We start from the raw sequence: 72,089 nt of genomic DNA, 5'->3' as shown, positions 1-72,089 counted from the left end.
AGCTTTTTAGGACCCTGGTAAGTTAAAACTCTTCCAAAAATAGTGGTCTCTGGATAAACTAAAGTACTTAGGAGCCTTTTGCCGTAGCGAACGTTTAAAATACTCACCATTGACATACTTGTAAACATGTTAAATTATAAATGGTATTAATAACTACATTTTTTAGATCAAGATTTGGCACCAAAAGTAGAAAGATGTAATGAATATAAAATTAAAGTCAAAGGATAAAAACCAGATGTTAAAATAGACAATAACAAATAGTTGCATTTTTCAACTATTTCACCTATAGGAATTGTCTTAGGTTTCAGATGGCTACTAAGAATGAACAGAAAACCCTAGAGAATTCCTGTTTTGATATCGGATACATAGCAATAGGAACAAGTTTAAAGAAATTATAAATACTTTTAAAAAAAAAACTTCATAAAAGGAACTAGTAGTTTTAACATCAGTGCACGCTGATGGTGGGACGAACGAAAAACATCCCCTGAGATAGTATTGATCAGTAAAATATAAAGATTTAAAATGAGTCATCATGAATACAGGAGAGCTAAAAATATTACAAACTCATTTAGCAATATTACTTACGTTCCAAGAGGACAATGGACGTCACACTTAAAGTTTATAAGTCTACATACAGAGAGTAAATTCAGCTGGTTCTTCAATTTCTATAATCAAGTGTGATATATAGAATGTTAACTAACGTTTTTGATAAAATTAAAGAAAAATATTTAAAACATTCAGTAACCTAGTAATGACATTCACGCAGTCAAAGTTTGTAGCTTTTGTGACCTAAGCTTGTCACAGTGCCACTATGCCCAGCTTCTGCGTGATGAGATATTGTCTTCTTCAGTGATCCACAATGAGTTAAAGAGCACTCATGAGTCCGATACACACAAAACTTGTATATTGAATATAGGCAGAAAAAACTCACTAGTACCACAAAATGAAATCAATCTGAAAATGCAAAAAATAAATTAACACTGTGATGCCCAAAGTTGTGCAATGGCAAAGACTGAAGTAACAGAGAAAAACTTTGAATAACCTTCATCATAGAGTTAGAGACTGGTTTTGCCAAAATTATGAAAACCAGATGAGAGTAACGAAAACTCAAATAATAAAATTAACCCCAAATACAGTTAGTAGTAGACCTATTCTTTCCGCTCAAATGTTCTGCCTTTTTATCATGTAAATGTTGATAAAACCTGTTATATCTATCCCTCCTTAGTTTGTTATTGCCCCACTCTGAAAACTCCATTCCCTGCATTGATAAACTAATTGAGATATAATTAATATAATATAAGCTAATTGGTAACAGTGCTTTTTAGATTATTTTATAACGTGGTTAAGTAAATATTATCCAATTATTTCAGTGGAATCAATATTTTATTTGGTTGTTTTAGTAGCCAAAATAGGCTATAGAACTGTAATTCCCAGTTTTACTGACGACATTGATGGGTACACTGGTGATGTTTAACAACCGGAGTTGCCAATCAAAATTTTGATGTTATTAATGTATTCTGCTCGTCCTGGATACAAAATATATGGTTTTAGGAGGTTCAAATCACAAATTTGTTATTGTTTTGTTATTGAAAATGGCTGATAGGTAGGGTCAATCCATTTCAAATCACCCAGGTCATGTTGCTCAACATTTTTAATTTGCCTAATTTTTTTATTATGAGTTCCCTATGGGTAGACAATCACAAAACACTATTTGAAAAAATTTTACAAGCCGTAGTTCTTTCCTACCGGCCATTTTTTAAAATGGCGGTTTTTGCAGATTTTAGTAAAATCGCGGTTCGCGAAAAGTTTAATTGCCCAAGCTATTTTTAAAGATAATCAGAATAATCCAAAAACCAGTGTGTTCAGCCATAAAAATGAACTTCAATTTGACATTATAATAATGTTTCTTCTTGTGCAAGAAAGTCACTCAAACTTTGTTCTGCAAAATCTCGGAAGAAAAATCATCAATTGTTACTTTTTAAAGACCATAAAAGTTTAAGAAGGAAAAGAGACTCACTATTAATATTTTATTTTCTTTGTTGAAAACTAATATAACTAACTACTGGAAAAGTTTTAGCCCTAAGAATGCTCTCCTTTTTTTTCTAGAGCTTTTCAAAAATGGCCGAAAGCCTAATAATGTCAATTTTCTAGGGTTAATAACTAAAAAGGGACTGAATGAAAATAAATGGAAAATTTTACAGAATGTTCTTTATACAAATAGGAATATCTCATAAAAAAAATTATAACTGAGACTTAACTACATTTAGAGATATACAGCATCGAATTTCAGTTAAAAGCGCTACCCTTTTTCTAGCTTGTGCGGTACCAAGTTAGCAAACAAGGGCTTGTTTAAATCATTATGTTAACAATAAACTTATATTTAATGCTCAAAACATTATATTCCTTATTTAAACCTACTTAGGATTTACAATAAAAATTATTTAAAACCAGAAAAATTAGTGACCATCTTGATCACAATACCACAACTGTACATATTTCAACATCACCTAATTAGTGAAATAAAAGAAGATAAACCCTAATTTTGAAATGGTAATTTACTTTAGCGATGGAGCAAGCAGCCAGTACAAAAATAAGAAAAACTTCATTAATGTCTGCCTACACAAAAATGATTTCGGTTTAAAAGCAGTTTTCTTCTGCCTCATCACACGGGAAGAATTCTTGCGATGGTAATTGGGGGAACCACGAAACGAGAAGTTTACATGAGCTTCACTTTAAAAGACCTTTACACTGAAACATATCCTGACTCCACAAGATATGTTCAAATGTTGTTGAAAAAATATTACTGGAGTTCAGTACATTTTTGTTCCTTCAGCCGAAATCAAGCAAATGGAAAGAAAAACTTACCAAGAGATTTGAATGCTGTTTTACCAGTGAAAGGAACAAGAAGCTATCACAGATACATCCCCATAAGTGGCAACCAAATAAGATGTTTTGTTACTTCTACAGGCTCAAAACTTTGATGATCATCAAACATCGATACTTTTCACAAATGTATCATCTTTTACGAGTAATGACTATGTTTGCTTGTATCTATGATGACAAGTGGTGGCTTGGTAAAATCGAAGACAAAAAATGAAGTCAACAATGAATGTATTGGTGCATTTCTTTCACCCTTCTGGACCAAAAAACTGCCTTCCAGCTTTCCAAAAATGACACTGCCTGGGTGCCTGCTAAGAAAATAGTGCGAAAGGTGACTCCACTGGAACTAACAACCGTGTCTGGTAGGACACATAACATAAATGAGAAACTATGTAATGAAATATCATCTTTATTTAATTCACTGATGAAAATTGCAGCCAACAAGTAATTGAAACCAATGTTTTAAATCTAAATGCACAGAAGAACAACATTATGTGGATACTGTATGCAAGTGTAGTACAAAATTGTATCAGTAAGTTAAGTTGAAGAATTATGATTCTTACCTATGTAAGATTATGAGTTACTATTTTAAAATATTCCTCAGGTACTAACACATATTTTTACATCATGTATTTTATAAAATGTATTTGAAAATATTATATTTTAGAACATAAATTATAATGCATATACATTTTGACAGTATAATAGATCTAAGCAAATTATTTTTCCTAAAGTGCTATTTTGTGGTTATGAGTATTTTTATTATTTATACCATTATTTTTCCAGGTTTTAAATAATTTTTATTGTAAATCCTAAGTAGGTTTAAATAAGGAATATAATGTTTTGAGCATTAAATATAAGTTTATTGTTAACATAATGATTTAAACAAAGCCCTTGTTTGCTAACTTGGTAACCCGCACAAGCCAGAAAAAAAGGGTAGCGCTTTTAATTGAAATTCGATGCTGTATATCTCCTAAATGTAGTTAAGTCTCAGTCATAATTTTTTTATGAGATATTCCTATTTGTATAAAAGAACATTCTGTAAAATTTTCATTTATTTTCATTCAGTCCCTTTTTAGTTATTAACCCTAGACAAATTGACATTGTTAGGCTTTCGGCCATTTTTGAAAAGCTCTAGAAAAAAAAGGAGAGCATTCTCAGAGCTAAAACTTTTTCAGTAGGTAGTTATATTAGTTTTCAACAAAGAAATAAAATATTAGTAGTGAGTCTCTTTTCCTTCTTAAACTTTTATGGTCTTAAAAAGTAACAATTGATGATTTTCTTCAGAGATTTTGCAGAACAAGTTTGACTGACTTTCTTGCACAAAAGAAACATTATTATAATGTCCAAATTGAAGTTCATTTTATGCTGAACACACTGGTTTTTGGATTATTCTGATATCTTTAAAAATAGCTTGGCAATTAAACTTTTCGCAAACCGCGTATTTTACTAAAATCTGCAAAACCGCCATTTTAAAAATGGCCCGCCAGGAAAAAACTATGGCTTGTAAAATTTTTTCAAATAGTGTTTTTGTGATTGTCTACCCATAGGGAACTCATAATAAAAAAAATTAGGCAAATTAAAAATGTTGAGCAACAAATTTTATTTTTATTGGGTGATTTGAAATGGACTGACCCGGTACTATCTCGAGGAATTTTTTTTCTTTCGTTGACATCAGTGCGGGGCAGCACCGAGTGGTGCCACAGCCCGCGCTGATGGCTGGAGGCACTTGTCTCAACCCAATAACAACTAATAATTTTTTGTAGTTCGAAATTAAGAAAAACATTGTTCATTTGGGTCAGATTCTGCTCATTTAAATATTATTTTTCAATATGTTTCCAAAGTTGGCGCCGCATCTAATGACATGAATCACGAGGGTAATTCACGGTCACAAAAGGTCACGTGACACCCAATGCAGATGTACAACATAGAAAATATTGCTCTGCGCGTGAACAATTGTTCTATTTTTTTATGTTCTACAAATTCAATATTTCTCATTTCCACCCTATCAAACCTTTATATTTCTTTGTTCTGTAGGACGGTTCCAATAAGTTCATAACGCAAAACTTGTATTTGGCCGCTCCGGCTGTTACTTTCACAATTACCAAAGCATACATGTGTTGACGAGAAATTATGATTATTGGTGGTGATCGATTCAATCATTTTTTAAATGCTATCAAACATGTCTACCCTGTGAAGTAATAGTTAGTAGGCCTAGTACTCTACATTTCAAGAGTACTTTAAATACAATTTGAAAAACTAATTCATTTCTTTTACATATAAAAATATAGCTTCTCTATATTAACATTTTTTAAAGCCTAAAACTTCAATTCAATTTGAAAAACGTATTCAAAGTAAAAACGTCTAATAAATTCAAAATTAAATCATGTGTTTTGTTATTGACTAATGGCGGCAATAACAGTGACTTACGTGTCTCTTTGATTCACAAGCAGTCACGTTTATTCTTGAAAATAAATAGGGTAAGTAAATGTTATTGTTTTGTTGTAATTATATATTAATTTTTAAACTATATTCATGGGCCTATTCATACATAAATTTCTAAGATTGAAAACTAGTCAAACGATATTGTTCTTTGAAATATCTATTGTTATTTAGTCTGATTTTTTGCTTTGTCCATCCAGTCTTGAATACCGATGTTCCATATCATTCAATAATCATCATCCAATTGTGTTGGTGGCCGCTTATTATACTGCAGCTGTAATTCATATTTTTGTAAGAGCTGATTTGAATAATATGGACAAACTGAATATAGCCTATCCCAACTTACCCATTCCAACATTTTTAATACAGTTTCTCGAAGTTAAAATAAGTAAACAGATTTTAATAGAACATTAAGCTATTTATCTTAGTATCTTAGCTTAGAGTAGTACCTACCATTTCTAATATTTTCGTCTTTGAGAACGTCATGGGCATCATAATCCACAGCATGCATTCTGAGTATTTGTACTACAGCATTACTGAATCCACACCTTGGTTCACTTGGCACTCCTTTCATAAACACTACAATTTTAGTTTTCTTAACCATTTTATCAATATCATCTTGTACATTTTTAGCAGCGTCAGTTGAATACCTTAAAAACGGCGACCCAAATTTGTTGAAACTTACATAACCTCGCCGAAGAACATTCATGCTGGTGATTTAAAAACCAACATAAAATACTTAACCTCACTAAATTAAGTTGTGATGTTTAACTGCTAAGGTTTTACTGATTATAATTTTAATAACTCAACTCAGTTTTAGAACTAAAGTTATCACTTCGAGTGTCTTCTGCACTGCACTGCAATGCAGCTGCCTTTATCTTGCCGCTCCGTCGAGACCTTGTGCATTCTGTTCTGTTGTGTTTGTTTTGATTTTGATGGGTTTGTCTGAGCAGGAGAACGCTTTTCACTCAACGGCATTACTATCGATAAATGTTTTGTACTCAAGAGTTTATTTATTTCACTACTGGATAGTTTGTCACAAAGAGTAAACCTATTTCAATAAAATTAATAAATTCAATGTTATAATAAAATTTATCAAATCTTTCTTCGCGAGAGGGGATTATCAGGGTTATCCATAGGATCTTCTCTATCGGATCTAACAAATTAACTTTCAAACTCGGGTATGTCTTGACCATTGACTGGTGATGAAATAAAAAATGACAAGGTAAGTTACTATGCATTTGAAGTACGGCTTTATTTGATTGTTTCGATCAGATCTAAAAAGATTTCTCAATAGTTGTTTTATTAGAGCTATTGTCTAAAAGAGGCAGTTATCTTTACGTTGTTGATGTGCTCTTTGAAAAGTCCTCGTATGACTGCCCTCCTCTTAATTTAATACGCCCTTACCTTAGTGAAGCAAATGTGTTTAAAAATGCAACACCACTGTAATGTCCATTATTATTAGGTACTCTTAAATATAGAGGCAGGGTAATGAACATCAGCTTCAACAACTACGATATTATGAGCTGGAGGTTCATTACTAATGCCTTGGCTTTGTGCTGTTAGCAATTTGTAACCTCTGTAGTTTGGTTTTGTAAGATGTTTTTAATGATTTGGCTTGCAGGGTTTCAGTTTTTCTGGTATGATCGGTCATCTCTGTGATTATCGGTGGAGTCTATATTAAATAAGCCCGAGTTGTACTTATGGGGGATTTTAAGAAAGCTTTAGTTTTGTTTTGTTGTTCAATTAGCTTTTTCAGCCCTGACTTCAGAGCCAACTTTCAACTGAGATATTGCTTCCTCTCTTTCTTCCAATGTTATTCTTAGCTCTTCAACATCACTCATCAACCTAGTGTGTTCATTTGTGAGCGAGTCAACATTAATATACTTGTCACATAAGCAGACTCCAAATGAGCAATTTGGCTTCAGAGACTGTAGTTTTGAATTTTAGCTATCAGTTCTTTCATTGCCAGTCTGAGAGATTAACTTATTATTGAACTTCCCCTGCTCCTTGCGGTTTTTGTTCAAGCATAACAGTATCTTTTTGAGGCAATTATTTTTCATTTAAAATTTGTTGTTTATTTTCTTTTGATGTTATTAGTTCATCTTCCAGCTCTAAAAGCTGTCTGGAATTTGCTAGTTTAATGGCATACAATTCTTCCCTTAGAGCTTCGTTCTTAGTGGAAACTTTATTTACCTCTAGTTTTAACTCATTATTCTCAGTTGCTAATACACCACCAGCTACAATTTTTTTTTTTTTTTTTCCTTTGGGATATTGGGGTGGATTCCTAGATCCTCACACGTCAACCTGAGCTTATTGTGTGCCCCTTTGATGTTAGAGGGGTAAGCCTATCTTCGTGCCCTTAATTAGGCTAAGAAGCTTTTCCCCGATACTAGCATCTGGTTCGTCGCCTGGTTGTTTATCACCGAAAAGAGCCCTTCTCCTTGCTCCCAGTCTCTCACAGTCCAGTATTATGTGTTTTGCAGTCTCTTCAGACTTATTGCAGAGTCTACACTCCGAGTCCTCATTTCGTAAACCTAGAGTGTTTAGGTGTTTCCTGAAGTGGCCGTGTCCAGTGATCAAGGCAATCACTTGCTTAACCCGATCCCTTCCCAGCCCCATCAGCCATCTGGTGAATCCGGAGCTAGAATCGGCAAGCAGTCTTTTGCCGAGTGCTTGTCCTTGGTGACTCTGCCACCGCAAGCGGTGTGTCTTCCTGGACCATTTGTTTATACTTTGATAAGCGGCTGACTTGCTTATACCACAACTCGGTTCTGGACCGGTGTATGGCATGCTTGCTCCGCTTTTGGCAAGCCTGTCGGCGCATTCGTTGCCACCTATGCCTGTGTGGCCCGGTACCCAACCAAGACGCACACAGTTGCGTGATCCAAGCTTGCAGAGAGTGTTAAAGCACTCCCACACAAGCTTGGATGAAATGCTGTTGGAGTCAAGAGCTTTAAGAGCTGCCTGACTGTCTGACATTATACAGATGTTCATTTCCTGGTACCTTCTGGTGAGGCCTAGGTTGGCACAGGCTAGGATACCATAGATTTCGGCTTGAAATATGGAGCAGTTTCCGACCCAAACTGCCGCTAAGGGCAGTTCTAGGGGATTGACTAAACACTCCATATCCAGTTCTACCCTTGATAAGCGAGCCATCCGTGTACCAGACAAAGCTCTTTCTTATTGTTGGGATGTTATCTTGCGATTTCCACTCATCTCTGGAGTAGAAGTCAACAGAGAATGGCTTATTGAATACGAACTTCCGTTCTCATTGTGTCGGAGACCATTTCGAGAATAGCGCTTGGGTTTACAGCTTCAGTGATGGCGCCATGGCTCGCGTTAGACGCGCCATTCCTCCACAAGCCAGCAACCATCAGCCGATAAGCTGACTTACGCGCTTCAGCTTTTATATGAACATCAAGAGGTAGAAGTCCTAAAGCCACCTCGAGGGTCGCTGAGGGACTGCTCCTGAATGCTCCGGTTACAAACATTGTGCCAAGCCTTTGTAAAGCTTTCAAGCTTGGCTTTGGCAGTTACCTGATTCACCTTTGTCCACCAGACTAATGAACCATAAGTGATTTGAGGCCTTACAACTGCTTTGTAAAGCCATAGTGCTATATGGGGTTTTACGCCCCATGAGATTCCTGCAAGTCTCCTGGACGTCATGAGCGCCCACTTTTCTTTGTGCAGGATATTATTAAGATGATCATTCCACGTAAGCTTATGGTCTAGAGTCAGTCCTAAATATTTGACTGTCTTTGACCACTCCAGCTGAGTGGATGCGAGTTTCAGCCTAGAAAGAGACTCTAGGTTCTTTTTTCTAGTGAATGGTACAACTACTGTCTTAGAGGGATTTACTTTCAGTCCCTCTCCCTGACACCAGTTGTGTACATGTTGAAGGTTGGTATTCATGATATCAACAACAACATTTGTGTATTTTCCCTGTACCATAAGGACTATGTCGTCTGCATATCCTTGGACATAGATTCCGTTGTTAGTAAGGTCCTCAAGTAGACCATCTACTACTAGGTTCCACAGTAGAGGTGACAGGATGCCTCCTTGAGGACATCCCCTTGTGGGTGCGATCACAAGCGATACTTCATTGAGATCGGCCCTGATCCGTCTGGAGCACAGCATGGCCCTAAGCCACCGGCACAGAGCTGGCTCGAGGCCACGTCGCTGTGCTCCACTTACCATTGCAGTGAATTTGGCATTGTCGAAAGCTCCTTCAATGTCTATGAAGGTGCACAATGCCAATTCCTTGGCGGACAGGCTATCCTCAATCCTACTGACTAATTGGTGCAGTGCTGATTCACAGGATTTGCCTTGCTGGTATGCATGTTGGTTGCGATGAAGGGGAGTGTCTGAGAGAACTCCCTTTCTCAGGTGCCTCTCCACCAGTCTTTCTAATGTTTTCAGTAGAAACGAAGATAAAACTGATGGGACGAAAAGATTTAGGGACAGAGTAGTCCGCTCTCTCCACCCTTTTTTAGGGATGAAGACCACCCTGTTGAGACGCCAGACTTGTGGTATGTACCCATAGGCTAGGCTCGCCCTGAATAGTTCACATAGAAGGGTAAGGAGATTCTCCGTCTATGTGAACAGCTCTAAAAGCTGTCTGGAATTTGCTAGTTTAATGGCATACAATTCTTCCCTTAGAGCTTCGTTCTTAGTGGAAACTTTATTTACCTCTAGTTTTAACTCATTATTCTCAGTTGCTAATACACCACCAGCTACAATAGTCAGGTTAAAGGATGTTTCCAGATCGGCTTCTGTGTTTTCAAAATTTAGAAATTTTTCTGGAATAGTTTCCTTTTTTATTTTAGAATATCTGGTGTGAGTAGGTATAGGGTTATTAAATTTACAAACAGTCAAGTTTCTATTTATATTTTACTTAGCTTTTTGATTTTGCTATCTGGTCAGTTCAAACATTTAGAGTGGAACCAACTTTTACAATTGCCTGTACACAATATACCTTTATATTTAACTCCGATAGAGCTGAATCTACAAGGAAAAATATGACATTATGCCTTCACTCTTATGGGACACGCCTGTAATACACTAATGCTCCACAGTTCAGAAAGCAAAATGTTGGGGTAATGGGTCTGGTCTGTCTTAATATATTTGTTAAGTTTTGACAGGCTGCATAGGTCGATTTTTTAAAAGTTAAACGAGTTTTTACGCGAACTTTGGCTGAAAAACAGATTCAGTTTTTTGTGTGTTGGTTTGACTCGGTCCAGTGGTAACGTGAAATAAACTCAGGATAATACGAATAATGTAATACTGCACTAGTCTTGTTTGGAAAATAAGTTGTGGGCAGTTTTTTTAATGGTTGTTTGCCTGATTCCTTTGGTCAAAATTTGTCTGATATATAATAATGTACTTTTCAGTTTATATGACATTCACATCTTCCTCAATTAAAAATTATAATGCGAAAGAGTTTGAGGTTTAACATTCTTCTTAAAGGCTGAAACTGAAAGTGATTTTACTGCAGAATACTTTTAAGATTTTTTAATATCTGAATAAGAGGATAGATTCTGGCCCTCGAACGATGGAAAATGTCCGAAACCCTCCCATAAGGGAATAGTATGATGAAATTATCATACTATTCCCTTATTATTAATGAATTACTTTCCAATAAACTAATGATTGATCAGTACCCAGCAGGGATTACTTCTGGCTGGTTTATACCTTCCAGTTAAATCTACCACTGGGCACAGCAAAAACCAATGTGTCACTTAAATCTGGGCAACCTTATAGATGTTCAGGAGCAGCACATCACTAACAGCAAATGTTGAGATTCTGGAGTGCTAAGGCAATTCGATAGGTCTAGTCAACTACGGGAGATGACTGTTAGAGTTGGTCGGTTCGTCCCTTAACCTCAGAGGTTTTTGCTAGCCTCAACATTAGGGTGTGCCATCCCCTGCCTGTTTTGGCTGGTTAAGAGCTGGCATCTCCTTTTGAGGAGACATAACTAGAGATTAGTGCCCTAAATTCTTCCTCATGGATCTCGATAGGAGCCGGCCCCTACCCCCAACCTTACCCATCCAGAATATCCTGTCATTCCGGAAGTAGCGTAAAGGTTCTTATAGGACTGGGTGCAGTTTATAAGATTCTTATCCTAAGAGAAAAAAAGATTGTTCAGAGATGGATATTATTTCAATTGATGACATTTTTTAACAATAACAAAAAGTTTTATTGTTACAAATATAAATTTGACATACGTGATAAATAATATAGTTAGACTTATAAAATGCAATTCATAAAATACCTCAACCTTTTATAGAAGATATACTGTGTGAAATATATATTACTCTCGTTATTAAATTATACAAATATATATATAAAATATATTTTATATGTCTTTTATTTATTTTAAAACCAACTTTATCATACACCTTGTACAAAATAAAAATGTAAAACTAACAAAATAACATCAGATAACAATGAGATACACTTGAGTATTATTACAAGTTTAAACCTCTATGCCAGTTAATAAATGAATAAAACATTTTAAAATAAGTACCAATAATATATTTATAATTAGTAGAGATTACTATTCATCATGGTGAAACTTAATAATAGCTCAATGCTGATAAAATAGCAATATTATAGCTACCAATGCTCTTTGAAGGAACAGATACTTACTACTATACTTTAGTAAATCACAGAGAGCTTATAATCTTTCACGTTACAACTTTTCCTGTCATGGATTAGTATACAGGGTGTATCTGAACCATGTGACAAAGTTCTGTTATACTATAGAAATCAATAAACACTTTATGTGCTATACAATTTGTTATTTAGAACAAATTCAAAAGAAATAGCTGTCCTCGTATAGTTACATGGAACTAAAATTGGTGTTCTCACTTTTTGAGTGCTGAATATATTATTTTTTATTATAGATATACAATCTACTTAAGTTTCAAAGGAGGATGGGATTCTGAATAAAAATGAAAAAATCCCATTATCTCTGTTTCATGTTGCTAATGTAAACTTGGAATATTGACTGACTGGATGTTCTGGCTATATTGTAAAGCTTTCCTTGTATAACTGGTTGGGTCGACAGAAAGGTTAATTTACATTTTTTTAATAATAATTGTAATAAAGCATTTGTATTATATTAAAATATACACAGGATTATTGATAATGAAATTTAGTTTTTTAATCTTTAATCTGATTCAAAACTTAAAAAATGTATTTCCTATTCTCAAGTTCCATATCACAAAAACTTTTTTTTAGTTTAAGTATAATTTAAATAAAACCATTACTTAACCAATTTTTGCCATTCTTAAACCTTTGGAGGCCTTCCAACAGAAAAAGTAAGCCAAGAATACAAAGCAATTTTAATAAATTTGCAGAGGTTCTAGGAAATGGTAGTATCTTAAGAACTAATAGTCTTATCATCTACCTCCCACTTTCATGTTTTAGATTATTTATAAAATGCAGTTTTACAATAGATATGTTTAACTTAAAAAATATATAGGCTGAAATTTGTATTGCTTATAATATGTATTCTAAATTTGAAATTTTTGACGAATATTCTCCTCTCATACTCGTGATAAAAAATATTAAATATAGACCTACATATATTCTTACAGACCACATCTTTATACACAACTACTCATATAGCATTGTAAGCAATGGTGTTTAGAAATTAAATAGAAGAGAGGACTTTTAAGTTCTAACTCGCCTCTATATTATAGACATATTAAATGAAAAGAGAACAAGGTTGGTTCATGATATCTGTTAAAAGCAAGACAAATTCCATCAAGGACGATTCTAGCTCCAAAGGGAATAACTATTATCCTAGAAGTGTGTCACAGTGATTCAGACACAACCTGAATTGGTTATGCCCCTAGTTTACAAATTTTACAAAGATGCTGGCTGGCAAGATCGTGGTTTCCTAACATTGGTCACAGTTTCTGTTGCAGTACAGAGTGAGGACGCATCGCCCGCTCCCAGAACACCATCCTCTGCTGCAGGAGCCTGCAGTGTCTCATGGTCGGCTCCTTGCCAAGCTCCAGGTAGTTTTTCCAGCCAGACTGGTCCTTCACAACTGGCTCCCAGACAACTGTCTGTGCTTCGCCTCCGTTTGGGTTCCTTCAAACACACGGCTACTTGTTATTCCTTCATTCTACACATCTAGCTGTACTTGAGTTTGCTGTACTTGACTCTTAAAAGTTGTTTTAAAGTTTTGCAAACATTTCAATTAAAAAAGGATTTATCAGCCAACTCATTTAAAATTTGTTTAATGTGAACAATATTTTGTCAGTTTTTTTCAAAACCGTATTAAAAGAAAACAATGATGTAATCAGTGAAATAGTTTGATGAGTTTAACTAAAGGTATACAGGTTCCTTTAGAAGTTTTTAGTGGTGTAGTATCTAGAAATCTGAGACATTTAGTGCAGTGTTACAGCACAACTATGCTATATGAAAAAAGAAGTCAAAAGAATCTAAAAAAAAGCAAATCACTGGAAACAGTAGAAATTACATAGAATTATTTAGGAGAGTGGATGCTTCATCACGGAAATATCTGCTTCACCAAAGTCATATTGACAATCTAGTACAGCTCTCAACACTGTCTTGAAGAAGAATCCATGAATTTTTTTCAATTCTCGTAATTTATTTTTACTCAGTTACAGTGAACGTTAGTACCAGTACCTCTAAATAATATCGGTTGACATTTTTTCCATGGGTTTTTTTCAAAGGTTTAAAAACCTCAGTTGTTGATAGCTGACTCTGCAGCAGGAAAGGAGGGAGAGGATGTCACCCGATTCAGCTGTGTGCTTTTTACAGAATACAGAATACAGAATACAGAAAGCTTTATTCGTAAACGTCAAGTTTAGAACAGGTGTCAAATACAAAATAATATAAAATGAAAATCAATACAATGTAATGGAAATCAATTGCCTTTAGTTCCTTGTAAGTTTTTAACAGTTGTTGCGACAATTTGCATGTTCAAGGAATTCACTGATTGTGTAAATTGATTTCTTCACAAGCCAGGAATACAGTCCTTTTTTTAGATTTTTTTTTTCAATTGTCTTGAGCTCGATAGGTAGAGCATTATATAGTCTAGCTCCAGCATATGAGGGTTTCTTTGCGAACAGAGCGGTCCTGTGAGCAGGTAAGTTGTAGTCAAGTCCATGTCTTGTGGTTCGACCATGACGATTGTTTTTTGGCAAGTTTAACTTAGCAGCAAGCATGATGACTTCAAGTATGTAAAGAGATGTGATGGTCAGTAAATCTAGGTATTTGTATGCATCTCTGCAGCTGTCCCGTGGTGCAATGTCAGCCATTATTCTTACTGCCCGTTTCTGAAGAACCATGACTCGTTGAAGGTTGTTGTTTGAGGATGCTCCCCATAGTACAATTCCATATCGGGCCCTGCTCTCAAATATTGCATGATAAGCTGTTCGGGTGGCTTCAGGGGTACTTACAGATTTTATTCTTCTTAGGGCAAACACTGTTGTGCTCAGCTGATGACACAAAGAATCAATATGAAAGCTCCAGGAGAGAGAGTTATCTAACGTCAGTCCAAGATGTTTTGTGTAGCAAGAAATTTCAAAGTCATGTGGGATTGTAATTTTGTCCTTGTTTTTTCCAAATATGATGTGTTGAGTTTTTGATTCATTGAAAACTAGGTCGTTTTCTAAGCAATATTGATGGGCCATGCTAACGGAAATGAAGGTGTCAATTTCAAGAAGCTCTGTCGATTTGTGAGAGGTGGTCAGAACAGTGTCATCTGCATACATGACTGGGTAGCAGTATGTGTCAATATAATTTGGTAAGTCACTGGTAAACAAGATAAACAAAACAGGGCCCAGCACCGAACCTTGAGGAACACCCCGAGTCATGGTTAGTGGTGGGGACGTTGCTGTTTTGGTTATTCCATTAGTTGTGTGCTGTATTGTCACTATTTGTTTCCGGTCACTTAAGTAGCTCTTAAACCATTGTAGTGCCGTCACCTTAATGCCAAAAGAACTTATTTTAGCCAAGACCAAATGATGATCCAAACAGTCAAACGCTTTACTTAAGTCAAGAAAAGTAGTGGTGACATTGTTTCCTTCTTCAATGTTATTGATTATGTGCTCTATTAAATCAATAAGGGCAGTGTTGGTGGATCTTCCAGCTAGAAAACCATGTTGTCTTTCTGTAAGAAGATTGTTGGTTAGTAAATGGTTTAGGAGCCTTTTCAGTACAATTTTTTCTAATACTTTTGAAAATGTTGACACAAGGGATATAGGCCTGAAGTTCTGTAGCTCATGTTTGCTACCTTTTTTATGTAAAGGGTAGACTTTAGATAATTTCATTTTTGAAGGGAAGATTCCCTGAGTCAAAGACTTGTTTATTAAATTACTCAGCGGATGGCAAAGTTCGTAACTGCATGTTTTAACCATCCTTGATGAAACTTCATCTGCTCCTGCAGAAGAGGAAGATTTTAACACTGATGTATGCACTAACTTAAAAACAAATGGTCTGCCTTTTTTGCCAGATCTCTTTAGTTTAAGGAAGAAGATGTGGATAACACATTTGAAATAACTGAGAGTTGGTGAGTTATGAGAGAAGAGAAGCACACTTACCCACTCAGAGCAAACTGGTACCATAAGCCAGTGATACATTTGACCACTTGCTCCTCTGGTGATCCCACACTCATCTCTGGTGGTCCAGGGATGTTCATCTTGAATATATATCCAAGATCATCAGCATGGCTCACACCTGCATATATTGCATATTCAAACAATCTGTGGCTTAGTATTGATTACTTCTTTGTAAGACAAAATCAACTATAATCTCCCACCTCTGAGGTCACACTGGGGATAGACCTGCGGAAGGTACCAGGACAGGAGGCCAAGCTGACCGTCGAAGGTTATGTTGTAGCAGTAGATGGGTGCCACTCCACAGGCCATGTGTAACTTTATCATCTCGTCCACTCCGATGTAGAAGAATATATCCCCATAATACTGAAATAGAACATTACATTACAATTGATTTAGAAGTTTTTTCACACTAATTGTGTGTAGAATTACACTTAAGCTGTGCAACACAAGCTTAAATATTTATGGAAGAGTCATTTGTCATGAACCGTTTTGTAATATTGCAAGAGAAACTTTATTCAATAATGTAAATTGTATAAAAAACAAAAAATAAACTATTTTTATTTTTAAACATAGTAATCATTAATATTTAAACATTTATTAACCTTTAACACCAGCTTTTTGATCCTCTCATTGAAGAACTTTGGCACCTGACCATTACACAACTTAGTAAACGTTTCTTTTCTAAATGATACCACCTTCCAATCGTTTTCCCAATTTCTCATTTTGGAAAAAGATGATATCTTGTAATGTTTCATGAATATTCCAGTAATTTCCATTGAACGATGATAGGTTGCATCTTTGTTCTTACGACAATGTTAGGCGTGAGGTTATAGTGAACCAGAATGATGCAGTTAGAAAATAGCCTCCACCAGCTATTTTTCATGACAGTTGAAATTTGATACACTGCTGATCTTGGAACTTGTGGAAATTTCTGGAGAAGTTTTTCAAAAATAAAATGCCTATTTTGGCAAATTACATTTTTACAGAAATGTTTTGTTTCAAGTCTTCACTCATAACAGTAGACTGATCAGATCACTTCATCATGATAGTTTGTCCTTTCATCTTTAAAAAGCTTACTTGTTTACGCACATGATCAGCATATTTATTGATTCACTATGCTACAAATAAAGCCAACAAAGACTTGAAATATAATAGTGGCATAGTGGGGGCTAACCTTGATCGGAGCCACATTACAGCCTGTACAGACTCTGATGTTCGATTGATCCTTTCTTTAAAAGTACCTTCATACAATAATAGAAATGTTACCATAACCTAACAAGTATTTTTTCAAGGAAGAATTGCATACTTATTTCTTTTTAATTTATGAAATCATAGGATTACAATTGTTCTCTCGAATAAGACATTACTGTTTGAAGCAGGTCTACTATATACTAGCTGTCAGTGGAGGGTTTAAAATGACGAATTATTACGATTGAACAGACTGATTTATGGCTTTGATAGTTATAATCCTTAAAAGTAATTCCATTCTTTGCATTTCACACAACACTGCATCCATTGCTCAATGCAAGTCTAGCATTTTGTGTAATAAAAAATAATGCTCTATCACACTTTGTTGAATTTGTTATGTGTTTCTGTCTTTAGCTTGATACTATCAGATTTAAGAAACAAAAAATAAAAATGATAATTATATTTAACGGTTTTAGAGTAACATAGTACTTAGGCTCACCTTTCAGTACAAAATTCTTCAAAGATAATGTGATCAATACAACTGGTATATATTATCTTTAAGTAGATTCAATTAGCCTGAAATACGATAAAATTCACTAACATCCAGATACTGAGGCACAATGTCCCAGTTCATAGGTTTATCTCCAAAGAAGAATTGACGGATCATCTCTGCACCATTCGTGGGAAGTCCAAGATTTCCAGGGACTATTCGGGAAAAATTGTTGTTCAACACTTTGAAGTAATCATCTGAATGAGGAATATCTGCAATAATAATAAGTAATTTAAAGCAGTAATATAAAGAGCAACAAAAATCCATAGCAAAATTTAGATAAGTAGCTGGCTGATTTGATCCTAAATATATTCTTAAATTGTTATTCGTTACAAATATTTGTTTCAATTTAAATGAATGACTTTTTAAAACAAGAAACCTGCTACTTAAAGTAGTACTTTACTTTCTCTAAAGAAGGAGTAATCTTTTGTCCCCATTAGAAGTAAAGTGAGACAATAGTAAAGATATGCAATATTTTTGACAGCTGATTGAGTCACAGAACACAATATGCTAGCCACACAATGTCCCAGTATTTATTGGATGAATAAATATCAGCTGTTAGAGTGTGATGCAAATAATAATGACACACATAGGTAACAAGATTGCATAGCAGGAAAACCCACTTTTGGTACTAGTAACGAAATACACTACTTATGATGATCATACCATTCAAGACTAGCATGCCTTCCTTGTCGGTGACCCCAACTATAAGAGGCACAGGAGCCACCTGACCCTTCTGTAGTAGAGAACGGGGGTGGTCTGTCAGGAACCTCTCACCTTCCCCCTCCTGCGTTTCTACACTGGGGGTGAACGGAAACACTTGGATATCTTGCTTGTCCTGTACACAATCTTAATGTTATTGTTGTATCCGGGTTCTTGCTGACTACTTAACTTTTGGTTAGTAATTATGCAAATTGCAAAAGAATGTTTGATGACAGATTGTATAATAATTGGTGTAATACCTAACACATTCTACAGTTAAAATAAAATTAAAATAGTTCAAATTACACAAGAGATTATTGAACAATGATAAAAAAACTTTGAATAAATGTGAAATAATAAAGTTATTATGAATATTATACCTACAAGCATTGTGACCATTAAATTTGTCTCTAAAGTTCATGAAAAGATTACAGAAGACCGCTGATTCACAATGACAGAACTCTCACTTAGTTTTTCTCAAATTTCAAGGAGTTTGTTACACAAGATTGTTACACAAAAGTTAGGTTACTATAAATTTTGTGTAAAAATTTCTGAAAATCTTATCATAAACAAATAAAAATCAGTGCATGGCTGTTTCATCGAAATTTTTGGACACTGATGGTGACTTGCTGTTCAGTCGAATCATTACAGGAGATGAGATTTGGGTAAAATACATGAATTGCGAAACCAGATTACAGTCTATGGAGTAGGGGCACACACTCTCTCCAAAAACCAAGGAAATGTGTGCAAACATTGTTGGTACAGAATATTATGGCAACTGTGTTTTAGGACATGAAAATAGTTATTCATGTTGATTTTGTTATTGTTGAGTTATTGATTGATTTGATTGTGGATAAAATGTGTGAGGTATTGTGAAAACTGCAAAAGTTAAGAACAGTAATTCAAAACAAGTGCAGAGGGAAATTAAGTTAAAAAACTTTGTTTTTGCCCTACAACGCATGACCACACATGGTAAATCAAACTCGAGAAGTCCTGGATGCTTTTAAGTGGCAGGTGTTTCCAAATTTGCCTTACAGTCTGGACCTTACACCCAGTGGCTATCAAATGTTTCCAGCAATGAAGACCTTGGCTTGAGTGACTACCTGGTTTAAAGGCGCGTTTCCACTGAGGCAACAATATGCGTCATGTAGCATGCTACAAGTGTCGTTCTGTTGCTATATGTGTACCGTGCGTCTTCATACTTTGTTGCAAGTAGTTTGTTGCCCAATAAATATGTCGCCAGTTGTCACTTGCTACTTGTCGCCGTTACTTGTAGCAAGGCCCAGAACATTTCAAGTCGTGCAACATTTTTCTGTCAGTAGTGTGCGTCATGTCTTCAGAAGCAGTGATAGCTGCTGCTTATTTGATCCTCGCAAATAGCAGAAGAAGAAGTAGGAAGAAGTCTAGGTGGTGGATCAGAGATTTATTTGTTAAAAGCGGTGACAATCGCAAGGAATTTTTTGAAAAACTCCTTTCAAATGATGGTAGTTTGTTTAAAAATTTCACACGTATGAATAGGCAGGATTTTGACTACTTAATCGAAAAGGTCAATCCTTTGATGAAAAAAGCAGACACCAACTGTCGGGATGCGATACCGGTTCAAGTGCGAGTATTGTTGACTTTACGGTACCTAGCTACTGGTGATAGTTATGCATCTCTTATGTATCTCTTCAGAATTTCAATCCCAAGTATTTGTCGCATAATACCTGAAGTATGTCAAGCGTTTATTAACGTTCTGTAAGATTGTATAAAGGTAAGTTCCAGAAAAGTTATCCTATACTCTATATAATTATACATTATCTACACTCTAGAGGTTGGTAGGATGGTCAGTATAACAAGCCTGATTTCAACAAAAAGCACTTGAGTTAAAACAGCAAAGATCGGTTACCAGATAATTTAAATAAAATGATAATGACGGTGGGAGCTAGATTCATAGTCGTATCTTCCAGCACTTTTGCATAATTTGAAGTTGGTGAGAACTATTATATAAATGTAGGCCTACTCTATAAATAAATATACGTTAAGTATCGAAACGTCAAAATCAATATGGTATTGTGAAAATATGCCTAAGCAAAGAATATGGTTATATATAAAATAAGTTTCCTTGATAATATAAATTCAATGAAACATTTAAAACTATATATAACTTATATATTAATAGAATATAAGTAGGGTTAGTAAATATAATAACGTTGCATTTAATTCTTTTGATTTATTGAAGGAAATATTTTAGAACATTTTAAATCACAATATACATATGAATAGTAACATAGTAATTTGTTATGCATTCATTAAAGTTCCAAAAAAATTTTTGAAATTTGAAAAATCAGAATCATGCTTGACGACGTCACTGTCAACTATGGATGATTGAAGAGGTAGTAGCTAGATTCCAATCTTGTGAAGTGGGTGGTTTTTCATTGTATTTTCCCATAGCTGCTTCAAACAGTATGTTGTTGATTAAATGCTTAACAATGGTCCTTGCTCTAGGCTGAAGAGCACGCAGTTCATTCCCAACGTGTTCACCATAAGTTGTGCATTCATCCTTCTTCATTGCTTGTTGCAATGCAATATACGCTTCTTCTTCACGTTTGCTGTAGGGTGATTTTGGTTTTACTCCTTTTGGCTCTCTTTTTGGGTGAAAGAAAGTGCTTAACACTGACACCTTCATTGCCTCCTTCAGTTGGTAGGATAGTATTCTGAGTATCAGTTGTACTCATTTCAGACGCTCCATTGTCTTCTTCCTGAAAAGGTAAGAAAAGCGAACTAGAACTCACATGCTTCAATGACATGTTTTTGGTTTTTATGTTACAGATGCCACAAAATCAAATGAGTGGAAGATAATAGCTAATGGTTTTGAGATAACCTGGAACTATCCAAACTGTATCGGAGCCGTCGATGGGAAGCACATAGTGATTCAGAGCCCAGTGAAGAGTGGTAGCTTGTTTTTTCAATTATAAGGGGCCATTCAGCATTGTTTTGATGGGGATTGCAGATGCTAACTATTGTTTTTTGTACGCAAATATTGGTTGTCAAGGGAGGATTTCAGACGGAGGAGTATTTCGTCAAACTTCATTTTACCAAAAACTGCAAAAAAATGAACTCTCATTACCGACTGCACAACCTCTTCCAAGAAGTGATGTGTTATCTCCTTATGTTTTAGTGGCAGATGATGCGTTTCCCTTACAGTTACACATTATGAAACCTTATTCAAGACATCAGGAAAAAGGTTCTATAAAAAGAATATAAAATTACAGACAAGCACGTGCAAGAAGAGTGATTGAAAACACTTTTGGATTGTTAGCATCAGTGTTTCGTGTTTTTCGAAAACCTTTAATGCTAAATGTCAAAAATGCAGTGACTGTAACATCTGCGTGTATATATCTACACAACTTTTTAAGGAAAAGCACTAGATCAAGACCTCTTTATGCACCTTATGGAACCTTAGACATTGATACACAGGATGGAAGTGTTATTTCAGGATCATGGAGGGCAGTAGTTCAAGATGACACAGGCATGGTGAATTTACAATGCAAACCACGGAAGTCAAATGAGGAAGCTAAAGCCGTTAGAGATGAATTCGCAAGATACTTCATGTCACAAGAAGGAAAGATATCTTGGCAACATAATTACTGAGACTAAACACAAACTTTTAACTACTGTACTGTCATTCATATACTGTTTACAAGCTTTTCAGTTTTTTCATTAGTCTGTGTTTTATTATACTTTTGATCTGTTGAAATAAACTTAAGTTACTAGATATTAAAATTTTCTAAAACTGAATAATTACCCAAACAGCCGCCATTTTGGTTTTTTCGTGTATCTATTTTTAATTTGAGAAAGCCTTATTGCAGTGAGTTGAAATTTTGCATAAAACTTTATAACGTGAATGCCCACATAGAGTAAAAATATCAGTTTTTATAACTGTTATTTTCAAAATGGCGGCTTCTTGAAATCTTTAAGTTTAAATATCTCAAAAACATCATATGTTAAAATAGTAACAGTTATTACGTTTTAGTTAGACAACTTAATACAAAATCCAATGATACCAAGTTTAAGAAAATCAGTCAAGAAATAAGTGAAATAATTAGATTTAATATGGCTAAGTACAACACAACGACACAAGTTATTTTGAGATAGCGCCACTTGTGAGCCACAACAATGAGCTGTTTTAATTTTTTAGCTGATGTAATAAGCTGATTATAACATGCCATTGTTGAACTGTGGAGCTATTGTTTTGATGCGTCCAAATAGATTATTATGAATTATTAAAATAATACAATTTTATTATATATATATAAACATTATTACGTAACAAATAATTAGTTGATGATATCGGGAGCATAGTGACGTAAATTCAATCAAAGTTTATAGAAATTAAATGTCACAAAAGGTATAAAAAATAACAAGGTGTAAAAAAATTAGGTTTAAATATTTAAAGGTGGAATATGAACTTTATTGTTATGAACAATACCCAGATAATTTAAAAAATATAAACTTGTTAAATCACTGTTGACCTACAAATGTACGTGTATATAAAGACACTCTGTTCCTAATCCTAAATTTAATTAACTTACCTCAGAGTTCTCTGCTGTTGAAAATGTTTCTCTTGGGATGTCAACATCTAACAAAAATGACAGGAGATTGTAAGCAAACCATTTCTCTTTTTTCGGAGATGAGCCACTCTTCGGTTTAGTGATTCTTTTATGTTTCCGATGAAAAGCAGATCTCAAATTTTTTACTTTCTTTTTTAAATCAGTAACTGAACAGTCGTACTTGATAGCTAGTGGTTTTAGGCCCCGGGCACGATACGAGCGGTGAGCGTCGAGCGGCACTCGAGCGTCACCAGAGCGGCGAGGGTGGTCACGATACAAGCGGCGCAAGTGTGTTGCAATATGCCTTCGAGTGAGGACCTAGTACATCTTCTGTTGTTATCGGAAAATTCAATATTGAAAAGGCGTGTAGTTCGGGGTTGCAAGCGTGGGATAAAACGATGGGGAGTTCATCCAATTAACAGGCGAAGAAGGGTTTATGGAGAGTACCACCATCTCATCAAACAGTTGAAAGAAGATCCAGAACGTTGTTGTCTTTATCATTCCACAATGATGAACGACACGGAACTTCACATACCAAACTTTTAATTTGAGTATCACTAAGCTTCTTCAAAGCAACAATGTCCTTTTTCTTAAGTTTAGCCGGAGGCTCACGTGGTTTTTGCCTTTCTGCCATCTTGAACTAGACTGAAAACCGTGGAAAGAAGCATGACTCATCTGAGCGTCGAGCGTCGTACAAAAGTAATCGGGCAGGGTTTGGCGGTGCCTGCGACGCTAAGCGGCGCCGCTCACTGTCGCTCACCGCTCAAGTCTATCGTGACACCCCTCTTCACATTTGCACGACAACATATGGGGCCCGATTGCAAATCGTTGGCAGAGTGGTGCCGCTCTGACGCTCGACGCTCACCGCTTGTATCGTGCCCGGGGCCTTAATTTGTCACATTTTATATTTCTATCTTTATAAAACGCACTTCTGTTGTCCCATAGCTCTGGTGTATTATGGTAGTCTTCAATAAATAATGCAGTTTTTTTATTACTCCACTCCATGTCGCCCGTCTACTGCCGCACTCATCCACCTCTGCCTGGATAATGGCAACAGCGTGCGACACACTGTATTTTTGTAGCACAGTGTGGCATTCGTCTGGCGACACGTCGAAACAAGTAGTGTGCGTCAGTGCCGCATGCTAAATGTCGCAGCGTTTTGCCTGACTTGAAATACACCGTGCTACATGAGACAGTGCCGCATGCCACATGTCGCCTACAAGTTGCCTCAGTGGAAACGCGCCTTAAGTCTCAAGCGCAAAATTTTATAACAATGGAATTTTAAAACTAGTTCACCGCTATAATAATTGTCTAAATGTTTATGGTGATTATGTTAAAAAATAGTATTTTAGAGTCATCTTTAAATATAATAAAATAGTTTTTTTCTTGGAATTTGTTTTTTGTTTATATCAAAACGTAATCTACTTTTTGGATAGCTGTCGTACTAAATTCAAATTCAAACCTTTATTCTTCAGTGTACAATATTTTATGTGGTGCAACGTTCTTGATTTGTCAACTTTGATACAGATTAAAAACAGGCATGAGCATGCCACACCATGAGTACATGCGTTTGCTAATAAATAATATCGATTTTCCAGAATATTACTTGTTACTTTACAATTCACATAAAAATTGTAAAGGGATTCACCTCTATTTAGGGAAGAGTTTGCGAAACATGGCTTGAACTTTTTAATGCTAGCACTTGTACTCAGTGGAAAGAAGTAGTAACCAGCTATTCCTTACCTGATATATACGAGGTATGTCCAAAAAGTATCCGACCGCCGACCAGTAGGCGGCCGCAGCGTAACCGACCGGCTCGAACCAGTTATTGGAGGGGAGGGGCGAGCCTACTCCTTCCCATATTAGGCATTGAATACGATCCGGTCACTCAGTGAGTCACAGCGCTCTGTTCCGTATAGTACTGCCGTGTGTGTGCATCGTATTTTAATATGAGTGAACGTGTAGAGCAGCGCATTTGCATTAAATTTTGGCAAAAACTTGGCTATTCTGCATCAGAGACGATTACTATGATATGGAAAGTTTATGGTGACGTGTCTATGGGCGATACACAAATAAAAGAGTGGTTTAAAAATGGCCCGCGTATGAGTGGAGAGTGATGACCGATCTGGCAGGCCTTCAACGGCCAGAAACACTGAAAATGTTGAACGTGTTCGTGCAGCAATTAATGAAAACCGTCAATTGACTGTCCAAGAGCTGGAAGAAGATTTAGGAATACCAAAATCGTCAGTTTGTAACATTTTACACGAAGATTTAAAAATGAACCGTGTTTCGGCAAAATTTGTTCCTCGGCTGCTGACAGAAGATCAAAAGAACTGTCGACTTAAAATCGCACAGGACAATCTGGATTTGATAAAAAGTGACCCAGGGCTATTTAAAAAAGTTATTACTGGTGATGAGATGATGGTTTATGGCTACGACCCTGAAACAAAGGCTCAATCTTCAGTTTTTTTTTTGACCAGGATGGCGTTGTTCATTACGAATATGCTCCAAGAGGCCAGACAGTGAATAAGGAGTATTATCTTGAGGTCCTAAGGCGGCCACGAGATGCAATGCGAAGGAAACGACCTGAACTGTGGACAAGCCGTGACTGGATCCTGCACCACAACAACGCACCAGCTCATTCCTCAAATCTTGTTTTGGTCAAACACAACATCAACCAACTACGACAGCCTCCCTACAGGATTGCTCATCATGCTTTGGGATTGTGTCTAAAATATGATAGTGCATTCAATTGTGCACCTGAGAAAAAGAGAATATCTCATCACCTAGATTACACTATATTTTGTATCTAGCTGTCTCTGATGTCAAAATGATATAGGGTTCATTGTGAGCTTCTTCACCACTGATAATAGGCCCAAATCATCAATCTAAGGTTAAAGTTTAAAAGTTAACAGACCTGGGCTGTGACCACCTTGTACTGAGCCTTCACAAGGTCGAAGGCAGGAACAGTTTGCAGGTACTGGAGTACCTCCTGAGGATCCTGGGAGGTACAGCCCATCTTCTCCCCCAAGAGGCGAGACTTCTCCACAGCCTCACTGCTGAAAGCCCAACTATTCAGGCTGCTCCCGCTCATAATGATGGCTCGATGAAACAGACCTGTAACCAGAGACCTTTAGATTTGGAACTGATCATCAACAAGTTCATCGTTCTCACCATTTATTGTACTTCTAACTAAGCTTTCAACATCATCCAAAACGAATACAGACACAATAGTCAACAATTATTTTTAGTTTATTTGCCCAAAAGTTTTGAGAGCTTCTTCCACTAAGCTATATTTTCATTTCCAATAATTACCCAATGTCTACTATAACTTAGACATTTCAAAATTTGCTTCTCAAAGTTTCAGTGTAGCCTCTTCATTTTGGCTTATTTTAACTTTTGTTCTAAATAAGTAGTGTTACCATGTCCACCAATTAAACTCGCTGTTATCAGTTACATAGACCTTCGCAATAGTTTTTATTCTAGGTTCCCTACTTTGGCCAGTTTCCTCTTATATTCTATGGAGCGTAAAATATTATAAACTTTATTGCTATATAGAGTTAAAACAGGTAGGCAGCCACCTCACCTTTGGACATCGGGGATAGAAGGTGGTAGTGGACCGAAGCTCCTCCAGCACTCTCACCAAACAAGGTCACATTACCAGGGTCACCTCCGAACTGGGCAATATTGCGTTGGACCCAACGCAACACCATCACCTGATCCTTCAGCCCTGCATTGCCAGGCACATCTGAAGTTCCTAGTGATAGAAACCCTGCACATACACAGTCATCATTTACTTGAATAAATCATGTTGAATATACCCAATGCAACACCATTGTTGGTTTGAAATGTTGAAACCATCTACAATACCTTCACTTCAACAGTTGCCACCTTAACAACAACAAAAGATCCATCTCATTTAGCCATTAAGCTATAAGAGGACAGCGCATATGTTCCCCTGAAAATGAATTGAACACTTTCAACAGCACCATCACTGAAGCTTTTGTACAACAGAATTTAGTCTGAAACCATATCGGCATTGCTCAATCCAACAACAGACCCCCACCTAAAACCAAATATGATAAGTTCTTGTCTCTCAAAACAACATTTAACCAAGGCCTACACCACTAAATTCCATATTAAAAGATAGTTCAAAATTTTACAGGCCTCTTCTCAGAAAAAATGTCCTAACATCTGCTCACACTACCACTTTCAAACAACCCCTGAGCTGAAAAATCTACTTTTTAATTCTAAAATCTCTGATTCCAACATACATAATAGTGAAAAAAATTCCTATACAATCCTAGGTTCATAACCAAAAACTCAAAACTTGTCCTATAAACCAAACCACTGACACCTTTACATGTTCATCAACAAACGAGCTTTTAAAATAAAAGGACACAACACCTGCTGTACAGAAAATTTTATTTATGTACTACAATGTCAACATTTTTCTGAAAAATATATAAGCCTCACAACCAATAGCCTAATAACAAGAATTAATGGACAAAGACAAGCGTCAAAGTAGGCTACAAAGACAAACCAGTACCCAACATGCTGCAAGCCACAACATCACAGAATTCAGTAACTGTTTTAAATCCACAATAGTAAAATCATTGCCAAAAAACTGCAATCTTTCACAATTAAGAAAATGGGAATTAGCATGCCAATGGGTAACAAAATCCTTTTAACCTAACCTAAAAAAATAAGTACCTCCCTCCACTCCCTTCAGCAGGCTAACAGTTTCCATAGATACATAATATAGTACTCATACAATGTCAACTCAGTTATACAGTGATAAGTGTCTAGAAAAAAGTTACTTGGTATCCATGCTTCGTGTTTCCCACAGTGATTTTGCAACCCAAAGTGAACAGACAACTAGAATTTTTTCTAATTATGTAAAACATTTTTACTTTTATGTGTTTTTTTAATCAGTGGACCTATAAGATAGTTTTCAAGGTAAACCTTTTTATCTACGTGTTTATGTGTGTGTCTTGAGTGTTTTGTGTACTTGAAATCCATATAATAACGTTTACTCTACTATGAACTTCAGCTCATTTAAATCATTAACCACTAGGTGGCCATGTCACAGTGTTATGTCAAAGCCTAGTTTTAGTTTTTTAAAACAAAATAGAACTGAAAACAAAAGGCAATAAAAAAACCACTATAAGTAATAATAGTCCAGGGGTAATTTACAGAATGAGTAAACTAATATTTACTTGTACTTTTTTTTTTTGTACTTGAAGTCATATCCAGTTGACCAATGTTGGCGTTGGACGAGTCACAGTGCCTCTTGTAGTAAAGGGTCACTTTGGTTTGGGGGGAGAGGGGCGTATTTAGGGATGAACTCTTGGAGTTTTCGGGTTTTGAGTTTTAGGATTGGGATTGGGCAGGTCTATGGCAAAAATTTTCAAAAAATTCACCCATTGAGTAGTAACTCTTGGTGATAAGGAATGATTTTAATTCACTCTTAAATTTTTTTCCCATCAGCAATGGTTTTTATTTGTGTAGGCAGAGATTGAAAGATTTTCAGACCTGCATATTTTGGCTTATTTTCAAAAATCTTTAATCTGTGCTGTATAGAAAAATTGTTTTTGTGTCTAGTGTTATATTTGTGTGTTGTGTTTACATATTCCAGGTTATTGAGTTTGATGTAAAGCGAAATTTCAAAAATGTAAAGGCAAGGTGCTGTTAAAATTCCCAGATTTTTTAAATGATCTCTGCAATGAGCCCTAGGTGGAAGATTCAAAAAGGCCCTAATGGCCTTTTTCTGCCAAACAAGAATCCTTTCTAGATTTGACTCCCTATTCCCCCATAGGCAGATTGAGTAGGAGATGTGCGACTCGAGCAAGCAATGGTATATATTTTTAGATAGTTTGTGGTTTTGAAGTTTGCTGAGGTTGCGTAGGACAAAAACGCCCTTGGACAGCTTATTTTCAATTTTTGTCAATTGCTCACTCCAGTCAAGACCATCGTCCAACATCACCCCTAACAGTTCTGCTGTTTTTGTGACTCCCAACTCAGTTTCACCAATGCATACAGGCCTGTCAGCAAATGATCTTGTTAATTTGGAATTTCTTTTTTGAATTGTTTGAATTGTCATGCATTTAGTTTTTTCGGGGTTTAATTTCAAGCCATTTTTGGCAAAAAATTGGGCTAAATTGTTTGCTTTTATGAAAAGATCAACTTCCAAGACATTCTGATCTGCATGCTTGGTGATGAGTGTGGTGTCATCTGCAAACATGTAAAGATTGCTTTCTGGAATACTTTTTGTTATGTCATTTATGTAGACCAGAAACAGTAATGGACCGAGAATTGATCCTTGAGGTACCCCGCTCTGGATCAACTCTGGTTTCGATGTAAAATTTCTAATTTCAGATTTTGTTTGGTGTTGGATTTCAACTACTTGGCTTCGGTTTGTCAAGTATGATGAAAACCAGCTTAGAGCAGAATTTTGAACGCCCACTGTCTGAAGTTTGTCCAACAGAATGCCTACATCAACACAGTCGAACGCCTTAGAGAGGTCGGCATAACAGCTTGACACCGTTTCCCCTGCGTCGACTGCATCGATGCAGTCATTGAGAAAATCAATCAGGGCCAATTTTGTTGATTTGTTTTTCCTGAAACCATACTGCCTGCCAATCAGGAAACAATTTTCCTCCAGATAGGCAGTCAGCTGGTCACAAACAACTTTTTCAATGAATTTGGAAAAGACTGGTAGGAGAGATATCGGACGATAGTTGCACACCTCCAACTCATCCCCCTTTTTGAAAAGCGGCTTGATCTTTGCTATCTTGCAGTCATTTGGGAATGTATTGCTCAGGATCGAGGCATTTATGATGTTGATTAAAGGCTTTTTCAATTGATCCTTGCAATATTTCACTGCCTTCATGCATAGCCCATCTACACCACATGATGTTTTAGGGGAAAATTTTGCAAACAATTTTTCAAGAATTTTTTCATTTACTAGTGAGAAGTGGGTTAGGCTATGATTTGTTGATCTTTCCGTGTTACTATCTATTCTTGTATTGTTTCCAAGATCCGTTTTTATATCTGAAGCTACATTTATGAAATAATTATTTAGCGTTTCACATGTTTCTTTGGGATTTTTTATTTTGAAACCATTTATGTTCAGAATGAGATTTTTAGTTTTCATTTCTGATTTGCCTCTGAAATGATTAATAATTTTCCAAGATTCTTTGGGTTTATTTTCGGCTTCACCTATTCTTTGGTTATACCATCTTGCTTTTGAATCTGAAATTAATTTTTTATATCTTTGAAGGGAGTCTTTATATGTTTTTTTGGTAATTTCATTTTTGTTTTGTTTCCATATTTCATAGTGTTCAATCATGTTTACTTTTTGGTCAAAGATTTCATTGTTTGTCCATTTCAATGCAGTTTTCTCTTTCATTTTAATCTTTTTCTCAGGACAGGCTATGTTGAAATAATGTGAATTTCTTTTGTTAGAGTTGTCAGATTTAATTTTATAGATGTTTACCAATATTTGCAACCACCAATCAATAAATAATTATTGTAATAGTAAAATGAAGAATCTTATAATAAAGCAGAAAGCAACAAATTAGTCAGTAAATGTGAGTTTCAGAACAAAAAAAATAGGTTAAATCTACTTCTACCATAACAAATCTGAAATCTATCACCATTTCTCTCATAAAAAGGAATTGGAGGAAATAATCCAAAATAGATCGTAAGGCTGAATGGAGTTGTTACATTACCTATAGATATAGTAATAGAAACTGGAATGGCAATCTTCCCACAGCAAAATAAAGATATGGAAAGGCGATGATTTAATAGCTAGCATATAATTAAAGTCTTCTTATAAACAAAGTTTATCAATTTTTAAATCCATACAGAAGCTATGGTAGTACAAAAGTATTCAACGTAGCTATGGTGAGAAGAGTTGATTCAATTTGAATGTTGAGTTTAGCATCAGTACCCTAAACCTTCCTCTTAGTGAAGCATCTTGAATCTGACATTGTCACAGACTTGACTCCTGGAATATGGAGTCATGTTTGTCTAAATAGATCAAAAAAACGTCTGCGATGAAGAAGCTTAAAAGTCTTCTTTAAACTGTTTTGACATTATAGATACCTAGATTACAATATTTAGTGTAATCTACATGAAGAGAAACTTTCATTATCTCATCAATTGTGTACCTAATGAAACAATGATAATACTTCTTCACCTAGATTACTCTATATTTTGTAGTGTTATGTGTCATCTGAAGAACACTCCAGATTCCAGAAGTCAAGTCTGTGACACCATTAGATTCAGAAGCTGCACTAACAGGAAGGTGAACTGGAGCTAAACTCAACAATCACATTCTATTCAAATCCTTTAAAATACCAAAGATAAAAGAAAACTTATTAATAGTAATACCAGTTAATATAAAACAAAAGGACAATGCAGATGTGTATATCTTACTCTATGCCTTAATTTTTTAAACATAGCAAACCCACAGTTTAATGATTGAAAGAGTAACAAACTGACCCAAAGCGCCGACCCTGTAGTTGCAGGTAACAATGACAACATCTCGTTCCATCCAATACTCGGGATCATGCAGGTCTGTGTGTCCACTGCCAAATGTGAACCCTCCTCCGTGGATCCAGACCATCACCGGCTTGGCTGCGGAGAACTGAACCACATCGGTTAGAGTCTTCATTCGTTACTTAGCTCTCATAGGCTAACTCTTGTATTCACTTTAAGGTACAACTGCATTCAACAATTCTCTCTTAAATAAAGAAAATTAAAAATAATTTGCAATTTAAGTATTTTTCAATATTCAATATCATTATATTTTGTTAATAGAAATACAAATTAACATGTCTTAATAATGAGCATTTCGTGTTCTACATAGTTTGTGAACTCCCTTCAAGGTCAAAAAAGAAATATTAAACAAATGCCATGTTTTACACCCATTGTATGAGATATACGAGCGATTTTATAAAGTGATTCAATACAAGACAAGTTTTGTGGAATCTTGTTTAGTTGGCTTTGATATTGAAAATCTGTTCACTAAAGCATCAGTTTCTCTAATATGCAATATGTTAAAAGAAGATGAAACATTAAACGAGAGAACTAAACTTTAGATCCTTGTGATCGTAGAACTGTTTTATGCACTATATGTGTTTATTTTGAATGTCTAAATGAGGGAATATCAATTAGATCTCCTCTATCACCCATTTTCACCGATAATTGTAAGGAATAATTTGAACAAAAAGCCCTAAATTTAATCCAATTCAAACTTAGGATCTTGTGGAGATACGAACATGACACTTTTAACATCTTCCCTCCTGAAGGTATTAAACTACAAATATCTTTCTACCAAATAAATAGCATTTCCCCCTCCATTTGCCTCTCTATGGAGGTAGAAGACTCAAACAAACTCACTGAAAACCATCAGTAATTGAAAAACATATCAGCCATTGAGCTGTCATATACACAAATAAGCTTCCTCAATGGATCAAATTAAATATAAAAATCTAAAAAAACCACAAATACATGTTTCCTAAGTCTAACATTAATACCTAATTTTTCTTACACTAACCTATACCGATACAGATTAAAATTTTATTTAGATATCATCCTCTAAAATTTACTTTATTTTAATGTAACGAAAATAACTAAAACCCTTTAATTTTCGTTACATTAATATACATAGATAACCCTATAAGTGGAGTTAATAACATTACTTTATTTTGTTATTAGATTTTCATCAAGTCAGTAATATAAAACTTTTTTAGTTCTACTTTTTTCAGACTAGCCCTTGCTGATTGAGGAAGCTTATTAAAAGTTTTAAGGAATTATAATTATGACTCAGAATGGTTTTTAAAGTCTGGTCTATTTAAATTATATTTTAATCTAGTATTGTGGCTGTGAATATCTTTTCTAGATATAAAAATAAACCAATTTAATTTTGTATGATTGAAAACTGTTTGCATGTGTAGATTAGAAAGTTAGTTTATTATATTGGTTGAACAGAAGCCTGCAGTGCTCCACAGTGCCTTTTTCTGTTTCACAAGCATTTCTGAGACATGAGCGGAAAGTCCATACAACATTATATTATATGTTAAATGACAATGGAAAAGACTGTAGTTCTTAACTTTGTTTGATTTAGGGGTTTAATTTTATATAATAAATGCAAAACTCTTGACAGCTTAAGATTTGCTTCATTTACATGTGGAGTCCAGGTTAATTTTGTATCCAAGTAAATTTCTATAAATTTGAAGATAAGTTATTTTCCATATTACTGAGGTTCAAAATAATCTGCTTTGTTTTGTTAGTGTTTAATGTTAAATGCTTCACAATAAACCAAATGTGTGCTATTTTATCAATTCCTAAAAGTTTAGTTTTAAGATGATCTAGATCATTGTCAGATATTAAGAAAGTAGTACCATCAGCGAAGGTACAGGTAGGATATTTGGCAAATAATTCACCACTATGAGTTACAGAAAAGAACTTAGGACAGAACCCTGAGGAACACCAAATTGTACATCTATAATTTTTTTATCCTCCCCTCCTGATAAATTACTCTCTCAATTAATTGAAGGAGGAGCTCTATTTATTTGAAAAACTATTTTCTATTATTTTTATAAAAGAAAACTCACAATTATCCAATAATTTTAATTCTTATATACGTGGCCTTTCAACATTGAAGATGACATTGTCAGGTGTGAATCAACAATTTAAAATAGTATAAATATTTTACAATTATAAGGTGAATAAAGCTTAATACAAGATTTGTATCAGAATCAGAATCAGAAATAATTTATTTCGTTAATAACATAAAGTTACATGAAATAAGTCATAGATAAAATAGTACGTATATAAATATAACAATAACAATTAAATAAAATCAACAATCAAATAGTCAACATAGGTTATTTCACATGTTTGTGCAATATGACAGGAATTCTTGAACAGAATATGGGCATTTTTCAAGCAAAATAGTTTTAATGTTTTTTAGAAAAATTTGTGAGCTGGTTATGTTTTTCAGGTGCCGAGGCAGCGCGTTATAGAGCCGTAGAGCTGAATAGTGCATGCCCCTTTCGAAAATTGTCAATCTATGGATCGGGTAGACCATATTACCCCTGTGGCGGGTATCGTACTGATGATTAAAAGTGTTCTCTGCAAAAAGATGTGGGTTATTTTTGAAGAAAGTCAAAACTTCAAGTATATAGATGCTTGGAAGAGTGAGGAGATTCAGTTGCTGAAAAAAAGGCTTACAGTGAGCACGATTACCTGCTGCAGACATAATGCGAACAATTCTTTTTTGGAATCTAAATACCCTTAAAATTTCACTAGAAGATCCCCAGAATCCAATAGCATATTTCAGTCTACTGTATACATAAGCATAGTAAATTTGAACGATAGTTTCTTTACCAACTGCAGGCATTAAAACTCGAAAAGCAAAGGTAATTGAAGACAGCTTTGAGCATAGCGTATCTATATGTTTAGACCAGTTGAGCTTGTAATCAATGACAACACCAAGAAGAGAGGCAGACTCTGATGGGTTGATACCATTTACGCTGAAACCCGCTATATCACGAGAAGTTGGTGAGAAAACCATGATTTTAGTTTTTTCTTCATTCAATAGGAGACCATTTGACTCAAACCACTTATTCAAGCTGACATACGACTGATTCATAATAATTTCGAGGCTGTGAATATCACGACAAGAAGATAGAGCAGTTGTGTCATCCGCATAGCAAACAATGTCTGATTTCATATTGGAAGGAAGGTCGTTTATATATATAGAAAATAAAAAAAAAGGACCAAGTACGGAGCCTTGAGGCACTCCTGAGCTGGTCCTCAACCAACCTCTTTGAAGTTGTCCTTTATTTGTTACAGAAACTGTCTGCTTTCTCTCAGAGAGATATGAGGAAAGGAGTGAGAGAGCTGCACCGTTCAAGCCATATCTTTCAAGTTTACCCAAAAGAACAGAATGGTTGACACAGTCGAAAGCCTTGGACAGATCACAGTATATGACACCGACACACTGCGACCCATCCAAGGCTCCCAACACGGCACCAATGACATCATTGACAGCGCTAGAAGTTGAAAACCCTTTTCTGAAACCAAACTGAGATGCAGTCAAGAGAGTATTAGAGTCAAAGTAACATTGAAGTCTTGCCAGAATGATCATCTCAAACACCTTAGCAAAAGAAGAGAGCAGACTGATTGGCCTGTAATTAGAAATCTCAGTTTTTTGGCCTTTTTTATGGATTGGACGTATGACAGACAGCTTTAGATTTTCTGGAAAAATTCCCTCAGAAAAAGATCGATTAATTATGTGTACCAGAGGAAAAGCTATAAGATATGCGCACTTCTTAAGAACTTCAGATGTAACCCCATCCCACCCACTCGACTTCGAGTTTCCCAGCTTTGAAATCGAGCTTAGAACCTCAGCCATAGTGGTTGGTTCAAACAAAAAAAGAGAAGGTTTATCTAATTGTTGAAGAGCTGGGACATTTGCAACATACTCGAGAGCCGAATCAAAAGAAGCCAGCTGTGATAGTTGATTACCAACTGAAACAAAATATTCGTTAAACTTTCTTTCTACATCAGCTTGGGTTCTGATAGCTACATCACCATCGGTGAGGATAATAGGGTTGTTTGAAGATTTTGAATTACCAAGCTCATCATTCACAACTTTCCAAGTTGCCCTACTCAGATTACTGCTTTTTTTAATGTAATCAATGTTGAAATTCTTTTTCGCCTGAAGTATTACCCTACGAAGAATAGATTTATACCTTCTAAAATAAGACATGAAATCTGTGGAAAAATTGCTCTTACTTACAACATAAAGCTCCCGTTTTCGCGCACAAGAGGTTCTTATTCCTGACGTTATCCAAGGCTTTTTCCCAGGACCTTTAAGTTTTTTTGAGCGTTCAGGACAAGCATGGTTAAACAAACGAAGGAAGGTATTTAAAAATGACTTAAATGCCGTATTACAATCAGGAGCTTCAATGACATCCACCCAACTTTCATGCTGGAGACAGGAATTAAGAGTGTGAATGTTTTTCATTATTTATCATTCGAAACTTCATTTCAACAGTCGAAGACTGACGAGGTGAAAGGGGAGATAACACAGTCAGCTGGGCCAGATGGTCAGAAAGTCCCGTTTCAAAAACATGCGATTGTGACTGAAACTCTTTGAAGAAGGTTATAATGTTATCAATACATGTCCTGGAACCACGACCATCTATTCTGGTAGGACAGGTAATATTTAAATTTCCATTAGCTGAGTTAACGACATCCAGAAACAGTTTCCTCTCCCTTGAGTCCCTCAGAAAATCAACATTGAAGTCGCCACACACTATGAGACTGTTAAAAACCCCGAGCATGACCATCAACAAGCGATTCAAACGCATCAATGAAAGAATCAATGCTGGAACTAGGAGATCGGTACACTGCAGCCACCACAATCCTATCAGAAAAAGCAAGCTTAATTGTGACAGCACAACATTCAAAACTGAAGGGTACACTAAGGTCACAAAGTCGAGATTCCAAGCTATACTGCACACCTTGCTTCACCATTATGCAAGAACCACCCCTAGATGCGTGTTCTCGGCCATAAAACGCTGCAACCTCATATCCTGCAAAAGTATCCAGATAATTTTTACAAGATTTACTCAACCAATGCTCAGTAAAACAGACAATAGTTGGATGGAATTTTAAAACTTGAAAAGTGTCACTTAGTTCATTAATTTTATGCAAACATCCCTGTATATTTAAATGAAAAACAGAAAATTTATGATTAGATCTGAACAATTCCGTATCTTTAAAACAATCCAATGTCGGTACATTGTGACAGTTCACAGAATTCCTGCCACTGTTGACATCATAAACTGAGTTTATCTGGTCATACAAGCTATTGCTGGTGTGGCTAAAAAAGATTCACTTGGTGTTGATGTTGGTGTAGTTCGGGTTGACGAAACATGACAGCGAGAAAGCGAACACTCAGGACTGGGCGGGCAGGGGCTTGATGCGAGTGAGGCGGGTGTAGCTGGGCGAGGCAGTGCCAGCGGTGAGTCCACCATACTGTCCATAGTCTGGGACAACTCCACGGCCTGAAGACCAGACGGACCGGCGACAGACAATCGAATGTTGCCGGGTGTTTTGGAGTTGGAAGGCAGAGGTAGTGACTGCATTGTCCAGTTTTCAATTATATGAAACAGATCGTTGGTGACATTCCTTTTGCCTGCCTGATGGAAGTGAACACCACTGAATAGGAAGCGCTGTTTAGAACCTAGATGCAGTATTCTTATGTTGTCTATGTTTTTTTCCAAATCCTTCAAATTAGCATTAATGTTTCTTATATTTATGTTTACACGCGAGTAAGGACTGAGATCAAATCTTGTGGGCACTGTTGCGATTTAAAAGTGGGCACTGTTGTATAATTAAAAGTAAAATAAAATCAATATTAATATATGTATAAAAGTTTAGGTAAAAAAGAATTAGTTATATTTTGGACGAATGATGAATTTTGAATTGGTCAAATATTTATACTATTTAAAATTGTTGATTCACACCTGACGATGGCATCTTTGATGTGGAAAGCCCTAGTGTGAAAAAATTAAAACTATTGGATAATTGTGTGTTTTCTTTTATAAAAATAATAGAAAATACTCTCTCAATGACTCTCTTTTCTCCCCCCAATGTATTAATTAGGTACTGAATGGCTTGGATGGGTCCTAGAGCACTCTTCTGGGGTGTTCTGTAACTTACCAAAAATGTTTGACTGTGCTGTTTATGAGATTTAATTAGGAAACTATGAAAATGAGGAATAAATTAGCAGTTTTTAACAATTTTAACAGAGAACAGAGAAAACAACATTCAATTGTAAGGTTAAAACATGAACATTTTTATCTTCGTGGTTGAAGAGATAAAAATATATATGTACTCGTATTTGTCCCTTGCAGACAATGTGAAGCTCTAGCTCATAACTATTAAACCCATAACTTCAATCTATGCCTATAATTAATTGTTACAATGCAAAGCCATAACCAAATTGAGATTTATATCCTGGTCTCCGAGTTTATTTTTAAAGCTGAGATGCTAATGACTCAGTTACCAGGCAAGACTCCATTGATGCATCAAAATTTTTATAATGTAAGAAAAATTCCACTTGTGATATATGTTGATACAAATTTATAGGGCAGACTTTTAATAAGCAGCCTACACTTCTTTGGTATTTGGTAATACTAATCGTATGCATAAGAATTATAATACATTAATAACAATTGGTATAAAAAAATTAATTTTTGGAGGTTTTAAACCAGCGGTTTTAAAAAAGCACATTGGAAATTGAATATAGAAACTTAACACATTTTGCTTGCTTTTTATTATGAATAATAAGATCTCTAACAACCAAAAATTTCAATTAATAGTATATTATAAATATTATTTTCTTTACAGAAGTATATAATTCTGACATAAGGTAACTCACATGTAACTCTAGAAGTATTTAAAATTTAAAAAGAGCAATACGTATTTTAGCTAATAGATCTACAAACTCATTCCGTTAGACATTATTCTGATTTATGGGAGTATTGAATTTATACTGTGTATGTATTTTGAAAATTTTTTCAATGTGTTGTTATTCTGAAAAACTTTAAGGAATGATAAAGTATTGTATATGGTATGATAAAAAACAAACCAAAAACATGAATTTGTCTATGTAAATTTCCACATATTTTTTATTAACTAGCCATCACTTACATCGGGAGTGTAGACGTTGAGTCCCAAGCAGTTGTCCTCATTGCCCACAGTGTCTTGCAGCAAAATATGTTTCTGTGGACAAGGTGGGGATTCTCTCACTGTGTCTTTTATTCCTTGCCATGGAATAGGAGGCTGAGGATCCTGGCAGACAATACAATAATTTTTAGTGGTACATTAGGTATTGTTTAGTATTTGATACACTACCACATTATATACTTGCACTGATAGTATAAAAGTAATACTTACTCTAAATCGTAAATTACCAACAGGTGGTTGAGCATATGGGATTCCCTGAAATGCAAAATACTTCTTTTTAGAGAATGATGTTGCAGTTAACACTTTCCCTCGAATGGTGCCTTCTTTTAAATTCACCAAAGTGCTAGTAGCCATCTTCCTTTTTCCATAAATATTCTAGGACAAAGATAAGATAAATTAAATTAAGTCATTTCTGAGACATAAATCTAGAAATTGATGTAATTAAATTCATCATGCATTTCAAATCTAGTAATCGAGCAACACATGTTAATAAAAGGTACAAATAAAAACAAAGAACACACAACGAAACAACACAGAAAAATCACTTTTTCAAAACTGATTAGTAGTTTTTTTGTCATATATCAGTACCTATAATTTGAGCTGCTTTTATGTATAGAAAAATAGGTAAATTTTACCCACATTAAAGACATTTTTGTACTTTTAAACCTCCTAGAATAAATGTTCATATCGGCCTGACACAAGTACAGACACTCAAGACGCTTCCTCATGCTGATGGTGGCAAACATTCCTCTAGGTACTATCACTAAAAGATCAAATTCTACAGGGTCTGATCACAAATACCTCCGGCCAGTACTGCTAACTAGAAAACGCAACTTGACAATGCAAACAAAAATATTGTAAATTCATCTAACAACAAAATCCTTTTCTGCAAGATAGGATAGTTGATAAGCGGAATCTCATTACTGATAACTGATATGGATAAAAGTAAATTTGAAAATACTGCAAACACTTCAACCAAACTTTCTCAAATTGATTTAGGCCTATACTAAGGGGAACCATTTGTATGTATTTTAGTAATACCCATGAGCAAAATGGTGATATGCATGTGTTATTTGCCACAAGCTGTGAGACACATTTATTCTTCATAATAGCCAAAAGTAACTAATTAATGTTACACTGTTTTGTTCTAGGTAAATTGTATAAATAGACAGTTTGTTATGCATCATTGAATTATTACTGTATAGATATAAAAACAGTTGAACTATACTGTCATTTTAAATATCTGTAATGTAATTTGGTTCAACAGTTTAGTTTCAAGAGATTTGATGCTTTTATCATGGTGGTGGGCACTTACTGTATTATACTGCAGTTGATAACAAGAAGCACAGACCACAAATATAACCACATGACATTTCCATTTTATAAAGACAGTAATTTTTTATTCCCACCCACTAAAATCATGTATAGTTTTGTTCAGAGCAGAATATGTTAATACTTCTATTGGTAACTCTGGCCTCTTCACTGATATATAAAATGACAATCCCTTGCTGAACACCCTTCAGGTAATGAAACAGAACTCTATATAAAGGCAAAATCATATCATCTTGTTTAACTACAAACACCTTTCCAAATTTTGGAAGGACAACAAAATACAGTTCTCAACTCACCGACAAAATTCAATATTCGACAACAGTTACTACTTCCAACAAGAAAACTAACTTACTATGATAGATTTACAGGTACTGAATAAACTGGTCTTGAAAATATAAATCATTGGTTGATTAAAATTCTGTTTATGTAATCCAAGGCAAAACAGGTTGTGGAATTCGGATTAACTTGATATGAAAGTAACTTCGTGAAGGTTATAGAGCTGTAAAAAAAATACAACTTAAACACTTTAACAGTCAAATTGGTTTATTGTTAAGTTATTGACTGTTAGATTTTTTAAATTTATAGAAATGTGCAACAGGCGATTACAAAACCTCAGATCAATAAAAATTTTGTTTTCGCTGGATAATTTCATCTATCTATATATCACTATAAGAGTTATACCTATTCAACACATGTATCTGTTTCGTTTCTGTTTATTTAAGTTGCAGATTGCTTATAAAGAAGTCTAATGACGAACTATCTAGGTTAGACGAGTTCAAAGGTTGCGGTCCAAATGGTATTACCGGAATGTTTTAGAATTTTGTGCTATTGTCCTATTTATAGGCCGGTCAATTTAGACATTGACCCTTGCAAAAATTCCCAGAAAGCTGAAAATTTGCATAGATGTTAGGGACACCATTGTTATGAAATTGTGAAAAGTCCCCATCGATCCCATGTCTGCAAAGCCAAAAAGTTTTATTTAAGGTCAAAGTTCACTAGATGGGTTTTTTGAATTGTTCAGCAAAACGGTTAGTTTTATGATATATGTCAGACAAAAATTGTAGATCATCGGCATTAATTAATTATTTCTTCTTCTTCCACTCCACCTTCTACTCACTCTCTCTATCTATTTTCTTCTTCCTATTCATCTTCTTGAGTTGACTTAAATTTTACTAAAAGCGATACATCAGTTGTTTCGTCGTTGATGTGAAAATCTTCTTTTGGATTTGAACACGATTGGCCTTAACAAGTGGTGCACGCTAGTGAACAAAATAAGCCTACTTTTTTACAGCCGCATCTTAAGTTACACACCCTTTTTGCAGTTGCAAAAAATAGAATTAAGGAAGTGTTCTGGTGCAGGTGGAAGAAGCGTGTAGGTTGGTTCCAATACATTACTGACATGCTTCCAACTTCCAACCCCATTGTTCTGGGTCTAGTTTATAACCAAGCCACACCTGAACCTGGTAATATACACAATAAAAATGAACGTTTTTTAAATATTTTTTTTTGTCTTGCAAAAGATAAGCTACGAAAGTTGCCTATGGAAGTTTTTTTTTTTGTAGCTCCATATACAGACTGAAGAAAGCGAATTCCGTGGCGATTAGAGGTTCTGGTGAAGAGTTGATATCTTCGAAAGCTTGTGTAATAACATAATTGTCTTAATAAACATAATGTTTTAATAACATTTTCTTTTCCAAACAATTTAAAAATTGTTGTTTTGCCTCTTCGAAACATTGCTGATGTTGTATCACAGCGATTCATAGCATGTAAAACAGTATATGATTGAACCAAGTGAATATCTTCCCGAATAATTGCTGCCGCAGCTGTTGCTAGGACCTTCAATCGCTCTTCTTTGCCGTTATGTTTTTTCTTTTCACTCCAAGCTTGATTGAAAAGTAATTATGATAATTACTAAGAAAACATACAAATTGTCCTTGTTTCTGAGTAATGATGACTCTATTACCATAATTTAACTTTAAACGTAATTTAACTGTTCTTTTATCAACTTACAAATATCTTTTAATTCCTCTAACGTAAACTGGCAGTCATCACTAATTTCAATATATGAAAATATTACCTCCATGGCGAGATTGAATGTTTCATTTTGAGGACGACCAACTTGACCTTCAGTTGTCGTCTTTAAAAATGAAACAAAGCAATCATTATGGAGCAACTAAAGCGTGTTCAAACCCGAGCAACAGTAGTTTTTGCGGTGTCATCAGAACGAGACTGAGCTGCTTTTATAACAGAGACTTTAAATGAAAGAGTTGTAACGTTACAAATTTTACGACGATACTTCTGTGCTTGTTTCTTTTCGTATTCCCCACTCACAATTTTTAAAAGAAAAATATGACTCACACGTGCACTAGTACGAGAAGGACTTTTTTTTGAAAGGTACTAGCTGATTCCTCTTCATGTTACCGGTTTGCTGCTGCAATTGTACTCTTATGAGTGTATTGTTTGCGACACTGTAAATGAATTGTCACCGAATTTACGTTCTTCAAGTAATTAGTAAGTTGATCTCCCCTTTGAATACTAGCGTCTCTGAGTTGCCGCAATCAACAGTAACACATTCACTTGAAAATAAAAGTTTAGTGTAAATAAAACAGAATGGCAACATATTTTCAACAACACAAACTTTAGCAGAGAATATTTGAAATTACTACGTGTTTTCACTTCGAATAAATTTTCAAGACTAACTTTAGGTGCGACCTCAGTAAGCAGGCAGACGGAACAGCCACAAGAACAATATAATGGCAGGCAGAAGTTATTCAAGGAAACAAGGTCTCTTAAAATTAGGGACTCCGTTTTTTTAACATCATATTCACAGAATTATCAGTCAATGTGAACGTATTAGCCACGCAGACTTATAGTTTTACTTATATTACAAACCCAATGATATCATAGGCAAAGTAGTCATGCTTATTATGGACAATACAGCGTAAGAAAGTTCTGTAAATGTTATTTCTCAAAAATGATGACAAATAAAATATGTTTACAACCAAGTATAACGGAACTTGTCACTCGAGCTGATCGACAACGACCACTCTGACAAGAGTGCAACGACCGAAAAGAAGAAGAATAACCAATCATTAATTAAATTTTACTGGAATAGACTGTGGAATAGGCCTACCGGGAAAACGACTTTAAAAAAGACACGCTATGCACACTACCTCATAGGTGGCGTGGAAACTTGCACATATTATAGACAATACAGCGTAAGAAAATGTTTTAATGGCCTTTTCTAAAAAATGGTTAGTGATATCAAAAAAGCGTAAGAACAATTTTTATTGATAATTGCATGAACTGTGTCTCTCAACATTAGTGGAAGTCTTCTTAGAGAGAAGTCAACTAGATGTCATCAAATCTTGTCAATCAATTTATCATAAAAATATAGTCAATTAAATCTTGATTCATCAACTTGGATTTTAGCAGAGCTTTGGACAAAGATGATTATTCGACTGTGACTGCTAAGCTTGAGTTGCCTATGGTATCGGTGTGGCACTTTATGAATGAAGAGCTATCTGGCCGATAGAAGAGTTGTGAAGTTTGCTGACTTTTTGTCAAATGGCTTCATAGCACCTTCAAGGGTGCTTTCGAATCCCCACCTTAGCCATTTATTGCTCAATCTGTTCATAAATGTCATCACAACCAAGCTGAAGTTAATTGTCTTTTTTATGATGATACTAAGCTTTATTACCATGTTAGAACTATGGATGATTATTCTTTATTGGTTGCTATAGCCTATGTGAGTTTCAGTATCGGTGTATGGCTTTAAACTATGGGAAAATGCTTTGTCGTGTCGTTTCACAGGAAAGAATCTCCAGTAACTTGTGACAATTATGTCAGGTCATTTGCTAAACAGGCCGTCATCAACAAAAAACCTGGGATTTTTCTATGCCATGATTTAAGTCCTGTTGAGCATGTGCGTAATGTGTGTGGCTAGGCTTTAAGAACATTGGAGATACTGTCACGGGTCTCCCGCAATCTAAATGACCCGATGAGACTAATATTCATTTATTGTGTGCACATCCACCCTCTTTTGAAATACTCTTCCACCGTATGGTCACATCATCAGATTTATCTTAGGTAAGAACTCCAGCGAGTCCAGATAAAATGTATTAGAATTGTTGGCTATAGGTTATTGGAATACAACTATAGTGAAGTACCAGTCCGACTTGGAAAACTAAATTTAAACTCCCTGGAGGCCGGAAGAGGACGTTCAATATACCATGTTTCTTTACAAGCTTATTAACGATTTGATAGATTCTGCATTTCTTCTGGAACGTGTGTACATTATACAAGATCCCTGGATTTGTTTGAGAAAAGGCACCAGTCATCTTTCCTGGAATATAACAGCACAATGGGGCGGATACAACGGATGGGAAACAGAATTTCTAGGTACCTGTAATTTTTCTACTGTTCACCTAGCCAGTTTGAAGCCTTTGATACACTCTGTTGTATTTGGAGTGAAATTTTTGACATGGGTTATCTTGATTTTATTATTCTCTAAAGCAAGTTTATTGTATTGCTTAGTAATTCACTTGTTTATCTGTTATTTTTTTTGTTACACATGCTGTGATAATGATATTTTTACTAATTGATTTACTTGTATGTGGTTTTTTTTATGAACTACTATGTTTTTGCTGAAAACTTTTAGTTATGTATTTTATTAAATTGTTGCATTGTATAGTTTTTATTTAACTGTGTCAGCTATTAATATTGTATAAATTGGATGTACGTCCGTTGAAAATAAATGTGTATATTATATTGACGGTTTTGGCTTAAATTAAAAAGGGGTTTTATTTCATATCTTAGTCTAAAGTTAAAAAAAAATACTAACCCTATCATTTTAGGGATTTAATATTTTACAGACTGAGAGAAATCTTTGCAGACTGAGTATTTAGATTAATATGATTTTATTCAAACATTTTACATCGCCTTTGCATACGCATCACTAACATACTTAAAAATAGTCACATTCTCAGTTTTATCTTAAGTATGCTTCTTTACGATAAACATCTGCAGACTAGACCATAATCCTTCAGATTGGAACTATAACACTACGTAGATATGTTTGATCAAATTTAAGCATCGCTTTTAAATACAAATCATTTACATAAAGTTCTCGGGCTTATGCTAAACATGAGTTTCTATAATGTAACACCTGCAGACTAGATCAGAATCCCTTAGACTGGAACACTACTCTATTGACTGGATACTTTCCACTGATCCAATTTTGATCGAACCTGGTAATCGCTTTTTATACGCATTATTTGCATACAGTAAAAGTTTCAACTTTTCAAGTTTATTCTATGTTTTCCACGAAACACTAGCTGCTGAATGGACCAAAATCCTGGACTCTGCAATCAAATTCTGCAGATTGGGTACTAATACTAATCCGATTTTGATGAACGGTACAGTTAAGATTTTCGTTGGATTTTACGGCACAGAAATCTTAAAATAGAGTACAATAAACTTAAACGAGACTATAGAAATAAATTCAAACAAGATACATGTGAATATTACTCTAATTTAATAAGTGAGTCATCTAAAAAACCTAAAACTACGTTGAATGTTATAAAGTCATTGTCATGTATCAATTCTCAACGAAAACATAATTTGAATAATGTTAACCTCACACTAGATGGATTTAATGTCTCGTTCACTGATAAAGTTAAAGAGGTTGTAGCTAGTATTTTAACCAGCAGAAATAGCTATTTAAACTATATCAGTAGCCTGACCAACCCTCGTACTACGTTTGATTTTGTTACTGATAGTGTAGATTATCTCTTCTCTATCTTAATGTGCCTGAGTAAGGCCCTAGATGTGCATGGGTTGAATGCTATAATCCTGAAGCAAGCAGTTGTCTATATGATTTCCTATTGATTTGAACAATATTAAAGTTGTCCCAGTTATAAGAAAAAGTAGAGTAAACATTCCTATGAACACTAATCACCAACTTTTATCTTATTAAAAAAACAACTTATTTAGCACTTGCCAATTTGGTTATATAGTTGGTTATTGCACCACTAATGCTGTGCTGGCCTTTATACAAAGATGTTCTAATAGTCTTGAAAATGGGCTTAGTGTTGCTTGAAAATTGTATGACCTTACAAAAGCATTCGACACTGTGTCTCATGGTACTTTACAAAGAAAATCGTCCTTTTATGTAATTATGGACCAGAGTTCTAAGCTTCTCGCATCTTATTTGAGTGATAAATACCAAGTTGTACTATTGGATGGTATTATGTCTAGTTTTCAGTTAGTTGAGCATAGTGTTTCATAGGGTTCTGGGTTGGGACCAATTTTTCATCATTGATATAAATGATTTCCCCACTGTTGTGATGGATGGCGTAAGCCATCCACACCTGTTTGCTTATAACTTGGCCCTAGCTGTCATTGTTAAAAGTGATCACATCTTGCAACTAAAACTTAGCCACTGTTCTAACGCTATACAGGATTGATGTAATGCTAATAGGCTTAGTCTGAATGATAAGAAACGCATTGAAATCAGGTTAATCAGCATAAAACGGAGATTCTTTTTGTGTAATAAAAAAAAAATTGTTTTTTTTTTAGCTCAAAAAGTGCATCACTCCCCTTAACTTACAATACAAGAAAATATGTAGATTATGAACTAGTCATATTATTATGTATTACGCTTAAACCTCACTTAGGCTGAGGAAGTCTGTTGTGAAGTATGTCAAAAGGGATCTTCATTTTAAGACACACACATGAAGATGCATTATTCATACACAGCCAAAATTTAGTCTTCCCAAGTATATTATAATTCTTAGTTTTTCATGTAAAACACTTGCAGACTGGAGTCTGAACCAAAATGTGCAGATCGGGTAGTTATAGTAATAATAGTTTTGATTTTGGTCGCACTTATGGTTCGTCTTTGTATAAACATAATTTATAATTCACAATTTTAAAGTACTTAGTATTTCTCCCGTATTTAAGCATTTTATGATACTATTTATTAGAATTTGGAAAATAGTGATAGGTAAACTTTGTGGGATCCACTAATACATATAAGATTAACTAAACCTACTTACGGTTTGAAACTAAAATAATCGACTAGTTTGTCAAACAGATCACAAAATTGTTCGATGTTTGGTCGACTATGCTCTGTTACCAATGCTATTGCTTTACTTTTCTCATATTTCCATGATACAGTCATATGATATGATTGTACTTCAGCAGTTCAAACTCAATCATGCAAGGCAAGCTAAGCAAAGAAGAGGAAGAGAGGGAAGGCTGAAGGAAGAGGAACAAAATAGAATACCAAAGTCCATCTAAAACAAGTTTCAAGTTTGTGTTTGATAAAGTTAAATATGTCGGCGGAGAAGAAAATACATTCTTATATTTTGTTCTTTATTTATACTGCTGAACAATTTTTCTGTCACATTTTCTTTAAAAAATAAAGATGTACCTTGTCAGCAATTAGGTTTGTGTAAGTGTTTATTTCCAACTGGCAGAGGAATTAACCTCAATCCAGTCAACCAAAACTTGAGGTGAGGTTACATAACCTTGGCATACTGATATCATTTGATTGTCACAACTAGAAATACTTGTTTTTTGTTAATATATTGTAGCATAATTTATTAAAAATGTCATCTGATAGTAAGAAACTTATTAAACTGAACTGGCACTGTATAGGCTATAGGAATGTTATCCTAGGAATAACATGAATTACTATAATGGTAGCCTTAAGTATTTTACACTTGATTAAATGGTATTTATTTACAATACCGTGACCATGAAAAATGGACTTTTTTCATGGGTTGGGCATTTATAGCCAAGTATTATTATCACAGGTGCATATAAACTGGGGGAAAGTATATTATTGTATTATATTGATGCCTTTCGGGCATTATTGCGTTAAAAATGGAAAATAACCGACAAAATTTTGTCGAACAACACTTGGAGGGTTAAGGATCAGGGGCATCACGTGATCTGGGATTCGACTTTTGCAAGCTCGAGTTAATTTTTTTTCTAAAAGAGCAAGCAGTGCGCAGCACTGCGCAGCGGGCAGGCATCGTTGACAGAATTAACGTACTTGTCAGCATCATTTCAGTAAAATTGCCAGAGATACTGTCAAAAACAGAGTTTTCAAAAAATCGTAACTCCTTTGATTTTCGTTGCCGACGAATTTTTTCTTCACTATTGTTTTCAGGAAAAATTGTAGTTTTCAGGGGAAAAAAATGAACATACCTTTCCATGGTCACGTTATTGTAAATTGATACCGATTAAATTATTGGCTGTTTCTTGAGTAGGCTTAATAGTTAATATTGCAATTATGGCCCTTCAACCAATCTTTATTACTTGGATTAATGTGTTCTTTAATTGGTTCAGGAGCAGGGTGACCAGATGAAAATTCCTAAAAGTATGACTTTTGGGGTGAAAAAGGAGAACAATAAAGCTAAAAGGATAGTATTTAATACAGACATAAATTAATAAAAAAATACGCACGTTATAAATTATTATAAAACACGCACATTATAAATTACAGTAGTACTGTATTCCTTCTGGAGAGACTTTAATAAGCGGCCTACACTCGCTATTCGATTGTTATTATTGAACTGTTCGATCTATTATCCAAATTCAATATTATATAATGTCCTCCTAAAGCCTGACGTCTGGTCACCCTGTTCAGTAGTCAGATGAAACTTAAAGACGTTATATACTCTACCAGCTAGTCTAAAAATAGTTGTTAGGTCCAGTTACCAGGATGAGAGGCTATTTCCTGTCATATGAGGATCAGTAAATTTTGTATAAAATAAGATGCCCTTTCATTTATAGCCTATTTGACCATTGACACTATAGTGTATTTTTTTATGAACTTAATATGGGTACATACTAATTTATTAGGTTATAAGCAATTAAATTTGATCAATTTCGATTTCATTCATATTTGTGTATAATGATCATCAAGTTTGTTTATGACGATGGAAGGATTGTGAAGGAAAAAGGATTTTTCCGGACATTTGCCATCGTTCAGTGAAACAAAAAAATCAGTAATACTACGTTTCAAGATCTGTAATCTGATCTTTTCTTCAGGTAAATAACTAACCTAATATATAATTACAAGCTTAGAGGTTAAAATAAACAAATCATACCAAAGCGCTGTGACAGGCCTAAGTCACTAATCACAACCATCTTGTGTGTCAATTACACTAACTCTAAAAGATGCACCTAATAAAACTAAACACAACACTAATTATTAAAACTGAACTACAGAATACAGGTCAAAATACGTTTGCATTCGTCTACCAACCACCTACGACTGACCCACTGTAAACATTGTGTTCCTGATTTTTTGTTTCATTGAATGATGGCAATGTCCAGAAAAATCCTTTTTCCTTCACAGTCCGTAGAAAGTAAGAAACAATAAAATAAAGTTTTGGAAAGCCATTTTTCCAAATGATAAGAAGGTGCAGAGTCCACACATTATCACTGACATTCGGGAGAGCATAGTCAAATCAGTCCTGTGCATGATGGTAAATATCAATTTAAAAAAAAATAAGAAATTATCAAACGATATTGAATTATTATACCCATCAACATTATCAACCAATAGCAATTCATTTGAACAATAACTAAATCATCTGCACCAACTATATCCACATTTATATATTCTAAACACAATTTGTTCCATGAGTGACTTTTTAAATAAAAAAAAATAGTTAACTTTAGAAAACTATGCAAAATAATACTAACAGATGATTTATTGTGTCCTGCCCGGTCTTAAGATGTTAAATATATTTTTGGTACGGTATATTATTTTGTTACGTTTTCTTTATTATTCAAATTACATTTTTCATATTACCTGTCTTAATTTTATCGTTTGATTAATTGCTATAGTTTCTTAATTATTTATTAAATTTCTTAATTGTTTAAACTATTTCTATTAATTTGAAACACGTTGACTTACCATGAGACTTTTCTACTATACAACCGCAACGTCTGTATGGCTAAGAGATCATACTAGAAGAAACTCTACACCGACATTGTTAGTGTGAAGGGGTGTGCAAGGGGCTTCAGAAACTATTAACAAAAAATCCCATCTCACCGCTTGGTGGTCTCAAAAACGAGCAAGGTATTTTATATTACTGAACTGGAGAAAGTTGTAAAAGTTATGATGGGAACACAGTTTCCAGACTGTATTGTTCATGACAATGATCAACCATTCGGCAGTGAAGGGGGACTTAGGGGTGTGCTACTTATTTGCAATGGAGTCTGCTGCATCGTATAATAATCTTCAGAAGGATCGAGTGGGCGATTAATTAATTTAGTCTCTTTAAAGCTCCTGGGGTAGATGGGGTGAGACCAGTTTGCTTGCAGCAGGGGCTGGATATTCTCCTTCCCCTGCTGTGCAGACTGTTCAAAGCTTCCGTGGCCCTCAGGTATATTTCACTGTACTGGAGAGTGTCCAGAGTAGTGATTATACCAAAGCAGGGGAGGGCTAGCCTGGATTGACCTAAGTTTTTCAGGCCGATATGTCTGTCCTCCTTTCTTCTCAAAACCATGGAAAAGATGGTTGCTAGGTTTGTTTTGGAGGGATCTTGTTGGTGCGACCTTTACATCCAAATCAGCATGCCTACACTCCAGGAAGATCATGCGACTCGGCCTTGCATCGATTGGTATGCAGGATTGAGAGCAAAAGAGCATTGGATTGGTTTGGTTTGGCAGCAAAAGAGGCAGCTATAGGTATCTTTTTGGACATTGAAGGAGCCTTTGACAATACGGGCACTCAGGCGATTATCGGTGCGGTCTCCAGACGTATTATTGATAGTCAAATATGTGACTGGATAAGGGCCTTACTCATAGACAGGGTGGTTGTTACCATCCTTATGGAAGCAAGTGTCAGTGCAAGGACTACGAGAAGCTGTCCACAGGGCGCTGTCCTTTCTCCTCTCCTGTGGAACCTAGTTGTGGATGAACTGATAATGTCTTTGAACAGTAGTGGCGTCTTCGCGCAGGGGTACACAGATGTTATTGTGATTCTTGTGAGTGGCAAGTTCAACACAACAGTCACGGAACTGACCAATGCTGCTGCTCTAAACATGGTGGGATACTTATGTGATGGGGTGAGCCTTACTGTCAACCCCACCAAGGCTGCTGTGGTTGCCTTTACCAGGAGGCGTCATTTGGAGGATATTGGTCCATTTCTACTCAGAGGTTCTGCCATTGAGTTGAAGTCTGAGGTCAAGTATCTGTGATCCTAGATAGGGTCCTAAACTAGGACCTCATCTAGAAAGGGTTATCGCCAGGGGGATATGGTCTTTAATTCAATGCAGACGTGTGATAGGTGGTCCTGGGGACTTAAGCCAAGGCTTTTCTATGGGCTTTATGTTTCCATAGTCAGACCTGCACTAATGTATGGGGCTGTTGTGTGGTGGCCAAGATGGCGGTAGCTTGTGTGGCTGGCATCCAAAGGATGGCTTGCCTTGCTTTTATTGGAGCTTTTCCTAGTGCGCCGGGTGCAGCTCTAGATTATCGCTTTAACCTTTCCCCCCTGAACATTGTCATTCGGGCTATGGCCAGGAGGAGTGCCTACTGTCATCAGCAAGCGGGACTCTGGTCAGGCTGCAGCGGTGGGTACTGTAGAATTAGCATCCTGATTCAGGGAGATGCTCTGCACATGATCTCTGATTAGATGCCACAAATGTTTTCCTTTGACAAACCCTTTAAGATTGTTGTACCCTCTACGGATGATTGGTAAGAGGGAAGGAAACCTCTTCCACCAGCAGAGCTCGAATGGTTCACAGACGGCTCTAAAACAAAAAGCAGCACAGGCGCTGGAATTCTGGGAGTGAGACCATGTAGGGAGCTGGTGGTCCCTATGGATCCGTATCCGACAGTTTTTCAGGCAGAGGTAGCAGCTATTATGGAATTTACTTGTGAGAATCTTCATCTGCGATATAGGAGTAAGACGATCAATATTTTCACAGATAATCAGGCAGCACTGATTACACTTGTGTGTTCAAATCCAAACTTGTCTGGGATTGCTATCAAGTTGTTTCTTTCCTGGCCAGAATCAACAATATGACTGTTTGTTGTGTTCCTGGTCATGAGGGGATCCCTGGGAATGAAAGAGCTGATGCCCTGGCCAACCGGAGCTCAGCATCAATTATGACAGGCCCTCAACTGTTCTGCGGTATTCCAGAGTGTGAATCCTTTGGGGCTCTCTCGAAATGGGTTCGTGCTGAACATGAGAGAAGGTGGAGGTTGCATCCGGGTATGAGAATGAGCAGAATGGTACTACAGCCGCTTTCCTCCAGAGTGGTGTCTGACCTTATCTCACTATATAGATCAATGTCTTCTCAGGTTATAGATCTGATCACGGGACATGGTCACCTGAGGAAGCAACTTCACAGAGTCTGCATCCTTCAGGAAGATCTGCTCTTTAGAATGTGTGATGGGCAGGATGAAACTGCCGAACACTTGCTCTTTGAATGTCCTACAATAGCAAGGGATTCTAGGACATGTATGTCAATCCGAAAGTCACTTAATGTATGTCATCTTTGGTAGTTTGGACAAGGGTGCTGAATTTTCCCAGTTGGACCTGATAGGTTGTTTTCGGCGGTTTGTGGGACTGCTGAAATCATAAACTGGTAGCCCTCATGGTGTGCTTCTGGGGTGCGCAAAAGGCCCTTGAGGCTTAGTGCATGACAATAGACTACCCCATTGTAGAAGAAGAAGAAGAACCTCTGTTCCTATCTATTGTTTGTTATCAGGATATGTAGATTAAATAAATTTAATTTTATAAACGGTTTTGTACTTGTACATTAGATGATATGTAAAAATATACTAGAACTGCATTGTACTGTATATATATTTGTATGTTAACCCAGGAACTGACAGTAATTATTTACGACTAATAAAACTTTTAAATTAAAAACCAATCACGCAAAAAGAGTATGGGATACTGAAAAAAGTGAGACACTACGAAAATCATATTTGGAAGCCTTGAACATAGAAATACTTACTGGAGATGTAAATGATAAAAGGGAAACCAGCAACTAGGAAGAAGATGTATGATCTTAAGCTAAAAGAACTTAAGAAGAAGCAAAATGCGGAATTCATAGAGCAGGCTGACAATAAATCAAAAGCTGTCTGGAGGGTAATCAACTCTGAAAGAAAACAAAAACACCACAACCATAATTTCCAGCAAGTTTCATTGTTGAAGGTGAATTACACGATTCTCCCAATAACATTGCCAATGCTTTAAATCAATTTTTCTCCAGAATAGCAGAGAAGACACTTGACAAAAATAAAAACACTGAATCAAAATCCTACACCAGCAAATGTTATTCAGGCTCACTTTGTTACTAACTTGCAGCACCACAACACTACTGAAGAAGAAATAGGAACAATTATTGACTCCATGAAAGCTAAAAACATCTGCTGGAGAGGATGACATTTCTTCAAAGCTAATTAAACATTGTAAAAAAGTGAACTTTTAACCCCACTGACAACTCTTATAAACAAATCTCTGGACGAAGGAATTTTTCCCTAACAGTCTAAAAGTGGCTAAAGTCTATCCCAAGTACAAAAGTGGCCAAATCAATGACGCTGTTAACTATCGACCAATATCTCTGATTATCAAATTTTTCTAAGATCCTAGAGCGAGTAATATTGAACAGACTTATAGCACATCTGCAGCAACACAACCTCCTGAGCCTCTAGACAACATGTGATTTATCAAGAACAGATCAACAACAACTGCAGTAGTACAACTAATTGAGTACATTATTGATAAACTAGACCAGGGATGTGTTGCAACAAGTGTCATGCTCGATTTCAGCAAGGCATTCGACTGCCTGGACCACAACCTGTTAATTGGAAAGCTCAAGGCACTTGGGAATAATTGGAAAAGAAGCCAGCTGGTTCACATAGTTATTCTCAGCGATAGGAAACAATTGGTTGAGCTCAGCTACAAGAATAACAACACCCTTCTCACAGTAAAATCTGAAACCCTCCCAATGAAAAGAGGGGAGTGCCACAAGGATCTGTCCTTGGCCCTGTACTTTATATACTCCTCACCAATGATTTTCCAAGTTTACCTTTCAAGAGTTTTGTGAGACAGTGATGTTTGCTGATGACACAGCACTACTTGTTGCCACCAAAAATCGACAAGAGCTTGAAATAAACTCCTATGTGGCATACAGCATGGCAAAACCAGTACTGCCTTCAAAAATGATCTGGTCCTGAATGAAAAAGTAAAAAAACCTATCAACTGATATACACATCACTTCCCAATGACTACCAAGGCCTTCCAGAATTAACAACACTAAACTCAAATAAATATCTAGGCATAGTCCTTGACAACAATCTCTCATGGACACCTCCATGTGACCCAACTTTGTAAAAAAAAACTGAACATGGGGTCTCTATGCTATACGAAGGCTAAAGCAGGTCAGTGATAACAGAACAGCCATCATAGCCTACTACTCTTATTTGAAACCCACCTAAGATATGGTTTTAGTGGCCTGGGGTGGGACAAGCGCTTCAAACCTCCAAAAGAGTATTGGTAATTCAGAAAAGAGCCATTAAGAACACTGAAAGGACTAAGACCGCAAGAGACATGTAGAGAAGCCTTCAGGGAGCTCAGGATCTTGACAGTTACTGCACTCTATATTTCTTGAAACAGTAATGCATGCAGTAAAAATAGGCCGAGCCAGATTAGGAGACCACCACACATACAACACAAGGCATAGGCACAACAACTTCGCACATGACACTCATCATCTCTGTCTATTCGAGAAGAAAACCATCTTATCGAGGAGCTGCCTTCTACAACTGTCCTGCCAGAAGAAATGAAGAGAATCCCTGAGAAGAATCTGAAGAGAAGACTCATGGACTGGCTGCTGGAACGAACAATATACACAGTCCAGGAGTTTTTGGATTGGAGAACTCAGCAATGAAGATGAATATGACGAATTCTGTAACTCTTACTGTACATACTTTTTACCTAATTCGAACTTAACAATTGTAATTTCAAATGACACAATCGCTGTACTCAATGTATATGTGAATAAAGATTTGATTTGATTTTGATTTGGAAATTTGATTTGTTTTTTTGGTTGTAAGTGCGGGACTTTTGCATAAAACAATTATTGTTATTGTGGTATAAATGGTTTTTAACTCTGAAATATAATTGTTATGACCATGATTCAAAAATAAATGCCTCATAGAACATAAACATAAATTAAGTGGATAAAAAAAATAGTTAGTACAAAAAGTGCAAAATGGGTGTTTTGGAACATCACTGATCCCGTCAATTTCCACCCAAGCTAACTACCATTAATTTAAGGTGAACCCTCCCACTGGCTTCATCACAGACCAGTGGCTTTCGTAAATGTACACCAGATCATAAAAATCTCTAACGTTAGGTGCGGGTATTGAACCCGCGACTCCAAGACTAACTCCTGCGTAGAAGAATAGCACCTAACACCACACAGCCATCCTGACTGGAAGTCTTGAATCTGCAAATAGCTCACTTAGGATATCTGGATTTCATGCCAGTTGTAGGGTTAAAGTATAATAGGTCAAGATTATTACTTTTAAGATATGTTGACCTCACTAAGTTAGAAATAAAAATAACAAAATAATAGTAATATAATTAATTTAATCAAACTATACCTTGTTTAATATTTGTTATTGTTGATGAATGATTCAAAAAAATAACAGGATTTTAGACATTTGCCATTATTTAATACATTGGCTCCAAACACTCAAGATTTAAATAATTTTGATTACAAGTTGTGGAACCAATTGATTGTAAAACCATGGTTAGTAAGAAAACACTTGCACTATTCATGACGTTATAGACATTGATGTAACTTTAGCTCATTACCACAAAATACTGCATCTAGGTGTTGGAGTTATCAGCCATATCCGTAGATAACATGAACACAGCCGTAATTTACAGATTTAATGAGACACACAGTAAGCAAACACAATAACAAAAAGTTAGCTCAACTTCCAAGATTAAAAGTCTATATTATTTGTCAACCCTCAAAAGCCGTGTTATGTGTGATTTCTACCCATAAAACCATACAGGTATAGTTTTGTTCAGGACAATGAGTAGAGTAAGTTAATAACATTAAAGTTATGTTTGGAAAACTCTAGCTAATAATTTTACTAAGCACATGTTGTAAATAAAATGATTTAATTTTTCAAAAAATGTTTAAAGAAATAAACATACTTTTACCTTTATTTCTCTACACAGAAATGTAACAATACTACTCATTAGGGTTTTTTCTTCTTAGGAAATTCTTTGAAATTCCACCTGTTAAATTTTCTTAACACTTGCACTGGCAGTGTCAAAACCTAAGATGCGTTTTAAACATCATCAACAATAACTTATTGTATTGTATGTATTTTGTACAACAAATTACATCACTTTGGAAAAATTTTATATTTTCTTACAGTTAAATCTTTATACCATTTCAGGATCCTGTTCACAACTTTGAATTTCTGTTACAGCACTATAATTTCACCTAGTACCAGAATACTGCTTCATCTTTGTGAAAATGTTGGTTTTGGGATAAAAAGCAATACTTATTACAACCAATGCCTGAATAATGTTTCGGTGAGTACTTTAAAGCCTCATGAATAGAATAGTTTATTGACTACAAAATATTTCAAGCAAATACATAGGCAGGTCAGGACAGTTCATGTTTAAAATTGATTTATTGCCAGTTCTTTATCTCTCTCCAAGTTCAGGAGTGTACCATTGTGTACCCACTATAGAACTATTAGGCTTCTCTATGTTTGGGTTTATTCTAGTTTGTTTAGTAAACCTAACATCATAATAATATTTACAATAATTTCAAAGCTATCACCAATGCTTTCAGAAAGAAAAACTTCTGACTAGTTTTTCTTTATGTAAAATATATTTAAAAAGATTTACTGTTTTATAGTTAATATTAGACACATTTTTATAGACAATGCAAGTATTTCTATCAAAGTTTGAAACTAACTCTATATTATTTAATACAAAACATTGGCCTAAATCATCGCTAACATAGAAATTTCTTAAGACTAACATCTAACTGATCCCCCAAAGATGTGAAAACTTAGTCCAAACAATTATGGACAAGTGGGGTCAGTTATTATCCATCGATGGAGCAGAGGTTTATAAAGTTTTGGGCATCTTTATCCTGTCTTTGAGGTGAGAAGAGAAGATTGGAGTCTTCGCAAACAATTGTGTTTCCACTGTGTTGATTTGATTCACATAGCTCAATACTTTTTCTATTACAGAAATGAAAAATTCATAGTTCCCTTTAGGATTTCTATACACAGCAACTAAGATTAGGTTTAGATCTTCAAGTTTAATACATCAAGTTCACAGTCCAGTTCAATAGATAGGGTATAATCTCAACTATCTAGGAGTACTGTTACTTTTATTTCTAAACACACAACACACTCAAACTAAACAGCCAAGTATTTTTTATGAGGTTAATAATTAAAATTATTATAAATAAATTTTAATAACATTATTTACAATTACCATATTTCGACATAGATCTAAACTTCTAACATAAAGCAGTTCTATTCCTGCCTTTAAAACAATAATTAAAATAAGATCTAAACATACTATAAACAACATTGTGTACCATTTTTGTTAAAGAATGTAGATTTCATTAGTATGATAAAAGAAACATTTTTATATGCCAAAACATGGCTATTTTACAAAAATAAACAGTTCTTTATTGGACTCAACAATTTAAAATTACATTCCTATTTCAGGGATTACTCTTCTTTCCAAAAACTCTTTTCCCAAAGTTACAAATGTAACCATAATTATTTAAGGAACAGAGTTTGTTTAATTTTTGTGCTAATTGTAAAAGTGTTTCTAAGAATTTTTAAAAGAAATGTGTACAAATTGAAAAGACAAATATTCATAAAGAGGCTTATTTATATTTTACAAATATATATCCCATCTCAGCGCTGACTCTGACTACAGTAAGACAGTAGCAAAAGGGAGAGGGGTTGTTAGAATGCCAATGAAAGTCAGTGTGTTTAATGCTCAATAAGAGAGCTTGTATACTTACTCTCTAAAAAAATGGGGCAAATAGCTCTATACCTTGATGGACTATAGAGAGTATTCATTCCTTACTGCATCAGATGTTTTTTTAATATTTTTTTTATTTGCAGAGGTATGGTACTGACAGTTAACAGAAAATTACAGTTAATATAATAACACTAAAAGAAAGTTTACTATAAAGCTAAACATATAATAAGACCACAACTATGTACTTTAATGTTTTTGTTGCATTAAAATGTCAAAGTACCTTAGAAGATTTCAACAGATCATTGACTATGCGGTTGGTCTTTTTGATGTATTACATTTGTGGAATTCCAATTGCTAGTAATTCTCTTCATGATGTAATGTAATATTTCTCTTATGGTGGTTTATTCCACTTTATGTGATGATATTGTATCCAGTAGTATTGAATTTTTAGTATGGTGTGTTTTCTATGAAGTTTTCCAAATTAAAAAAAATTCAATAAAAACAGAAAAATATAAAAACTTGTAAAATCATCAGTATGCCACATTAATAGTGAAGACAAATTAGAGTAATATGATGAAGTAAACAAACACCAAATAACATTTTTTGGAGTTTATTAGATGTCTTAAGTGAGTCTTAAAAAAAATGCCTTACACTAAACATTATTTATACTATTTAGAAAGTTACATTATATACACAGTGCTAGTATAATTAATTACTATTGTTGTTTGACTTCTGTTTATAAGTATGCAAACAAAGACAAACAAACTAACAAACAAAGACAAAACTGCATTTGTACAGTCATCATTCAGTTTTTCATCATCATTGTATCATTCAGTTTTTTGTGATATATTTCACAAAACGGTAGTAATAAACTAAATCTAATGAACCGACGATATGCCAACAATCGGTTACACACCATCATGATATTACCTTCAACTTTGTTCTACTTTACTGTGATATAACAACAGCTGGCCCTAAAAGGACTGAGTACTTATTTTAGTCATTTATTTACTTACCTATGTATTCTTAAGAACAGGTATAATTTAATTAGTAGTGTTTAAACTTTCCTTACCTCGTGAATCATCCTTCAGTCTGTTGAAATGCACTTTTATGAATTCTGCCATTTTTGTGTATAATACCAGCACATAAAGGATATATATATATATAATTATATACGTATAATTATATAATATATATATAAACTACAAATACTTATTTTGCTCTTTTTTCTGGCTTAGAATGAAATTCTACTGTTCAGATTATATTGGTTTAAGTTTCACATTACATCATGGTTTAATCGAATTACAAGTTTGTAGAATAAATTCAAATATACATAAAAAATAATAATAAATTAATGTTATTAATAAAAAAATTATAGCCTTGGGTATCATAGGGATAAGAGGGCAATTAAATGGAAAGCTATATCGTATATTGTCTTAGGGGAATAAATACAAGTTTTGTTATTGATTTTTGTACATTTTAATGCTTTTCTCGAGCCTCTGACGAAGAGAATATCTCTGAACCAGTGAATAGTGGTTTTTTTTGGGTTTATGGTTACTACAACATTTGTTTGTCAAGTGTTTTGTTGTGTCACTGTGTGCTTCGTTCCTACTGACGTTATTATCTAGATTTAGTGTAGAAACCTAAAATAAGAGTTGAAGGTGCGCACATGAAGAAAGTCTGTGAAAAGTTTTGAAATAGGTATCTATGGGAATACAGTTGCTAGAATTCTCACAGTCTTTGTCTGAAGGATAAAAGCTATCGGCATGGTTATGGAACATGGTGTGTCAGGAGAATTAATGAAAGAGATAACTGAATCAATCAATTACTGTATAAGGAAAATTGAATTTGGCCATTTATGTATGGTCAGTTACCTTGAAAATACAGGAGGCCCTTGATGAATTATATTACTAAATAGTTTACATCTTGTACTTTAGTAAATTGATAATAATATCTTTTCAGTTTATAATTTACTAGATCAGCTGTAGATTTAATTTAACTTAATTTTATTCAATACTTAACTTTGGTCAAATTAAGAAATATATTTTTTGTTATTGTTAAGTTATGAACATAATTGGCCAATGTTTGGATCTGCAAATTATATTTAATTTGCATTAATTTTAATTTTTTTAACTTTTTATTTTTAAATGTTCCGGACTTATGTCTGGGTGTAGCACGTATATGCAAAACCTCTGTTTGTATGTACATGTAAGTTATGAATAATAATATGTATTGAAGATTATTTAATACAATTTGGAACTAACTAGTATTTTGTAGCTATGTTCTATATGAGGTTAAATAAGCTTATTGATTGAGAATTGATCTTTCAAACAGTTGAGTATATTTCATGGAGACAGTGCTTCCCCATAATACACTATATATAAAGGGTGATTTTTTTTATTGGTGTGGTTTTTAAGTTGGCACCACTATTAAACACAACAATTAAATTTGAATAAAACAGCTGATCTTTGTTTATTATCTTATGTCATTTCGATATTTGTATTGTCTAGTGCGTATTATTGTATAGTAACCATGAACAGACTTACAAAAGAAGAGCGTTTGCGAATAGTGCAAATTTATTTTGAAAACCGCAGTTCAGTTCGGGCAACTTACCGAGCTCTTCGTCCGATTTACGGACCTCATAATCGTCCATCAGAGTCAGGTATTCGAGCTTTGGTTAATCGTTTTCGTAATACCCACACTCTTGTTGACAAGCATCGGCAGAGACGCAGCACAGTAAGAACCGAAGAGGCTGTTGATGCTGTTGCTCATAGTGTTGAAGAGGATCCAAGTGTGTCGATTTGTCATCGTTGCGTAGCAATTAGCGATCTGCTACTCAACTCTATGGAATATTTTACGGAAGGATCTACGCCTATATCCATACAAGATTCAGTTGGTGCAAGAACTGAAACGATTAGACTATCGCAAGCGTCTTAGAATAGAATAGAATAGAATATTCTTTATTGCACATATTCTTGGAGAACAGGGCAAAAGTCATGTTTATGTTACAATTGGTGTATGAGTTAGTGTTTGTCAAAAATTGTGTGTTCTACATTGAACAAATTCTTGGATGGTGTAAATTGGTCGCTCCAGTAGCCAGTTTCTCAAGGAAGCTTTGAAGTTCTTTTCTGGCAGTCTTCTTAGGGATTCAGGTAGAATATTGAAGAACATTGCTCCTCGATAAGAAGGTTTCCTCTCAAATAAGCTGAGATGATGTTGATTTAGGAGAAAGTTGCTCCTGTGTCTGGTGTTATAGGAGTGTCCGTCTCCAGTCCTTGCTTGCCCTGATTTGATTGTATAGAGGATTGTCTCTTGGATGTAGAGTCCTACTACAGTCAGAATTCTCAGTTCTTTGAAGGCTGTTCGGCATGTGTCAAGTGGTCCTAGTCCTTTTAGAGCTCTAATTGTCCTTTTTTGTAGAACCAGCACCCTTTGGAGATTTGAGATTGTCGTGCCTCCCCAGGCTATCAGGCCGTATCTCAAGTGAGATTCAAACATCGAGTAGTATGCTGTCATAGCTACATCAGTGTTGCTGATTTGTGCAATTCTCCTTATTGCGTAAAGACTGCTATTTAGATTTTGACAGAGCTGGTTGATGTGTGGTTCCCAAGATAAATTTCGGTCCAAGGTGAGTCCTAAATATTTTCCGAATTCTATTGTAGTTACTTCTGGGAGACCATGATAGTTATTTTGACTAGCTGTAAAAATTAGTTGTTGGGTTTTTGATTCATTTAAAACCAAATCATTTAGGTTGCAATATTGTTTAGCCATATTGAAAGCTACAAAGGAGTCAATGTCTAGTTGATCTTTGTTTTTGTTTGCTACAATAAGGGCTGTATCATCGGCGTACATTACCATTTCACAATAGTTTTGAAGGTATTCTGGAAAGTCGCTAGTCAGAAGGATATACAAGACGGGTCCAAGAACAGAGCCTTGCGGCACTCCTCTGCTTACTGGTAGTGGTTCAGATTTTACTTTTTTGACCGTGTTGTGTGTAGTGTAGGTAATTTCCACAATCTGTGTCCTATTGCTGAGGTAGCTCTTGAACCAGTCAATTTCTTTGTCAATGATTCCCAGAGTTTGCAGTTTTTTTTGTAATGAGTTTGTGGTCTAGACAATCGAAGGCCTTGGTAAAGTCCAAAAGTATACTTGTGGCTATATATCCTGCTTCCAATTTATCAATGATGGTTTCAATTAGTTGGACCAGTGCTGTTGCTGTAGATCTGTCTTTTACAAAACCATGTTGTCTCGGAGTAAGAAGGTGATGCTGTTTGAGATGGTCCAGTAGTCTAGTTAGCACTACTCGCTCCAGGATTTTGGAAAAAGTGGAGATAAGTGAGATTGGCCGATAACTGGTGGCTTCATCAGTTGCTCCAGTCTTATATTTTGGATACATTTTTGCGAGTTTCAACCCGCTGGGAAAAGTCCCTTGTAAAAGTGATTTGTTTATAATAGTTGTTAGTGGAGTGATAATTTCATGTTTGCATTGTTTGACCAATTTAGAAGATATTTCATCGTCTCCTGTTGATGTTTTTGATTTTAAGGTGTCTATGATGTTTCCGACTTCTATTTCATTTGTCTCCTGGAAAATTAGTCTTGGTATTTGGGGTATGTAATTTGGTTCTATTGTGTGTGTTGTTCGTTGTTCATTTCCTTTGGTATCAAGTGTTCTGTCAGCAATTGTAGCAAAGAAGCTATTTAAGTAATTGGCGATGTCTCTTGGAGAGTCTGATGCGTAGTCCTGTATGTTTAAGCGTTCAAGTTGAGTTTTTTCTAATCTCTCTTTTCTTTCATTATTAATCACTTTCCACATGGCTTTTGATTTGTTGTCAGATCTTTCAATGTAGGAGGAGTTAAGCTGTTTTCTTAGTGTTTTTAGTTTTAAGTCGTAGGATTTTTTCCTTTGGGCTGTTTCTTTTTTGTCGTCAGGATGGCCCGTAATGTGTTCTCGATTTAGTGCCTCTAAGTATGCGTTTTTTAGCGCCTGGCTTTCATCATCCCATATATTCTTGGTGGGATTTCTTTTATGTTTTACTATTTTGAGAGGGCAGGCTATGTTCATTGCAGATTGGAGGATCCCATGAAACGCTTTATAAGCAGCATCCACATTGTCTGTGAGCATAACTTGTGACCAGTCCTGTGCTTGTAGATTATACCTCAGTTCTTCTACGGTTCTTGTGTTAAATTGTCTTCTGTATGATTGTGTCTGTGTGGGGCTTGTCATGTTTGTAGAGATAAAGCATAACTGGGCAGTGTGATCTGAGAGGCCTGTTTTTAGCACTCTGGTTGATATTTCAGTTTCGTTAATGTTTGTGCATATGAAATCTATAGAAGTCTTGCTGTGACTGGTTATTCTTGTAGGGGGTAGGTGAAGTCTGCTCAGTCCATAGCCGTGAATCATATCGTCCAAGTTTCTTCTGTCGTTGCTTGCCACCAGGTTGTCTACATTGACATCCCCTATTACGAGTACCGGGTTTTTAAAAGATGTTATTTTGTCCAATTCAGATGATAAAATATCTAATGCTTCTTCCAAGTTGCTACTAGGTGGCCTGTATAAACCTAAAAGGTGCAAGAATCCTTGTTTCATCTCAATTTTCAGAAGGATGGTTTCACATATAAGTTTTGATGTGGTTCCTGATAAGGATATTACTGTAATTTTATTTTTAAGGTTTAAGTTTGCAAAGACAGCCACTCCACCTTTTCTGTGTTGTTGTCTATTAAAGCTGCCTATAAGTCTGTAGCCAAGGATTCTAGTGCTCTCCAGCTTTTCGTTGTTTAAGCCATGCTCAGTAATTATTAGTAAGTCTGGTTTGTTGTTGTGGAGAAAATGAGCAAGTCTGTCGGTTTTGTTCTGAAGGCTGTCAATATTTTGGTGTGCAATCATAAGTTTCTGGTGCTTATTTCTAGGTTTGGAAGAATTTATATTTTGGGGATTTTGATTTATTTTTGGTTCTTGTGCTGTTGCTAATTTAGGCTCAGCTATGTCCTTGTGGACTTGATTTTGGTTTTGTCTAAAAAAGTGTCAAGTTGGTGGGTCGCATCCTGTGAAGAGGTTTGAGTCTGAGGTCCTGGTTGTGTAGGAGACTGGTTAGGCATATATGAGGTGGCAGTTTCACATAATGCAGAGGGTTTGCCGTATTTTTTTTACATTGTCTTTATAAATGTTAATATTGTCCTTGTACTCATCAATGTGACGGTTGAAGAACTCCTCGATACTTTCTTCTTCTTTTCTGATTTTTGCTAAAGCTGGTGGTGATCTTGAGATCTTATGGGAAGGTGTGGAAGGTGAAGTTATTTTAAGGCCAGGCATTGGTGATGTTGGTGTCGTCAGAGGACTCGTTTCAGAGGCTTGTCGCCCTGGTTGTTTTCTTGAGTCCTGTCCTTGGAGTGTTGCAGCCTCCTTGCATTTGGCAACTTGCAATGCTACACTGAACTGAGTCTTCTTTTTGTTTTTGGAGATTTTTTTTGATACATTAAATTTAGAGCAGTTATTTTTCTGACTTAGATGTGATGTCATTTTTTGGGGATTTGGGGTTTGAGAGCAAGTTTTCCCAACTTGTTCTTTTAATTTTTGTATTTCACACTCTATTTCATATTGCCTTCTTTTAAGGGCAGTCAATTCGGTAATTGTTATCAATGGTAAGAGAGTCTCTCCTGTATGTGAGCATGTTTGAATACCAACGTCCCGATTGGTAGCTTGAGGGGTTACTGATTTTATTGACTCCGATTTGGAAGTGAGTTCTTTTATAGTTTTTTCTAAGTTAAAAATTGTTTTCTCTAGATTGTCAATAAGTTTGCGTTGGTTGTTGTCTTGTTCTTCAAAAAATTCTTGGAGCTTTGTTTGGTTATTTCTCTCTTTATCTAGCTGGCTCTGTAACTTTGCCAGTTCTTTGTGTAAATTCTCGACTTTGCTTCTATATTTTTCTTCAGTTAGCTCCATTTTCTCTGTCTTTTCTGAAGTATCTGCCAGCTCCGCCTCGAGTCTCATGCATTTTTCAAGCAGCTTATTGTTTTCTGCTTTTAGCTTTGTATTCTTCTGTAGAAGGACACTACCTGCCTCAGCTGCAAGAGATAAAGACAAATTGAGATTGGCTTCCTCAGGATTTACTAGATTTTGTATTTTCTCCACGATAGTATGAGTGTCATTTGCAAACGATTTGTTTTCAGTGAGACTGTGCTCCAATTCTTCTTTTAATGAGTTGTTTGCTAGGCCGGTACTGCTCACAGTTAACCCTTGTGTTTTGGGGGTGGAGCAGCAGAGCTTTTCTTTTATGTTAAGTTGGAAATGTTCTTCACCGGTGCCTTGGAAAACTTCCTCTGCTCCTGATAGTGGTGCACGGTCTATGTGAAGTATAGTGGTTGATTCGGGGTTGTCTAGTATTGGGAGATTATTCATAACTTGGTTAGAGTCGAGGAGGGTTTTGGTTGGGGATGGAGGAGAGATGTTGCAGTTTCTGCATTTCCAGTTTGTGATATCTCTTTCTTTGTGAGTTTTGTCACTTGTCTTTCTGTAAGATTCACACAACCACCATGGTACCAGAGGTTGCAGGTGCCTGTGCATAAAATACTGGAGTATTTTACCCCCAATACCACACTCTCCACAGGGGTAGTTTCGAGCCTTTGCTCTGGTGTTTGGCATTATCTGGTGTCCTTTTACAGTGGGGCTGTGTGAACGGATAAAACAGCGAAGTAATGATTTTCTGCTCCTTCAATTTAGTGGTGGCAATATGCAGCACAGTTGTTTTCGTTGAATGGGCTCAACATAAGATAACATGTGACCCAGCTTTCGCAGGCAAGATTTTTTTCAGTGATGAGGCTCATTTCTGGTTATGCGGCTTTGTCAACAAACAGAATTGTCGGATTTGGAGTGATGAAAACCCAAAAGAATTTGTTGGTATGCCCCTTCATCCACAAAAACTTACCGTTTGGTGTGCCATTTGGGCAGGTGGTGTTATTGGCCCTTGTTTTTTTAAAGACAATGCTGGCCAGACTGTTACGGTAAATGGTCAACGCTATCAGGCAATGTTACGGGACTTTTTCTTTCCTCAGCTAAACGAACTTGAAGTGGATTTAGAAAATGTCTGGTTCCAACAAGACGGCGCGACGTGCCACACGGCAAACGACACAATTGGCCTCTTGGCAGAAACATTTGGTGAACGTATCATCTCATTTAGAGGTAGTGTCAACTGGCCCCCACGGTCGTGTGATATCACGCCAAACAGACTACTTTCTGTGGGGATATGTTAAGTCTCAAGTATACGCTGACAAGCCACAAACTTTAAATGACTTGGAAGCTAACATTCGTCGAGTTATTGGCGGAATTCAACCACAGCTGCTGGAAAGAGTATTCGAAAATTGGACTTCTCGATTGGACTTTCTACGCGAACGAAATGGAGCCCATATGCCAGAAATCATTTTTAAACGTTAATGTCATGACACTGTAGTTCAAATAAATGCATTTTTATGTCAGTGCAGGTTGTTTTTCATTTTTTTATTTAGTTTTAAAAACCGCACCAATAAAAAAATCACTCTTTAGTATTTTAAATACAACGTAAACCAAAAAAGTTGTGTTTTATCCCAATGGTTTAGATTTCAAAATTTCACGAGTAACATACTTAAAGTTAATCATATTTAGTCCAAGTCTTTGCAGGTGATTTGTTCCAGAGTATGCAACATTTTTAGGTACCAGTGTGTAGTGGTTTGACTGGAAGTTTAAGTTCAAACACTGTTATATGTTTTCAATGCCTTTTTTGGGTTAAAAGTTAATTAACTTTTACCAACACCCAAAATCTCGTTCGGTCTACACAGTTAGTAAGTACCGTCACTTGTCTTCCTTAAGGGTTTGACACCAACAGAATCATCTATAAATTCCACAAAGTTTTTGATTAGAATTTAGTGTAAGCAAGGTCTGTTTGCTCAAATTTTGTCATAAGGGTGTTAGAATAGACTCTAGAAAGCCTCCATAGCTGGTCTTTTTCATTTCAACAGTAAATCTTATCTTCTGGATGAGAGTATTAGTACTATCATGAAAATGAGTACATAGATCTAACATTTCATTGATCGTGACAAAGAAAGCTCACCAAGTTCTGTCTTTTATTATTTTAGTCAAGAATTTTTGTTTTTCTAGAATTGGTATTGGTATATAATGTTACAAGTGGCTTATATTTTGGTTTAAGAGCTTTTGATTTGATGAAATATCTTAAATCATTTAACAAGACTAGCTTTGTAATATTAATTTTTGTTCGATGTATGTTTCAGATATGTTATGTAGATGACAGTAACAACCAGAGCCTCAGTCTTGGTAAAGCAGAAAATTTGAAATTTATAACTTTATATGAACATCAACCTGAACCCTTTAGTGTCCAATTCCGTAATGGAGAGAAGTAAGTAACACGACTTACTAAGATACACAATTGTAACTTCTATCCGTTGGGCTTTGTAATGGAGTACCTAAGATTTTGGCTTGTGGTGCCTGGTGTAATTTAAATGCTGTTTTTGTTTTGAGTTTTATTTTTGACGATTTAAGGAAATAGAATATTCCTGGACATTTGCCATTGTTCAGTGATACAATAAATCAGTAACACTACGTTTCGAGATCTGCAATCTAATTTCCTCATCAGGTGAATAACCAACCTGAAATATAACTGCAATCTAAGTTAAAATAAACAAATCATACCAGAGCATTGTTACATGCATAAGTCAGGAATCACAACAATTATATTGTGTGTCAACTCCGTATTAACCCTAAAATATGCACTTAAACCCTCTGAGTGCCACATACGCACTCCCTTAGTGCCACAACCTTTTTTTGGGCATTTTTACAGTTCTCATTTTAAAAAAACAGTATAAAATACAATTTTGTAATTAAATTGTTCATGTTATATATCAATGTATTCACGACACAATAAGGAATAAAAGAAGTATAACAGTATTCTACTTAACCTCTGTCTGTTTAGGTATGTAGCCCTCCGAAAAGTAAAAAAAAGTTTCAAAATTTGGTCATGTTGTAACATCCACTACTCAAGATTTCACTATGTACACAAAAACACAGTTTCAAAATCATATTTTCCAAATTTAATAAGTTTTACAAATATATACACTTTGTTTATATTTAAACTAAAAACCAAACTATAAAATTGAAAAAATTACAAGTATATACACAATTTTTTTCCTGTGTTTACTTGGAGTCACTGCATTGTGATGCCTTTCTTTTTCTCTCAGGCCTAAGGGGTCTCCAGAAATGTTCTAATAAGGGGAAACATTCCCTGTGTGTACCTGTATTACAGCCAGGGCACCAAAATCTGCTTCGGCCTTTTTTTTTGCTTTAGCAAACTGTGCACTGGTGTAATTTGACCCTAGCTTGAAAATCATTAGGGTCCGGTTTGTACTCTTCACCACTGCCACTTGAAAAATCACGAAGTGAAATGTCTGAAGGTATACCAAGAGCTTCAATGTCACTTGCATCGTTTTCACTAGATACATATTCATCTAAAACATCTTGAATTTCACTAGAATGTTCCAAAGTATCACAATCCATGTTTGTAAAATCACGCAACACCACAGTCAGCTGTCAGCAGTACGCAGTTGTAACATATCGTCAAAACAAAGTATGACATAATGCACTGCCTCCACAGTTATGCATTGTCGCAATTATACGCACTATAATAAAATCTTCATCTTTCAAATGATACAGAATTTTGACTATTTTGAGTCCATTTTAATATGAGTATAATAGAAAGCACTGGTATATAGTCGCGGGCATGACTTTGGCCATCATAATAAGCATTAGTTGCGGCCACGACGAAAAGCGCTCGGAGGGTTAATAACAAAACATTAATAATTATTAAAACAGACCTACAGAATATAGGTCGCAATAGGTCTACACTCTCTGATCTACCACATAGAACTGATCAGATGCTATTAGTAAATGGCATTTGTCACAGCAGAAACAAGATGGCGGCTAGAAAGGAGGAAACGAGAGTGGGTTTTTTAAAATTATCGGTTCATGTAGATGAACTTCTTATAACCTTACTGTGACTCCTCATTGGTTTATAGCAAATCTCTAATCTGTTTGATATTTTAGGTTTCCTTATTAGTTCATTTTTCAGAATTGGCAATCAAAGCCACCTAATTTCCACTGACGTATGACTGATCGGTTGCTTTGCCAATTTAATGTATGAAGCCTTGATTTACTTCCTTTTAAAGAAATGAGTTTTCTGATGTATTATGTTGGCTTCATCCCAATTCTCTTTTGCAACTGCATTTTGTACTGTAAACACAGTTTTTGGAATCCTGTGTACCATTTTTTGGGTTGTTTTTACGAGACTTTGTCTTAGAGTATTATGTGTTTTAAACGCGGTTCTAATGTACGTTCTACCTACTCTAATTTTCTCTGATAAGTCTGGAACATAAAGCATTGACATAAACACAAATTTATCTCTATTTTATTTACTGGCTCAGGAAATAAATCTTCTGGTTCGTTTACACTTGTTTACTACTGATTGAGGATATCCAATGCGTTTAAGATTAAATTCTACTTTCTTAAATTCTTGTTTTAATCCATTTTTACCCAAGCACAAGCCCTTTGCTCTATCAAATAATGAGTAGGCCACTCCTTCTTTGATAGATTTTGGATGCTTTGATTGATAGTTTAAATATTTTCCTGTTTATCTCTTAAAACACGCACGCACGCACGCACGCACGCACGCACGCACGCACGCACGCACGCACGCACGCACGCACGCACGCACGCACGCACGCACGCACGCACGCACGCACGCACGCACGCACGCACGCCACGCACGCACGCACGCACGCACGCACGCACGCACGCACGCACGCACGCACGCACGCACGCACGCACGCACGCACGCACGCACGCACGCACGCACGCACACACACACACACACACACACACACACACACACACACACACACACACACACACACAGTTGTCTGCCAGCTGGCGTAGTGGAAGGTTGTTTTCCTTGTAGCTACTGCACTGTGTTTCGTTATGAGTGATAGCTGTATTATTTGTAGTGATCCAGTTCCATCTGATGATGAATTTGCACTTTGCTCCATCAATAAATGTAAGTTACACTTTGATTGTGCTGGCATATCAGAAAAATACATGGGTTACTATGGGAACTGCTAGACAGAAAAGCTGGAAATGTAAAGTTTGTAGAAGTAAACCTGTGGCTTCTGAAGCAATGAGTAAAATGCATGAGGAATTTTTGCAAAAAATGCAAGAAACAATTAAGGAACAATTCAGTATCCACAGTGAAAAATTTAATGAAAAGATAAATGAACTTACTAAATCTGTTGAATTTGTTTCTGAGAAAATTCATGAATTTGAACAACACATCTTTGTTTATGATAGTAGAGTAAAAGATTTAGAAAAATCGAATGAATCTCTTATTGCTCAAAATCGGGAACTGCAAAATAAGTTTACATTGTTGCAAGAGCAGTTTGATGGTCTTGATCAGTATAAATCGTAACCGAAACATTCAGATTGACGGTGTGCCTTATGATGACAGAGAGGCGGTTTCTAGTATTATCTCGAAACTGGGTGATATTATCGGAGAACCTGTTAATTCATGAGGTAGATATTCAAGCGGCTCATCGGATTCCAACTCACAGAAAAACTGGAATAAAAACCTATTGTCGTTGCAGTTCTCGAGTAGGCAAAAAGAGAGACAGTTTTTTGAAGAGCGCAAAGCAAAAGAAAATTAAGTCCACCCAAATTATAAAAACTCAGCCCTGACGCATATATCTATATAAATGAACACCTTACCCCACGCAACAAGGAGTTACTTTACAAGGCAAAGCAATTAAAGGAGAAAAGGATTTAGGTACGTATGGCCCAAAGATGGGAAAATTTTTGCCAGGAAAATCTGATTCCCCGAATCACAAAAACTATTTGGATAAAATCTAATATTGAGCTGGAAAAAAATCCTAAAGACATTGGAGGGTTTAAAAATGACTGTTTTAAATATTTTTCTTAGTACAAATGTTTGTCTGTGTGTATGTCAAGTAATGTAAGTTTCAAGGGAACCAAGTTACATATTTTCCATTTAAACATTAGAAGTTTGAGGAAACATTATGATGAGTTTTGTGTATATTTATTAAATCAAGAAAAGCAATATGATATAATAATATTATCTGAAATATGGATTAAACATGGTGAAGAGGAACAATACCAACTACCAGGATATGACATGCTGGTTCAGCCCAGACCAGACAACCAGGCTTGGTGGCATTGCTGTGTACCTGACCTCTGGACTGCAAACACTCTTATCAGTTGCTATTGCTGACCCACTGCTGAAATTATTCACATTTCCTTTCAAAGTTGAAAATGAAGATAAAACTTTCTTACAAAATATCGCTATATGCTATTTATAGGTGTTGTAAATTTACCTACAATGCATTTAAAGTAGATTTTGAAAATATACTGCAAGAATTCATGTGATCCAACCTTAATTATTGGAGAACTTAAACATATGTACAATAAAAAATATAGGGTCTGGAAAAAATTATTTAAGTTTAGTTTCTGCTTATGGATTTAAAAAATTGTATTACCCTTCCGACAAGAATTAGTAATAACTCTGTAAGCTGCCTTGATCATATTTTAATTAGAAATTCTAAGAACATACGTTTTTGATTGTAGTGTTTCTAAATCTGAATATAAGTGATCATTTTGCTGTAAACTGTTGAGTCTATCTGCTCACACTAATATCCATAAGGAAGCCAATAATGATACTGTTCCGTATTAATAGAATTGTTGATGAGGGAGTAATGCGCAGACAGCTATTGCAACGGCTGATTGGGAAACAGTTTATTCTACTGATGATGTAAACGAATGTGTAAAGAATTTTTATGGCCATTTATAACTCTTGTCTTGAAAAATCATATAGATTGAAAAAGATAAAACAGTAAAAATAGAAATAGAAAAGCGTAAAACCGTGGGTAACTAATGCATTAGTTTCACTAATAAA

The 72,089-nt window shown here is 35.4% G+C and overlaps 1 protein-coding gene across 7 annotated transcripts; it reads right to left on the bottom strand.

Moving 5' to 3' along the window:
• Window positions 1-12,476: 12,476 nt before the first annotated feature.
• On the bottom strand, window positions 12,477-41,310 carry LOC124372392 (esterase FE4-like). 7 transcript variants are annotated; one of them, XM_046830786.1, is made up of 11 exons: window positions 41,185-41,310; window positions 38,946-39,110; window positions 38,700-38,840; window positions 31,467-31,611; window positions 26,545-26,730; window positions 25,876-26,075; window positions 18,331-18,502; window positions 17,716-17,876; window positions 16,127-16,289; window positions 15,909-16,044; window positions 12,477-13,428 (listed from the first exon to the last, which is right to left on the bottom strand). In XM_046830786.1, exons 2-11 carry the CDS (start codon window positions 39,087-39,089, stop codon window positions 13,242-13,244), a joined length of 1,635 nt encoding a protein of 544 aa, XP_046686742.1. In that variant the 5' UTR covers window positions 39,090-39,110; window positions 41,185-41,310; the 3' UTR covers window positions 12,477-13,241. The 7 variants fall into 7 exon arrangements, with proteins under 7 accessions (XP_046686742.1, XP_046686741.1, XP_046686738.1 ...); XM_046830785.1 differs by lacking the exon at window positions 41,185-41,310 and adding an exon at window positions 40,749-40,963; XM_046830782.1 differs by lacking the exon at window positions 41,185-41,310 and adding an exon at window positions 40,364-40,706.
• Window positions 41,311-72,089: the final 30,779 nt, after the last annotated feature.

Source organism: Homalodisca vitripennis, unplaced genomic scaffold (genome assembly GCF_021130785.1).
Source record: "Homalodisca vitripennis isolate AUS2020 unplaced genomic scaffold, UT_GWSS_2.1 ScUCBcl_3049;HRSCAF=8310, whole genome shotgun sequence".
In the NCBI taxonomy this organism is placed as follows: Eukaryota; Metazoa; Arthropoda; class Insecta; order Hemiptera; family Cicadellidae; genus Homalodisca; species Homalodisca vitripennis.
Note: the sequence above shows the minus strand (reverse complement) of the source record. Positions and strands in the feature narration are given on the sequence as shown.

Excerpts from the sequence above, each read along its gene's own strand:
- LOC124372392 (XM_046830781.1), bottom strand. The coding sequence starts at position 40,470 with ATGATTTATATTTTCAAGACCAGTTTATTCAGTACCTGTAAATCTATC. Across the intron at positions 38,841-38,945 it reads TTGGTAATTTACGATTTAGA|GATCCTCAGCCTCCTATTCC; the intron begins GTAAGTATTACT and ends ATTGTCTGCCAG. Across the intron at positions 26,731-31,466 it reads CTACAGGGTCGGCGCTTTGG|GGTTTCTATCACTAGGAACT; the intron begins GTCAGTTTGTTA and ends GTGTATGTGCAG.